Raw genomic sequence first — 70123 nt, forward strand, 5'->3', positions numbered from 1 at the left:
GTAAGCACATGGCGCTTACAATGAACAGGGCGTGTTGCTTTTAATCTTCTGAGAGTTTGTTATACAGTGGGGCCTCTTCAGCACGTGGCACCCCCTCCTCTGGGGATATTCCAAAGTCTTTGCCTTCTGGCCAGCCCATGGTCACTTCCAAGACTCCTGGGCCGCTGGGGTTTCCTATTCAAGCCCGCTGGGTGATCAGTGCGACCCATTTACTCCATGTAGCATCACTTTGTGCTAATCCCACCTGGCACTGCTTGTGGTTCTCCCGAGTGCGGGGGGCTTTGAAGAGCTCTTGGCGCACAACGGGCACCCAGCCTCTGTTTGCACCATACCCGATCGTCGCTCATGGGCTCTTCCCTGAGCCCCTCTGACCGTACGCCGGCAGCGTGGCGTTATAACCTTGCCAGGCGCTCTCCAGCACTCCCTGACCATGATCACCAGAGACCTCTCTCTAACAAACCATCAAGTGCCTCCTCTTCATAAGCGAGCCACCAAATGCACACACAAGCACTGCTCTCTGCCAGGAGAGCCCTCACTAGCAGTTTAAATTAGCAATCAAGACTGGCAAGCACACTTGACAGCAACACTCAGTTCCAGGATGACAAGACAAGTAGATAAAATCTAGCCACTGCTTCACACCAGGAAAGTGATAAATGCCGGTCTTTTGCGTTACGCTGACATGGATGTTAATAACGGGAGATAAAGGAACTGACCGGCCTCCAGCTGCGTATTAGTGACAGCTGCTTCCAGCTGGTTCTTTGACTCAAGGCTTACCTGGCCCACGGAACTGCTGGATCCTGCGGAGATGAGCACGCCGTTCTCGTCCTTTCGGAAGCTCCTCTGAGACCAATAGGCTGGATCAGAAGCAAAGGCTTTCCTGTGCCCTGGATTCCTAGGGTCACACACGCCTGTGCTGCCGCTGTTCACAGAAGTCACACACCTGCTTCCCGCATCCTTCTCTCCCTGCCTATTAACATTACAATTGTAGTATCAAACTACCAGCAATCAGGCTTTCACTACTAACTCATGGTTTCGCCTGGGTTTAAACCAAGTTCAAGAGCAAGGCACACCACACCGATGGCTGCTGTGGGATAAGCCTGCTCTTGAACCACGCCGGGTGATGCACAGCCCAGGAGTGAGTGACCTGAACCAACAGGCACATCAGGAACCGCCACTTGCATTTTTCCCTCTGCCTCACGTATGGGTCACCCACAAAGCACAGTGCATAGGAAAACGCTTTTTATTTGAGGAACAGCTGTAATTCAGAAGGAACCACAGAACATTTCTCTCCGAGCATCTCAAAGGCACTCATTATCGTGACTGCTTTGGTGAGAACAGCATTCCTGCGATGGAAACCTGCAAGTTTTGCACAGAAGACAAAAGTACCAACAACATAAGAAACAAATGCTATCTTACTACGAGAAATTCTATTCTTTCATTGCATTTTCCGACTGGCCTAGGCTAAGAGGTTACAAGCATTGCCTAACAACTCACAAGAGACTATGGGTTGGCTCCTGCCTGGAGCTTGCTTCTTCCCCACCAGAAGCTATTTATGGTTGGTTACATGGGAGGGGATGAATTGCAGCAAATAAATGGAGTGCGCTGACAACCCTGAGAGTCATCTTCCATGAGAAGAAGTTCTGATGGGGGATTAAACTACTTTTAGTTATCTGCGGCCTTATTTGCACGCCGGGCATGTCCTTATAGTACGATCTGCCCAAGGTCTTGGTCTTTTCTCATGGCAAAAGGACAGTAGAGAAGGACAGTAACTGACCTTCATTGCCCTCAAGTCCAAATATACCAGAACTGAGGTTGATTTGGCCACACCACCTGTAGGAAAATCATCTGACAGCTACTGGCCTCTTTCCTGCTCTTTACCGTTCTGCCTATTTTTAAGTAAAAGAGGCAGAAACAAAGCAGAAAGGTGTCAGCAAGTGGGAAGAGATCACTATTTGATCACACAATCAAGTCTAGCAAGATGTGTACACCAATAGCTTGATGGTAATCATTGTTTTAGTTTCAGCTCTCTTAAATTCTCTAAACATATTTACCATAATATAAATATATGTATTTTGCATAACAAACATCATCATAACAGAAAAACTCTCTCTCAGCTGGGTTTCTGCTCATTTCCTACCCATAACTCTCTAACTTTGGCCAACACACGACTGCTGAAAGGTGCCCGTGGATGCACATTTCCTGTATTAGCTGGTTTTGTTACTGTTGAGAATGGCTTTGGTCTTGCAGCTGTAAAGCACGAGGGAAAAACGATCAGCCTTGTGCAATCAATGCGATGGTTAGTTGTGCGTTATATTCCCCCCCTAAAAATTACCTTCTCTTGGTCCGGACGAAGGCAGATGGTAAGGCTTGGCTCTCTCTACAGCCAGCTGCCTCTGACCTCTAGGAAGGGTCTTGCCGTGCTGGGCTGAGAGAGAATTTCTGGCAACTGCTCTCTGTCTCCAGCGAGGAGCACGATCATTCTGGTGAACAAAAAGCGTAAAGCAAGAAGTTTCACCCTGTATATTTAGCCAAGTGGAAGGAAGACTAGAATAATAGCAGAACCTACAACTTTAAGGTAAAACCATGCCGGCACCCTGCAGAACCTCATTCTGACACACTTGTCAGCACCCACAAGTTTCACGTGGCTGACAAAACAGCAGCCTTTCCCTTGTTTTTCCGGAAACGCCACTGCCCCAGGTGACTGAATCTCCAGGGCAGCGGCGGGTTACGTTCGACAAGAGGAAGTGAGGATTAAAATGAGGAAGAGAAAGCTACCTACACACCCCTTCCCCCTGGATGGAAGCTTTCAAATGCAGGACCTCAACCTTCCAGAACCACCCCATAAGTTTGCTTCCCTGGAGAACTATGGTTCCGGAAAGCAGCACATGGATCACAGAACCACAACAGAAGTTCACATAACACAGAATTTGATATGGCTACTTTGAGATACAGAAGTTAGGTAAGAATTTCTGTCCAAAGAGTGGTAAAATGAAAGCTGTGGAATTGCAGACCTCACGCTATAACTTGAGGAAATAATAAAAACATCAACCCATGATGCAAATGTTGCCTGTGGGTTGGCACCCAGAGCTGCGTGTGAGATACAGGAGATGACATAAACCACACTCTTCATTCCACAGTGACCCAAACAACTTCCAATCATCCGAACCCTACATAACGTACGTCCCTGAATAACTGAATGGTAAGAGTGGCTGACAGGAGATACTTATTTAATCCTTAGACACAAACAAACTGTTCGAAGTGGAGTCAACAACAGCCTGGAACACAGAATTTCCAACTGCACGGGGTAGCTCTGGAGTAGTGACACATTCTGTTCAACTTTTAGGTTCAGCTGTAACGTAAGGTGCAGAGGCTTATTGCAAGTATTTCAAAGAAGGGTGTGATAAAGAAAGCAGGATTCTTACTGAGCGCTGTTAAACCGGTCAGTAACCCCTGAGAGAAACTGGCACACTTGGCAGGACTTTTACGCTTACCATGAGAGGAACGTTCATCGCCTGGTTCAGCCGTGCTGCTGCCATACAGTTGGCACGCTGCAGATGCCGGGCTAAAAGAATTTCATGAATCCGTAAAAATTTCTCCAAACACTTCTATGAGAAATAACACATTTTAAAACATATATGATGACCCTGCCTCTTCTCTTGGCAAAGAAGGGATTCAGATTTTCCTCTTGCCCACACTTACTTGTTCAGAGTCTGTGAAAGGCAGCCTCAGGAAGTCTCCCACTAGTCCCATCTCCCGACAGATGTCATACATGTCTTTTAATAGCTCTTCCTCCTTTAACTGAGCGGTGTCTTCCTGCAGCAGAGCCCAAGCCTCCGCCATGCACCTGTAGTTAATTTTTTGAGATGTAAAGGCGTATTAATAGTATAACTAAAAAGATGCCCCACAGTTATTGTGCTCAAAGTTTAAAGGAAATTTAGGGGATTGTGATTTCTAGTGTTTGTTCTCCACCTTTCACAGTATTTCAATGCCAAAATGGTGGCAGATATTTCTTTACCTATTGGACAACAGCACAGTGAGGAAAAGTCGCTCTTCACAACTGCTTGCGAATGGTGGCTTCATCACCTGCATGTATCTGAGGGCTCGCCCATGCTCTCCTTGGCACATGAGGGACCGAAGAATTCTCACGTGTTGCCACGACACAGGTTTGGTTGTAGCTGGGTGAAAGAGCAGGGCCAGGGAATTCTGCAGAAGGTGGAGATCAGGTTTACTAAGATCACAGAATCCCAGGTTGGAAGGGACCTCAGCAATCATCTAGCCCAACCTTTCTGGGAAGAGCCCAGTCTAGACAAGATGGCCCTGTCCAGACAACTCTTGACGGTGTCCAACGTGGCCAAGTCAACCACGTCCCTGGGGAGATTATTCCAACGGTGACTGTCCTCAGTGTGAAAAATTTCCCTCTGGTGGCCAGTCGGAATCTCCCCAAGAGCAACCTGTGTCCATCCCCCTTGTCCTCTCTATGGGACTCCGTGTAAAAAGGGAGTCTCCACCTTCTTTGTAGCTACCCCCTAAGTCCTGGTACACGGGGATGAGATCCCCTCTGAGCCTCCTTTTCTCAAGGCTGAACAAACCCAGCTCTCCCAGCCCATCCTCGTATGGCAGCTTCCCAGTCCTCTGATCATCCTGGTGGCCCCTCTCTGGGCCCCTTCCAGCCTGGCCACAGCCTGTTTGTATAGAGGGGATCAGACTGGACACACAAGCACACAACAAAACTGTTCAAAAGTTTCTTCAGTAAGGGTGAATGTCCCTGATACCGGACAGGTAAATATACATTCTTTACTATTTGCAGGAAAAAAAAATCAGTTAGCCATACAGAAAAAAAACAGAGTCTTTTAAAAGGAGTGATTCACACTCGGCTAGGGTAACCAAATCCCCATAGGCAAACATCACTTCTTATAAATACAAGTTATTCTCCAAAAGAGGTTGTATTAAAATTGTGACAGGCAAAGAGCAACCCTCAGCATCAGAAGGAACATGAATTAGATTGAAGAGTCACTTTTGTGGTCTTCTGTCTCAAATCTTGCTGCCAGGATGGTCGTTTGACTATTCAAAGTACCCAAACCACTGCTTTTGAGAAAGCGCTCGACTGCTCTGCTGAGAACAACCTGAACAGACGGCTTTGGCAAGTCACATCTCAAGCATTATTAACGCTGACTTCTTCATTGTCTTAATCCATTTCCTCTCAACGTAATTAAAACCAAACTGCAGATCATCACGTATTGCTGAAGGTGCTGCTGAAGCAGGATTACAAAAGAAGCTTCCCATGTTTTATCACCTGTTATTAGCTAAGCACCAGGTTTTTAAAGTCATTTGCTAGATCATAGCCTTGCACTACAACGTATGCCTAACTAAACTGTCACATGCTTACTTCATAGTCCTTGTGGTCTAGAAGCCAAAATCCTTGGATAAGCTTAACAAGGCCTGAAGGGATGGCAAAGGCAGCTGCGAAGGAGTCGACGGAAGTTTCTGTTTTGTTCGGAAAGGAATGCATGATGTCTAGCAGCAAGTAAATTGTCTGATATCAAGTATCTAATTAAGGCTGATAAATTTGCAAGACCAACAATTTATCACATGAAATAATATTATTCCTATGATTAATATAATAGGAATAAATAATAAAAGGAAATAAGAATAACATAGTGGTAGGACGCAGAAAATACTCATGTATTAGTCTTGCCGTTTTATGCTGTTGCAACCTGAAGATAGTCAGGCCCTAACAACAAAATTGCATTCTGAATAAATAACCAGAAAGACAGACTCTCTGATTTCTCTAAGGCATTCAGAAAGGTTGCCTTTCGATATTTAAACAGTTCTGTTGGAAACTCAGGCTCCCTCTTTAGTCACTGGAGCCACCAGCTGGACATTCAAAACACGAGAACGGCCAATGCTTGATTATTAAAGCAAACAAATTCTACAGTTGGTTTCTTCCCTCCTTTCCAGCGTATATAAAACAAGTGAAATTCGGGTGTCCTTACAGCACAGCTTAGCTCTGAATGATTAAAACTGGATTTAAACCAGTATGTGGATCACTCATCGGCAGTGTCACTTTCTCTTTCTGACAGCTGGTTTGGGGGGTCTATTCTCATCAGAGAGCTCCGGGGTGCAACAGCTTTAAAGCCCCTGCTCTCTAGGCTCCCCTCTCGGCTCAGGCAACAAACAACCAAAGCAACACAGTGTATTTCGGCAGCTTAAAAATTCAGTTTCTGCCCAATGGCTTTTCCCTTCTCTCTCTCTATTATTCTGTGTGCCTGCACTTGTAACAGCACAAAAGCAAGCCCTCTTAGCTGTGCTGGAAAATGGATGATTTCAGCAACATCAGGTCCTGGTAAAGCGCTGTCAGAAATCCTTTTGCTCTGAAGCAGCACATTCTAGTGCATCGCTTGAGGAAGCAGCTGTTTGCTACAGCTATGGGTGCTTCAAAAATGAAAAACAGTTTACATTTGGAGAAAATCTAGGGGAGCTTTCTACCTTTAACATTGCTTAGTAGACCTGTTCTCTCACATCAGAAAAGACTTTGCAACAAAACATTTTAAAAATTCCTAAAAAATCCACAGTACAAAGAAATCAAACAATGCTTCTGTCTGCGACTTAATTCTTAACTACACGTGTTCATCCGCAGTGTGTTTGAAGCACAAATTAGAAAATGCATCGAACACGTAGGTGACAGACATTTCAGACCCCTGATGCGCGTATACTGGAGGTATAACAGAAATAACTCCAAGGGATACGATTGCATGTTTGTGGCTTTCTTCAACACCTTCTAGCAAATAGAGCTCCAGCAGTGCCTGGAATGAAAAGGTAGAAGCTTTTTAAAACTCCTCTCTTTGAGAAATCATTGGCTTTGGGGGAGGGCTGGGCTGGGGCTGGGGTTTGTTGTGGCTGTTGTTGTTGCCTTCAGTGAACACAACACTCACCCGTAAACTAGGAGGTGGGTATTTCCCCGTTCCTCCTTCATCTCTCTGCCACAACTTCTCAACTCGGTCTCCTAACTGGGAAACCATGCCATCGACCATCAGGCAGTCAGAGTCCCATTTTCTTCTGGAACAAAACCTAGCGAGGATTTGCACAGAGGAAAACACTAATTCTGGCCTCTCAGTGTCACAGATTTCCTCCAGCCAAAACAAACCCAGCTAAAGCTCCCACGACTCCAAGAAAGGAACAAACAGACAAAGGCATGATCGTGACTTGAAATAGACTGGAAAGAAATTTTGGAGTCAGGTGAAAGGTGCTCATTAGATCCTAGTGAATTATTAAAGGAGCTCCAAATAGGAATCCAAAAAGCTCCCTTATTAAGGGGAAAGTTGCAGCGACCTTTTAGTTTTCAGGTTTTCTTTTGTGCCGCATTACTTGTAATACAAGGGCAGTGTGAGCAAAGCTAACCCAAACCCCACGCCTCCAGTGGGAGCGTTCCCACACACAGCGGTGAGACCACAGCACGGAAATGTCAGGCTTTGGTCTCAGCACCTCGCTTTTGTTACTGAAAAACAGTCACGGTCAGAAAGCTGAGCCCACAGCTGAATTCTGGTATCACCTGAAGCAGCACGTTTGTGCCTCTGCACATGCCATCACAGTGACGGAGGGCTGGCCTGTTAAACACGGCATTGCTCAGAAGCCCATCGCAGGCTCCTGCGGGCTGCGACGCCAGCCTTTCATTTCCCGAGGAGGACGAGCAGAAGCAGCACGCTGGAGGTGGTGCTTCTAAGGAGCCCGTGAGCCTGTACGAGAGTTACCTGAGAAGGACGCGCAGGAAGAGGAGTTTGAAAGCCAACGCCTGACATAGAGCAGCTTCCACCTGGGCTCCTCCTGCTGCACCTTGTTCACAGTGCCACAGCCACGGCTACTTGAGGACTTTCTTTAGGTTACAGAACAGTTGCCAAAGAAAAATCTGTTCTCACCTAACCCAAGGCACATCACCATTATGCTCGTGAGCCAGCCCAGGAAAGGCAGTTCCCGTGAGGAAGGCACTTTTATCCAGTAGCCAGGAGCGCGCTGGCTGTGCCAGCTGCATGTGACTCTGCCCATCTCCTTCAATGACACCGCGGTGCTTGGGAGTAGGAGATTTGGGCCAATCCCCTTATCGCCATCTATCACTGGTCATTGAGAGAGATTATTTTTCCTTTGTTTTTTGGTTTTTTTTTTCTAAAACATGCTTTCTTCTGTGTCCAGAACAATTGCTCTGCAAAGGCCGTGCCTTGCTGACCTGGCCGTGACTGATCCTGTCCTCACCACACGACCTTTTCCAGTGGTAACAAATGACACAGAATTGCCAATGAATTACGTGCACGTCAAAACAATGATGACACCAACAAAGGGCACTAAGCAGAGGTATATATCAACGTTTCAACACAGGAAAGGAACCTCTCTGTTCAGCAGGACACATGCATCACTCCAGTCAAGAGTGTTGCCAGCAAACGCATGAAGCATAGCAAATACAGCTGCTGATGGAAAAGCCACTTGCTGCCGCTTCTGAATTTGCAGCGGAACTGCTCTAGAGCTTTCCTGCACGTCCTACCTTGATAAACGCTCCAGTTTCTGTCGATGACCAGCGTAGTAGCTCCGAATCAGAGGATAATTGTAGAAAGGTCTAGAGAAACGCGTCTCATCACCTACAGGCAATAAATAAGAAGTAAGTTAAAGAAGTCATATCACATTTTCAACCTACAGTTTTTGACTAAAAAGACAGAAGAACACACAAGCTGAGCATCAAAAGCACAGGCCAGCCTCCGACTTTGAAAGAAGCCCATCCTCCTTCTGCCTTTGCTAAAAGAGACCTACGACACAGGAGTCAATTCCTCCTTGTCCTAAGTGCCATTTCAAGCTTACAGGTGATGTAGCATCCAGAACATGTAGTGTCAGCTGAAGTTCACTCTAAAAAAAACCCCCCAATTCTCAAAGGGAATGGGTTTTTAAACATGTCATGTGAACATGCGTAAGACAGTTAAGGCTGACAATAGGATTTATAACCCATCCAAATGATGAACTATTTCCAAGGTGTATTTTTTCCTCAAACAATCCGTAAAAAGTTCAAAACACGCACGTCAGGCTTTTACTGTAAAATCAAGCATTCCCGTGTTGGTGCTTTAGGAGTTACTTGTTTACAATCCCAAGGATTTCAAGCTGTGGCCACGAGCAACTCCTTCACTCAGAGGCTTAGTGCTGTTTCTGAGAAACACCCCGGAAAGAAACTGCTTCCATCATTCTACACGACGGAGTTGAAAAAACAGTGAAATCTCAATTTCAGCAGCAGAACTTCAGCATCTGCTGTCACTGAACCAGCACGACTTGGTATTGATGAAGCCTTGACAAAACCATGGGGAAGCACGTGTTCATAGGAAGCACTGACTGCTACAGATGCGTGACAGTTTAGGCTTACCTGAGCCCTCTGGCAGGAGACGGGACCCACAGAACCAGAGGACCACTCGTGCATACAAAGCTGTGAGGCTGGTCACCGCCAGCTTGTTTGTCAAGTCTGCAAAACATGAAAAGAAGCTTAAGAGGACTGTTGGTGTGCAATTTCTTTTGTTTTTTATAAAACTCCCCTCATTGCACTAAAGAGAAAGTAGAAAAATAACACGGTAGGAATCTTTGCCTGTGCATTTTTCACTCCATATCACTTCCTTAACTGAAGAAAAAGCCCACAATCACAAGCAACCCCTACAAAGAAGAAGATTCACTAAAGGTTTAATAAAAAAAAGTGAAGTCGGAACTACTAAATCCACTCATGGATAAGGCACCTGTTCTTCACGTAGCAGAGAGGTTTACTCTAGCAAAGGGATTTTCTCTTTTCTCCTCAATATGCCAGGAACAAGTTCTAATAGAAACAGCTACAGAAACTCATGCAACTCACTTCACATGTTACTCATTTAGGCTTCCTCTCTGATTTTAGTAATTTCCAGCCCAATATTTGCATGCAATTACGCACTGCTAGCTGACAATCAAAGGGAGTATTTGTCACAGTGCCACATCCCGTTGCTGTAATTTCAAGCCGGGTGCTTGCACAGCTCCTTGCTGAACGCAGCCTCCCCACCCACTCGCACGAGCTCCCCAACAAACTCGTGCCCTGAACTCAACGCGCGTTAAGTGGCAGCCCCAACCCCTCCCATTTAAGCCCCTTCTCCCCGCTACATTTGACTTTCTGCCAATCAGCAAAACCAACAACAGCTCCTCTTTCCACAATTACAGCCCCAGCATCGTTCCAAATCTTCATAAGACACACCAGAGAGTTAGAAATACTGTGACAAACCTTTTCCAGCGAGCTCTTGTGCCTCTGTTAGAAAACAGTTTAAGACTGTGCTAAGGTTGCTCAAAAGCAACTGGCGGTGCTGCAGAGCCTGTAACCTCTCCGGGTCAACGGAGTTGCAGGAGCCGTCAAACAGCGCAACACCTTTTCAAGAACAAGTATGAAATCGTTAGCCTACAGAGCCATTTCAGAGTTTCAAAGTGCACTTCCAGATCTGCGGGCAAGACCATCTACCAGCAGATCACTGAATAAGCTCAACTGGAAAGACTGATTCTAGGTTTGCAGCATGGCTGCACTAGTACTCACAGATTTGCTCAAATGCGCCTTTTGTATAGATCACTCTGCTCCACGTCCAGTCAAGGGCCAACTCTAAATTAGCAGCAGAACTTGGCTGCTCTTTAAAAAGAGAGAACAAAAAAGAAATTAATCAAGAATTCCAAACGAAGAAACCATGCAACATAAAAACCACATAACAAGTCTTACCTTTAGATGTCCAAAGCTTAATGCAGCCAGTCAGAAGCCCTACAGAACCTGTCTGGGCAGCAGCTGACAAGACCGCCTCTAACTGCTCCTCCTAAAAGTAACAGGCAAAATCAAAGGAGAATCCTACCTGCTTTCAACATCCAAACCACCAACAGTAAGTGCTTGTTTCTAACTCTACACTCACTCAGGCATCACAGGCTGGGCTGCTTGTTGCTTTGAGGAGCACATGGAATTTTCCCCGTGACATGACAACTTCCCAAAGGCTAATTCTAATCTTTATTTGCATGCCTCTGCATTATCCTCTCAATTTACTGCGTTCCAATTAACTATTCCCAGCAACGTGCCCTGCTTATACCCATGGCACATGGGGTGCAGAGAAGTTTGCCGTCAGGAATGCGCGAAGGGGACAGAACAAACAGAACTCTGCAACGTTTGCATGGAAGCAGTGAAGCCAAGATCAAGCAGCTTTCCAGGCTATGAAGACATGAAGGAGTTACGACACCCCAAACATTAAGTTGTCATTTCCCAAAACGACAGAAAAGAAGTGAAACATTGATGTTCTAATAGGTTTCAGTTTTAGGTGCTTCAAACACTGTGTTCTAATGCCGTGGCAATCCTTCAGAAGGGCAAAGCACAGGCAGGCACAGACGTGCACTGTTAAGGAGTAGCTGAGTGCAGCTGGTGTTCTGATACTTCTTCCAGGTGAAATGATCATCGAAACATAGAATCATAGAATCCTTAAGGTTGGGAAAGCCCTCTAGGATCATTGAGTGCAACGGTCAACCCAACACTACCATGTCTCCTAAATCGTGCCCTCAAGTGCCACGTCTACATGTCTTTTCAATACCTCCAGGGACGGTGAGTCCTCCACCTCTCTGGGCAGCCTCTTCCAACGCCTGACCACCCTTGCAGTGAAGGCATTTTCCCTAATATCCAACCTAAACCTCCCCTGATGCAGCTTAAAGCCGTTTCCTCTCGTTCTATCGCTAGTGACCTGGGAGAAGAGACCAAGCCCCACCTCACAACAGCCTCCTGTCAGGCAGTTGCAGGGAGCGATAAGGTCTCCCCTCAGCCTCCTCTCCTCCAGGCCAAACAACCCCAGGTCCCTCAACCTCTCCTCATGAGACCTGTTCTCCAGACCCTTCCCCAGCTTTGGTGCCCTTCTTTGGACACGCGCCGGCAACGCTATGTCCTTCTTGTCCCGAGGGGCCCAAGACTGAGCCCTCAGCAAATTTTCCTTTTTAGGGCTTTTGCTTTTTGTTTGCTTGTTTCTTTGGCTTTTTAAGCACATTCAGAAGTATCTTTCCCTTCTAAATAAAATCATCACATTCAAAGCCATTTCTACACATTCGAATACACACATCAGATTTCCATCTTTTTCTGAAAACCAGTCTCAGACAAGGAAACACACCGAGTACAACTTACGGTGGCAAACAAACCCCCAAACCAAGCTTCTTGCCCCTAATTCTGAGATTTGTCTTACTCACATTCACAAGCAATTCCTGCTCAAATGCCTAACAAGCCTCTGAATGATCTAGTCTCAATTCAGCAAAGGGCATGACAAATTTCTGCATTTCCCAATTATTTCCAACGTGGAGCTGACATCAGATCACCCAATCTGAATGGAAGAGCCTACATCAGGCTTGCAAAAGAAACAGCCTATGGGCCAGGCCAACCTGCCAAGACGTTCATGTTAGCTACCACACTGTGCACAAGTGCTCTTTGCCCCAACGCACCCCCACAGATCTGGTGAGGAATCCAGTAGAGAGGAAGATGAGGGCAGGGAAAGCCTGCTCTCCCCTTCCTACTAAGTGCTCCTCTGCCTGATGACTCGCTCGCTCAGCATTTCGCTTGGAGCCTGCCTGGGTGAAGATGGGTTCTTCATCACAAAGGCTGCATCTCTCAGGGAAATCCTTCAGAGGAGAGAGAAAGGTTGGTGCCCTGCAAATGGGAAACCTCTGAAGGAGGGGGGTGAAGTCACTGCGGTGGGATAAAGCAGAGAGAAGGTGGTGGGTGTCACGAGCTAAAGGTGACTGAGGTGTTGCAGCAACAAGAGGGCAGTCCCAGAGGAGTCAATTGGGCACCTGTAGCACAAGGCAAAGGCTACAGGGGTGAAGATCTGCTTTGAGAGGCTGCAGCAAAGCCGACCGATGAAGGGAAAATACAGGGAAGTCATCGGGTAGAGCTGCCAACAGCAATTGTTTGCTGCAGCTCACTGCCTTGGAAGCAAATGATCAGGTATAGTCCCGCAAGTGGATGTTCGCAGACACTCGCATCCGAGTGAGACACCCCCATCGTCAGGTCCTGCACGGAACCTAATGCTTTGAGAGACTGACGGGGAAGAAGGTTGTTCTGAGGGAACGATGCTTCCTTTTCTCCGTTCTGTCCTCTTTTCCAAGGTAATCAGGGATCAAAACCCGAACTCAGGACCACGCAGGCAGTTGCACTCATTGATGAGAGAGAAGGAACAGCTTTCCCCGACTTTCTCTTCCTGCTCCTAGAGCAGCGCTCTCTTCCTTTCTAGACATTCAGGCCCTGATCGTGCTTCAACAGGAGACAACGGTGGGTTTACACTCCCAAGAGGGGACCTCAAACATTACATTTAATAAAACTGGTAGGGTACAATTGCAGTTACGCGTGTGGATGGGCAGGAGGAGCATTAAATGGTCCCTGACACCGAAAGCAGCGCCATGGAAAGCTTAGGAAAGGTCCATCTCTTGACATTCTCCATAAAGATACAGTAAAAGCTCACCTCCTTCTGGAAGCTGCTGCACGTCACATGAACAACTCCAGAGCTCAGCAGGCACGTGCCATCTGCAGAGACAACGAACGTTGGACAACATTCCATACTCTCACCATGATGGTGGCACCAGTTTGCATTTTTGTCACAGCAACCTCTGGAAAGGTACAACTGAGTACCCGTTCTCCTCATGACATCACTTACAGCCTTTTTTAGAAAAATAATGGCTGAGTGTAGAGATTTTCCCTCCGGGGCTATCGAGGTGCTGCGCTTTGAGCTTCAGCCCAGAGTCATTTCATTTGGTCACCAGCACCACCTCACGGGCTGCGTTACAGAAGCACCCAACTGCCAGACCCAGCCGCCTGTCAGGCAGGTGTCACAACAGCACACACTTGGTCAGTACAACGTCATCAGAGTTGGGTGGGTGGGGGGTTGGGGTGTTTCGGTTTGGTTGGGTTTTTGCGTGACAAACAGTGAACAGGAGAACCAATAAATGGCATTTGAGCTCGTTTAAGCTTATCACTATTCAAAGCCGTGTAATACCTACCAAAATTATAGGTGCTTGGGTGAAAACACAGCTCAGGTTGTGGATAAGAAGGAGGAACTCTCCAGCTTAGGCTGCGCTCCTGCACCACAACATCCAGAAGGAGGTTTGGAGCAGTCGTGCTTGTTACAGCGTCCAGTGACCACAGTGCAAAATAGGGGCAGTCCTGAAGGGATTCTTCTGGCCTGAAAGAAAACAAGCGCAGAAGCTAAACGCCGACTTTCCAATGAATTATGGGGAGGGATACTGAAACCAGCTTCATAAAAACCTACCTTAGCGAGCCTGGCTTTTGAGCCTGATACCAGCAGTCAAAGTCAAATACACCCAAATAAGTAGATGGTTTTCCCTGGCCGCGTGTATTCACTTGCCAGCTGAAGACTGAGACACTGGTGCCAGGAGATATGACTGGAAAAGGCAAGACATTGTTTCTTAGTGGGAGAAAATACAATCTATCTGACATTTTCAAAACATCACTTTCTATTTTGGATTCATTCTGTTACGTCACTCATGAAACGCAACACTTGACTAAGAAGAATTTTAACAATGTACACCATAGCATCACCTCTGTGATAGGTTTCAGTCATGCTGCCCCCCTTTGCGAGTTCAACCTGTATCCGTCCTAAGACAAATCCAATTCACAATTGTCAGGTAATCAAGTTTCCCATACAGTAAGAGTGCATCAAGATGGTTAGAAAAAAACAAAAACCAAAAAACAACCCACCACCCTAGGAAAACATACATTGCTGCTTTTAGAAAGCATACAAATTCTTGTCATATACACTTGATCACTCAGCTGGCATGATTAATTTCCAGATTCGACTCGATTACCAGTGTTACGAATAGCTCCTTTCCAGCACAGTCAGAATGAAAGAACACAATTATCACACAAAACAAACACCAAAATCCAACCCCAACAAACAGGAGATTGGAACAAAGAGTTTAACATCAAACATTGACCATGTTACACTCGGGTTCTCTCAAGAAGTGGCATGGTCTGTCGCCTCTGGGGAGAAAGCATTCTCCAGATGTGAGCAAAGTGGGGGGTGCATCCTTTACCCTGACAGAGCAGGGAACCAGGAGACAGGTCATTTGGCAAAATGGGTCTCTGTTCTCTGCTGAGTTCATCAGGGCTGCTCAGGGAGCCTCCCACGCTTTACTGTGTGTCATCGTGAGCTTCTGTGCCCTTTCACTTGTGTGAGCCGCTGAAACTGCCTTTGAAGATGTCAATTAGTTTCATAAATCAGAAGCCAGCTGCATTTCTAACCTCAACCCACATCCAACAGAAGCTCATGTGGGCCTACAACTTGAATAGTTTCTGGATAAAAGCTAATGAGGAGCCATCAGAAAAATGACAAGCATTTTTCCATGCCTCAGACTTCATGAAAAGGGGACCGAAAGGGCCTTTTTTGTTGGTTTTGGTTTGGGTTTTTTGGTGGGTGTGTGTGTTAGTTGTTTTTGACAAGGTTTTAGAAGGCCCTCTCCTCAGAATCGTGACACAAGTGGAGAAAATCCAAAGGGGTTTTCATTAGATTTTGACACGCTGTTGTTAGAGGATGGCACCCCAAAAGAGGTGGAAGCTGCCTCTTCAGGACTAAGTCAAAGCTAATAAACACAAATAGCCTAGAAAGTCATGCCAGTGTCGTCTTTGTAACAAGCAGACATAAGTTAAGGCCAGTAAGAAGAGAGGGAAGGGCATTCACACACCCAAACAAAAGGCTGTGGAAGTTATCACTGCAGCCGGCTCAGAGATGTGCTCAGAGCATCACTGGATGTGCAAACCCAGAGATGCACATCTCATTATTGCAAGGTAATGAAAGACACCAGAGGAGTTTTAACTGTCGGTCCGGACGAGGGAAGCCAGAAGCTATTGCTTTAAGAGCCTGTAGGTGTAGGAACCTATTAGACACAGAGAGGGCAAAGTGCACAGGCAGATCATGGACTCGTAGAATCATTTAGGTAGGAAAAGGCCCTTAAGATCATCGAGCCCAACTGTAAACCTCATACTGCCAAGTCCACCACTAAACCCTGTCCCAAAGCGCCACGTCTGCACGTCTTTTAACTCCCTCCAGGGATGGTGACGCCACCACTTCCCTGGGCAGCCTGTTCCACTGCTTCGCAACCCTTTCTGTGAAGAAATTTTTCCTAAGATCCCAACTAAACCTTGTGCTCTAGACCCTTCACCAGCTTCGCTGCCCTTCTTTGGACACACTCAGCACCTCAGTATCTTTCTCGTAGTGAGGGGCCCAAAACTGAACACAGGATTCGAGGTGCAGCCTCACCACTGCCGAGTAGAGGGGGACGATCACTGCCCTACTCCTGCTGGCCACACTATCTCTCATACAAGCCAGGATGCTGGTGGCCTTCCTGGCCATGTGGGCACACTGCCGGCTCATCCAGGTGGTTGGGGAAGGTATCAAACAGATCTGGCCCCAACACTGAGCCCTGGGGAACAGAACTCCTGACCGGCCGCCAGCTGGATGCAGGTGCAGGCATAGGTTGGAAGAGGGGAAAAAAGAAAGTTGAGGGAACGCTCCTAAGCAATGGAGGGGATGATCTTACTGTTCAAAGACGAGAGCTGGAGGAATAAAATGACTGACAGGCGTTATAGAGGTGACCCCACCATACATCGCTACAGCATGTCAGCAAGCATTGAAGGGAAAAATAGGGTTTATTTTAACAAGTCCCACAGAATTTCAGCACCCAGTTTTTCCTTTGAAATAAGCCCAAGAAGTTAGTTTATACAGAGACTTAAGACTTTCAGGCTGTGGGTATGGAACAGCATTCATTGCTTGGATGCCAAAACCATTTAGTTTAGAAAAACCAAACAGGGACATCAGGAACAAACCTTCATCAACGCTGCCTTCTCTGGCTGCGCGGTTGGGAAAGGTTTCTATAGCCTGACAGCTGAGTAGTTTGGCCTTGCTGCTCTGCCCTCGCAAGGGAAAGGCTCCGCCCATCAGATCTAAACTGTACTTTTCAACACAGGATGCCAAACGCTGTGGAAAAAATCACAGGAGAGAGAAGGGTCATTCTGAGAGAAAAGCAGACATTACACCTCAGTAGGAAAGAATGTCTATGTCTATTAGAACCTGCATATTGTACTGTATCTCTCCCAGGCGCTTAATCTGATGGCAAAGAGAAACTACAGCTGACAAGCAAGAGAACTGAGTGTCAAACCGTAACGGGTAAGTTTGGCTGTAAAAGCTTTGCACATTTTCAAAACTGAGCATTTCCCTCACAATATTGGTTCTAAAAGTGTTTTGCAGAATTCCCTGCACCATCCCGGTTTCTTCACAAACCTACATATTTAGCTAGAAAGGGAGATCTGAAATAATGCCATACATAGGCATGCAAAGCGCTTTGTTCCATGACTTGATCACAGAACTGATGAAGTTAGAGGAGTCACGGCCTTCCAGCAGCCAAAGCTCTCTTGCGAGGCATTATCTATAGGCACACACCGCTAGAGTGAATGCCCATCCCTCGGGAGTAGCCATGAGAACTTCTTACTGAGTCACACTCTTCTCTCAAACCACGCCAGCTCCTGCCAGCTCCTCCTCTCACCTCCTCAGGGACTGATGGGTGAAATATGCCTCCCTGCCTTCACCAAGTGCAGCCAACAGCAAAACAACCCTGCGGACATGGCATGCACGTGGGCAAGGCGTTTAGGATCACAAATCCCTACAGAGTCAGCAAACTACTTTGAGACCTACAGAAACTCCAGCAGGATTGTGTGGAACCTCTGAGACCACCATTTGCTAAGCAAGCATTGACTGAAATACTGTCTTTCCAAATACAGCACTTGGTCAAATGATCTACCCTACAACACATGGGTGTGTGGATTGTGGACAAAGAGCAGCTCTACAATTAAAAACCAACCAAACAAAACCAAAAACCAAGCAGCTAAAAGTCTCCAAAAACCTACCAGAAAATAAAAAAATTGATTGTACCTCATTCTACCCAAGTTTCCTAAAGTTTCAGAGCTCTAGAAGGAACTGGCATGAGCTGGCACGAGACAATCCATTCTCGTATGACCTGATATGTTACATTTAACTCACCTACTCTGAGAACAGGCAAGCTTTCTCTTAACCATTCTAGGAAATACTACTAATAAATATCAAGGATGTAGAGCACAGATCCTCTCCTACTGCACCTCAACAGGAAAGACATGCTCTGAATTAAGATTACTTTCCCATCAAAAAGATTTTGCAAGGGTTTCAGGCATAACACTGAATAAAATTATACGTTCTAAAAACGCATCTTCTATCTGTTAGATAACAGAGAGGTAAGGCTACTTCATCTCTAGTTTAAACACAACCTCTTTGGAGCCACTTCTAAAAATTTACATATACTTTTTTGATCAAATCAGACCACTCTTTACTGTATTTGCGTATTTTGCTGGCTTCAAGAGCAGAGTTCATAGGTAACGCAGCCAAAAAGTAGAAAGAGTTCTCTTTAGAGCTACGAAGTTTCAGGACCAGCACCGAAGAGACCCTGCAGGTGAGCATCATGTGAAGTCCTGCTGACAGAGCTCAAAGGGAAAACAAGAATTTAAACCTGAAGACCGGAACAGAATAAAGCTGTATGCCCGTGTTTTAAGGAAGGGAGACAGACAGAACCTTATTCAACTCTGCAGTTTGGTTAAACAGAGCTACTCAAAGCCCTGTCTTCTCTTCCTACATGCCATTCACTTGGTGTTTAAATGAAGAATCATTTTATTTGTAAAAGCTGCTGCCTCTTCAGGAACTGAATTTATACGGGCTCTTTGCAGACGGCCCTGGCTGGAACACACGACACGGCGGTATGAAATTGTACGACTTCTTTTCAAAAAGTATGGACAAAGGCCGTGCCCAGGAAGACTCAGCAAAAGATTCTTTCTTTTTAAGTCATCTCTGAATTGTCATGGTCAATATTCTCCCTGCCAACTTCACTGATACTCCCTTAGGGAAAAGGACTCTTTCCAGCCTTTCACGGACGTGCACGTCTTACCTCGTACATGACTTGTCCTGAAGCCAAGCGCCTCCTGTCTGCGAACGCTAACTGCAACAGATGTAAACTCACGGCATCGCCTTCACTGGAAAAGGTATAAATGATGACATTTGGTTACAAAGCTGCTTTATAGTCCTCGTTACCCTTTCCTTAGATCTAGGCTGAGGTTTCCTTAATAGCATTGTCTGGCTCAAAAGAAAAACAGCCCTTCCCAAAACCTGAGAATTGGTCACATTTAGCCACCAAACCACAAAGGAGGAAATTTGGACACTAACAGCTTCTGGGGCAAAGGCTACCCATACAATCTGGAAGCTTCAAGGTGTTCTATGGAATAAAAATGGTTGGGAACAGTTCTTTGCATTGAAGAGCTCGCAATCAAAACTGCTTTACAGTCAAACTGAAAAAGATTGCCACTCCATGAGCAGCCGAGCTGAGTAAATAGCTTGCTGATGCTGAAGGGGGCAGATCTTTCTCCCCTTCCCTTCCCACCAAAGCTCCAGTCCCTCCCCTGCACACACGGCACCTTCCACACCCTCGTTTCAGTCATTAGCCCAGCAGGAAACCACCGACTTGGCTGCTGAACACCTTCCCTGCCAGCCGAGCTGAGCTGGCTCACCAAGGCTCAGGCTGGCACCAGGGAACCGGCCATGCTGTCACCTCCTCCTTTAGGGGCAGCAGTCTGGTGGATCCGCACCTTTAGTGCTCTGGAGCTGCAGCCTCCACTGCGCTCCATGGTATCTTAACACCACGGTGTGAATATCAAGCAAACCATGAAGCAGTCATCAGGAAACAAAGGAAGCCATTTAAGAATGCCAGCACAGAAATAGAGCCACTGTCGCTTTGCTGCCTTTCAGCAGGGAGGAACTAGTAGGTCCCTCTTCATCCCTGTTACATCCTGTACAAATCGCACCGTCAGCTCCTTCCATACCGGAGAGAATCTCCTGCACGGCTAATTCAACAAAACAAATGCACGTGGGTCAACTCTAGGTGAACAAATACTCAAAAAAAAAAGAAAAATCAGTGGCCGATAGTAAGCTTTTATTCACCTTTCTTGCGTCGACTGAACAGCCCACAAGTAGCAACAGTTGCGAGGATCATGCTCAGGCTCTTGAAAAGTAACGGCGCAGACAGGAATCCTTCCTCCTTCAAGCTGACAGTGGTGCCTGCAGGGTTAAAAAAACCAAAGAAAGCAGGTGAGCCTGGTGGCCCTGCCTGTTTGTAGAAGGGGAGAAGCATCTTCTGAGCAAAGAGCCCCTGACGTGCTTCTCCTCAAGGCACAGAAGGTCACACTCCCGTCTCAAACAAGGGAGTCACGGGAGCGACTGCTTTTGATGCAACAGCCACGAGGTGAGGAAATTACTGTCCATCACGGGCAATAACCTGGCTTTATCTCCTCCTCTGCCTGCGGAGCAGGAACATGAAAGATTCCTTCAGCTGCCAGGCAAAAGATTCTTCCTACTCTTGTCGCCTGCTTCAATATTGAACTGAAAATGCAGCCTCTCTTCTGCACAAGCTGAAAACAGCACCAAACACCAGTAGTGTCTTGTTTCTTTACTTGGACTATCTAAAGCGTTTCTCCTCCAGACTTCTGAACCTTCTTTGCACCTTCACAATCTATTCTTGCCACCTCACTATCCCTCCACTCTCTATTCATGCCGCCAATAGTTCCCGGTGAGTCACTGCAGATTTGCTTAAGTGAATCCCGATCTGAATTGGGTCAGATATTCCAGGGGGGATTGCTCTTTGGCAGAGCTGAAATCATCTCCCTAATTTCTCTGTTGCTTATCCCTTGACACGACCCTTATTCCACCTCCAAGTGTTCCTCCAAGCAGACTTTCATTCCCATGCATCGCTGCCTTGGAATGGGTCAGTCCCCTCTTTTGGTCGAGGCTGAAATGTGGGAGAGAATGTCTTTTCAGCCACAGATCAGCTCTTGATCCTTCATGTCTCACTCCTTTCAACCTGGACGCTTTAAAGAATATTATCACCACAATCCCATCATTAACATACTTCAGCCTTTCAATGGGTGCCCTCATTGCAGGAGCTGGTTCTGAGAAATAATGTCTACAATCTCTTTCATTGAAACACACACAACTCCTGCTGTCACTGAATACTGCTGGTGGAACAAACTGCCTTATGGAAAGCAGCTCTCTCACGCCCTAACTGCTTGACAGAACCCAGAGAAGGGAGCTTTCCGCAGTTCCTCAGCCCACAGGCACAATAAGGAGAACAATCCCAGCCCGCTGGGGAGAAGGCGGCCCACTGAATCCAGGTATGGCTCAATGGTTACTTCAGAAGGGGATTCCTAAACACTCCAAGATTACACTCCACATTTCCCTCCCTGAAAAAGGGCTCTTTAAATTAACAGACTTCCTCCTCAAGCAGAGCCTTGAGAGCCCTGCACCTCCAGGCGTGACCAAGTGCAAAGGCCGACTTACTCCCGCTGCAGAGTTTTCATATTCCACAGTGACAGGGAGCCGTCGGAAAAACCCACGGCGAGCTGGTTGCTTCTGCTGATGTAGCACAGGGTCGATATTGCTGTTCCTGAAGAACACTGTAACTGAAGGCAGAGATGTCTCCCTGCTCTGGTCACGGTTGCTCTTCCTTGTGAAACGCCAGCAGCAGCTCTAGTGACAACTGTTAGACCTGCACGCACAAAACCACACAATAAAGGAATGCGTTATGCCATTCAGGTTGCATTTGAAACACTGACGTGACAACATGTATGATCTAATTCTACCATCCCCGGCAAAATACCCATTGATGCAATACTTTGTCTGCTCTTCCCATTTTGTACGCATTCAGAGCACATAGGAACTCTCTGACTGGACAGGTATCCTCGCTCCTATTTCAAAACCAGGTGAAAGCGAAACCTCCATAGACAAATTCTTCCTGGGCTCTGCACATCAGGAGTTTGGGCCTCATGGTGAAGCTACTTGAAGTGACACCAGCTCCCGAGGCCACTCTTGTAAGAGCAAAAACAGCGTATGCAATCCGAGTACACCAAGTACAGGTTCCGTTTGGTCAAATGCAGGGATTTTGGTAAGGCATATTTACTTTAAAAAACAAGCCTAAACTTTGCCCCACGTCAATGAACAGAAGCAGAAGAACATTCCCAGGAAATAGGGCACGTCCGACACACCTTCCTGTCAGGCAGCTGCACCGACTCGGATGGTCAAATTCCTACCCCTCACTGGCGAGAGTCACCGTGACAGAGGGACCCTGGTGGGAGGGGGTATCTGTAACCTTAGGAGGAGTATGAAGCCACTCCCATTTTTAATCCATTCAGGACTAGACGATGTCAAACCGCCACCTGTAATCAGCAGCCATACACGTCTGCACAGTAGTAGCTTCAAAGTGGGATGCGTGTTGGTGATTTAAAAGACACAAGTTTTCTTACTTTTCCGTTCAAGTTTAGAAACCGCAAGCTCACCCGATGGTTCATTCTCCCTCTGACTGCAAGAGAGATCATCCAAACCAAGGTCCACCACAAGCAGATGACCAACATCTGTCGCCACCGCTGCCACGCCACAAAACCCTTGCAGAGCCTGGTGCAGGTGCCAAGGCCTCACGCTGGCTCCTCCGGGGTTAGTTATGGGCTCTACAGCAGTTACCTACAGGAAAACTACAAGTTAGTATTTAAGCTCTTTGACAAGCTAAATAGAAATCACTCAAAAGTGAAGCCAGAACCAGCCCATCAGAAGCAAGAAAGTAAATACAGGGTTGTAAGACTTAAAAACACAGCATTGATCCCAATTATATCCAGACAAAACAAACAAACCAACCCCCAAAAATGTCCGGTACAAAAATCCGTTACTGCCTTCCGTTTACTGGGTTTCCTGCAGGGATTTCGCTGAGCTCACTCCAACTGCAATGGTGCAGTCTATTATCACAGCTTACCAAGTTCCATTTTCTACTTAGAAACCATTAACTCGAAGACAACACAGAAAATCCGTTAAATGCAAGAAACTTGACCGTATTTAAGGGACTGGAGTAAGAAAGACCAAACTCACTCTCGCTCTCCCACAGCCCCCAGCCCATCAGCACTGGGATACAGCCCACGCCTTCTTTGCCAAACAGGTATTAGGGCAAATCTCGGCTCTCAGTCAGACGCGGCAGCGGCCAAGTTGCAGGGGAGACACACCGCTGCCACGGCAATGGAGTATTGTTACAGATAGTGGAAGGGAGATACCAGCTTAGGGAAAGTTACACCAGTCCTCATTTAGAATCAAAAGAGCAACCAGGGAAAGCAGAAAAGTTTTCAGTGCCGAAACAGCGGCAAAAAGCCCAGCAGCTGGTTCGCCAAAAGCCAGCTCCCGCTGAGGAGAAGCGCACGCTGCTCTGTAACACGCGGAGCCGCCTGCCAGCAGCTTTAGTACAAGGCCCTGATGAAGACAGACCTTTCAGCACCTGCAGCCCCTCCCGGGACAGCCCTGACTGCTCCAGCAGAGACACCAGCACGTGAGGGCTCCTGCACTAAGGCTCCACAACAAAAGAACACGGGCTGCCCTTCAGCCTCCTTGCATAATGTCACACAGTGACACCAGGGAGCTTTACATCAACACCAACCTGTTACACGACAATGGAACAGAGCAGTGAGCACCACAAGGATTCCTTTTTTTATATATATTGGTTTTTCTCCCCAGAGGTGGGGAAAAATTGACCAAACCTCCAAGCCCCAAAGTTCTCTCCTCTCCAGTATCAAGCACTTGCTGTGACTGCGCTGCCTGGCAATCTGCTACAGAATTTACCTTTCCTTTGGGCCACAAGAATTCTACTCCTAGAAGTGCCCGCAGTAATTGAGACAACTTTATATTGTTTCACACTTCCTGGAAATCAGATGAAATCTCCAATCTTCTCAGCTACTCAAAGCACCACCAAAAGTGCGTTGATTATTCGAATTCTTGCTGCTCCAAGCCTTGATGACTCTCAGGAGGAAAGCAGAAACACTGCACATATCGTGCTGCAGAATCAGCCAAAGTTCCCGTGTTGCTGTTAACTTTTTTTCTTTTAAGGTCTCGTTTTGTTGTTGTACAACTGGCCCCAAATCCACCTTTTCCACCTTTGCATACAGGTTCCCAGTTTTAACGCTTCAGTTTTCCCTGTAGAAGCTCCTGGAACTGCCTATTTTCCCACGGCACCAGGCACTGGCTTTGCACACTCTCCTACACTGCTGCCAGCTCATTCTGGGAACGAACGCAGAAATCCTGTCTCAGCTCCCTCACTCTGAAAGCTGCCCTTCTGCCTCACACAAACCAGGAAGAGTGGGGAAAATACCATTCCAGAGCTCTGAAACATGCAATCGTTATAAACCAATTTAATACCATTAATATTTTCAATTCGGGTTTGCTTTTACAAGTCTGAATGGCTGCACGTCTATGTCAGCACACAGCTTGCCTTTCCATCTCAAACGCTGAGATTTACCAGGACGATCGGCAAACCCACACAGCGGAGCACCAACCCAGCTCAGCTCGTTAGAAATCACCACCACACAAACGCGCACTGCCAGCAATCACACTGTAGCGCTACAGACAAACAAACCCCGCCTGGATTCTAGCAAGTCAAACCCAATCACGCTCTGGAAAGCTGAGTAATACGGAAGTATTTATCTGTCGCAGATTCTAAGGTGGTAAAGATAGAGTGAATCTTGATGTTCCATTACCTTAAGGTGACTCTTGTCTACATTCAGATAAGGAGCCGAGGGGAAAGGACGTCATTTGAGTTTATGGGTTAGAGAAGGCAGGGAAAATTAGCAACATTACACCAGAGTATCCCACCCGCACAAGCACCATATGCAATAAGCAGAGGTTCAAGGGCTTCAGGCTGAAAGTCGGTCTGTAACCACCTGCCAGGTAACGCAGTGAAGCCTGTTTTTTCCCATCCTAAGTCAACAGAAAAATGTGCTTTGCTCTAAAGTCACCTGCTTGCTAGTCCCAGACTCCTGGGAATGTGCCGAAGTCAGCTACAGCACAGCCATGGAAGTCTGAGATATTTTAAAGACAGTATTTCTGACATAATGAACCATTCAGGACATGTATGTTACCAACACTTGAAAGGCAGGGTGAGGACGAGGTCTTTGTCACTCTGGCTAAAAAAAAAGGTAGTTTTCAAGGCCTTTTTGTCAAAGTGGAGAATTAGGTAACTACGTGCTCTACTGTAAAACCAGAAAACTTGTTTGACTCTCTCAGCAAACTCAAAGGATAACGGTACCGTTAACCCCACGATTTCACATCAAGGTGCTCTCGACTGGACACTCTGCAGTGACAGTATGATGACACAATAGAGAAAATGGACGTCCTAGCAAAGAGACGCTCCAAAGCTGCTCCTGAAACAGCGTTATGCAGCACCTGACAACGTTTCCCCCATTAAAAAGGACCTACCCTTCCTGGCAGAACTACTGCTGTAACCACGCTTGATGTTCCAAGGTCGTACAGGCAGAGAACACTTCCCTCTGCTTCTCTCAAGCCAACCAGCAGCCCCGTTCCCGTCTGCCAGGAAACCTCCTTCACCACGCGGATGGTGGGAGGCTGCTCACGGGCTCCACTGAAACGGTGTGCAGAGAGCCGCTCTCCCGTCACAGTGCTCACGACCTCCAGCTGAGGGCCACACGCCAGCCAGGCCAGCCCATCTCTCCCTGGAAGAAGAGAAAAGGCTGGCTAAAGCAAACTCCCAAGAGAGGGTTGAAAACAACGGGAAAATCACAATCACTGCCCCTTTGCTTCAACAGAAGTACCTCACAGAGCAAGAGAGGCTTACCCAATTCCGGTCGATTATTGAAAATCACCCACTGAATCCTCAACCAATGCATCGTAAAATGAACCACCTTATTATTTTGCATTTGGACTTGTCATTCCTGCACTGAAGAATTCTGGTTGTTTGGGATAAAGATTACAATAGATTGGTCTCTCGTCTTTATACCATATTCAGCTTGGTTTTGCTAGAAATCATCTAAATACATAGGAGAATACAACTCCTAAAGCATATACTTCAAATATGGCAAAATCTCAGCCAATTCTTTTCTAGTTTACTAACTTTGCTCGACACACGCCTACTTTGGGCAGGGATTTGGACTTCAACAAGGAATTACCTTAAAATGGGCACTGCGGGAGCCAATTTCAACTTTTACACACGCTGATCACAGAGAGAAGTTAGCACATTTAGTTTCACTGAACTACTTCCAACACAAAGGGAGTATTAACTCAACTACTGCACTTACAGTCACACAGAGAGATCCTACATGGTCTTCACAGGCGCCCGGACACCCAGGCAGGCCCCCAGCGCTACCTTCAGATCACCGACAAAGTCAGCTACCTCATCTGCTCAGCCGCTCTCAGCAGCTCTCCCGGGACACTCCTCTGCGTCCCATTAAATACTCTGCAAACCTGGCTGCAGCGCCTAACAGGGCTTTCCTCTTCCTTCTGTTTTTAGTCAGGCTAGGAAAGAAAAAGCAGGGGGGGTTGCCTCTCTAACACTGTGGAAGAACTAGTTCTGCATGGGATGTTATGATGGTACAAATAAATACAGCCCAAAACCACACCAGGACTTTTTTGAAAACTGCCTTTCCTTCAATTAGAAGTTGAGGAGGGCTCACGGACTTGCCCGTGTTATTTTAATAGCTCAAGACTGGCGCAGGCTGTTGTCCTTTCAAAGTTTAACTCTACTAATGTTTCAATGTTAACATTTTTCATCATTTTGTCATAGTTCATCCTTTCTGTTCTCTCAAAACCTGACGCACCTGAGCAGCACCAACCTGACACAGCTGATACTGTGACCCCGTGCCTCAGGTCACCTCCAGGCAGTAACAACTTCACAGCAAGACCCAATTTCAAGGAAAAGGCTCACCTCTGGAAAACCGCCCACGCAGCACAGAACCTCGGGTGAGCTCATCTTCCCCAAGAGCCTGAATGGTCACCTCGGGAAACTGCAGCAGGCTGCTCGTTACCTGAGCCGCGAGGTCTCGCATTCTTCACTGTGAATAGAGAAAAAAATGCAAAAAGAGGCTCCTGACAGCCATCGACATTTTTGAGATTGACAGAACTTTCATCCCTTTGCCGTGAAAAATCTCCCGTCCACCTCCTGCGGCTCTTTTCCTTAACAAAAGGGCACTCAGGACAGGTTTGGATCTCACAGCAGAGCAAAAGGAGAATCCTTTGCTTTTCTGATGCCTACGAGATCACCAACAAAAAGGGACGCAGGGGTATTGACAGGATAAACAACACGGGGAAAAAGCCCAAGACACTGGAGTCAAGTCAAGCAAGGCGGCACGAGTCAGAGACCGAGTTTTGCATTAAAAAGCTCCAGAAAATAAATAAGAAAGAACAAGTTGAGAAATTACATGTTTGAGCAGAATCACATCCAGCCAAGTCAGTGTTCTGGGATGTCACCGTTGACTGACATGTAGTACATGAAAGTCAGATTCAAAGGCCAACAATGTTACGGGCTTACTGAAGGAAAAGCTAAAGATACGGTCAGTCGCAGCTGAAGACGTGATATCACAAACCAGGTTCACTTCAGTGCCACCAAAAGAGAGGCCTTGCTGCTGCCCCCCTCTCTCCATCTGCTCCTTCCTTCTGCTCCTGTATCCCTGTGCCTTCCCTTGCCCTGACCTGCACACGTTTTAGAGCTCCTTAGGAGCCACATTAACTCCCCAAGCAGACAGGGAACGCACCCACAAGAGCAGAGAGTTTCCCACCAGCTTAGAGAGTGAAACGGGGTTGCAGAGAGAGCCAGCAAGCATAAAAGCTGGCACAAGGAAGGAGGCAGGACACTGCACCGGGGAGAAGGAGAGGGGATTTGCCCATCTCCATTCTGTGGCCGTAAGCCGTCCTGCTAGCTCATGCACGTGTGAAACCACACACTCACTTTGCAAGGAGAGCTGCAAGAAACCCCTTTGCTTTTAGAAAGGGCAGCACCCAAGGCACTCTCAGTCAACTCTGGACTCCCTCGTGCACGTAGAGGCTCACTCTCGCACGGAGGGAGGCTGAGGCTGACGGGCGTCATTCTTTCACTCAGCCAGATGTGGAAGCTAAAGTGATCTCAGGGAAGCGTTAGTTACTTGGTGGTCAGAGAAGGGACACCATTGCCTGACACTGCTCGGGTCACATTGTCTAAGGAAAGAGGACAAAGAGTGGGAAGAAGCCAAAGAAGAAGAAATGGAAGAAAAACTATCCTCTGTTGAGAAAAAACAGCATCCGCTTTGTTGAACAGCAGGGAAAGATCACAATTATAGAGCTTTCTGAATCACTATTAATGACTGGTTCAGTGACATTTTCCCCAGAAATACAGCCCCCAACAGCCCCGATCCCGTATCTGATGCAGACCACAGATTTCATTTCCCTTTACATGAAAAAACCCAAACCCGAGACACATCAGCGTTTGACACTAGAGCCACTTTACCCAGCTGCCTCCTATGGTTATTCTCCAACACGACTATTCCTGCATGCAGGAGCTGCAGTCCCTCTCCAACGCGGCAAAGCTAGCAAAAGCTCCTCAGGTCACTCCTGAAAGTGTGCTCTGTTGCACACTGCTTGGCGTACCTGGACAGACGGGCGCAGGCGCCGAGTGTCTCAGGGCAGAGCACACACGCAGCCGTCCTGACAGAGGCAGAGCCCAGCGAAGACAACGTTCCCAGTGCTCCCACAGCGCTGGCCCCTCGCAGCACCGGTTCCAGAGTCACGGAGTCACAAGGGAGAGAAAGGCCTTCCGGAATCCCTGGGGGCAGCTGGTCCAGCCCCTGCGCAGGCAGGGTCACCCAGAGCAGGCTGCCCAGGGCCAGGGCCCGGCGGCTGCTGAACCCCCAGTGCTCAAACACACCCCTTGCAAACAGCCGCCCGACGAGGGGAACTGCGGAAACGTTGGCAGCCCACGCGACAGGCCCAGGGGTTTGGGGACTCGCTCCGACCAACTGAAGTATCCTCTCCTCCACACCAGTAAAACACCACCACACCAGCAGGGGCTTGTCACCATTCTTCCTCCAAAGCTCTGTCCGACGGCTCACTAGGCAGAAGACACAAAGTTAAGGGAAGCCTGATTAAGTTCGTTTCACTGCCTTAAACCAGCAAACCCCAGGCATGTGGATGCAGGAAAACGAGCTGAAGCAGGCAGGGAATGAGGAGCCGCCCTCAGCAGAGCAGGACACGGCACCGTGTGCCCAAACACAGGTGACAGCTGCCAGCCAAGGCTGACACAGCCACCCTGACTGACGGGCCTAAGGCGGCACTTGAACCACCGCGCTCAGCCCCACACCCCAGACGGGGGGTCAGCGGTGCCGACAGGATTAAGTCCTGACTGACTCCCGACAACAGACGCTGACGCTGACTGGCGCCAGCCAGCTGAGTCCGGGCAGGTGATGCTGGCCGACTGATGCTGGCCGACTCACTCTGGCCAACTGACGCACGGCTCGGGTCCTCCTTCTGCCCTCGCACCTGGGCATCACCCCTGATGGAGCTGGGCGGGCAGAGGGGTCCCTGGCGCTGCCACTCATACCTGTCGGGCAGAGCTCGGGAAGCTGGAGAGGCCCCTGACTAGTAGAGGCGCTACTTAGCGACACGGAGCCGCTACTTAACAGCAGCTGAAACATCAGTGTGCCCTCAGCACTATGCCAGCGACGCTGAAGGACATTAACTCTATCCCAGCTACAACCAGCACAGCTCTGAAGTTTTTAACCACCTCTCCCGTGGAGAAGAGTGTGGATGAAATGCCCAGCTCCCCGTTGGCTGCAGACCACAGGAAGGCACCAGAGATGGCTCTATAATTTTGTGTGAGGGAAAGGGCTGCGGACAAACCAAACGCGTTTGATATCTAATACTGTAATCACCTGCGCAGTTAGGCTCTCTTCTCAAACTCCTCCTTCCACCTGTCAAGAGGATTTAACTACATACGTAAAAAGGGAAAAAAGCTTCCTGCCTTTTTTCCCTTTAAGTGAGACAAGTCCTTTCCTATTCAGGCTCTGCTTAAGTCTTAAATAGAACTGGTGACAAAGTAATTCCCTGATCTCCTCTTTCTGCTTTCAGAAGATGAGATGTGATGTTTTGAAGTAACAACCATGGGAGCTGCACTTACATCCGTCACAGGAACTGCTTCCACAGCAGGCACTAACAGCGGCATCGGACATTGTATCTTCACAAATGAGACACAACAACTCATCTGGACTAGGATCACCAGAGCAGGATGAGGAGGACGAAGAGGGCGATGGCTCCTCTGGCAAAAAGGGAGGCTTTTCCTTCTTTCCTCGCACAGAAGCTTCCCTGGAGGGGGAGAGGGCCTGGTGGGAGAGAAAAGTTTAAAGATGGGTCAAAGAAAACTTTTCCAAGCTTTGGATTTTATCAAAGGAAGAGAACAGGTGGAATTCTTCTCACTCCACATTCGCCTCCTAAAACATAGGCCTTCAGATTAAACTACTCTTCTAGAGCCACACCACCAGAAGAGGGAGGGGGGAACAATTTTCCTGCTGCAGAACTCTCCCTTTCCTTTGATCAAGCAAGAAATTAGCTCAGACCAGAAAAATAACTTTTTGACAGCGAGAAATCAGGTGAAATGAATCCCACCTCTCCTTTGCCAGACGGCAAACGTACATTGCAGGCGCAGCACCAAGTTAGTCTCCGATCAAGTTAGTCTCTGAGTGATTACATTTTAGAAAGGAAAGGAGCCTGTGTTACAGCTTCTCCAGAAGGAGATCCATGGCAGCAAAACAGAAGTGCTACCAAGTGCAGTTTAAAACAGCCGCTCCTCTCAGCACACAGGAGTGTTTTCTTAATTTACAGCAACAGGAAAAGTTCCGTCTCTTCCACACACGGGAGTTCATAGAAGTCAGAGGGGGAGGACATCTCAGTCCAGCGGCAATTTCTTACGTTTTGCAAGGAGCCTTTGCAACATCAAACAGAACCAAAACGACCTCTCAAAGAGAACAACTCCGCTACAAACACCACCAAAATGCTTTGCAGAAATACACGTTCTTAGCACAGCACAGGTTTAACCAGCTTCCAGGGGCATGAACACGGGGACCACCCTACTGCGACGTTAGACAGTATCACAGATTTTAAGATTAAGACGCAGTGACAGTGCTTCCTCCCCCGTAACTGCAGGCGCTGGCCAGTTCGGTTGCATTGCCACTCACACTTGTGCGCGTGGTTTCTCTTGTTCACTGCTCGGTCAGTCCAATTCATTCCATACTTACGCAGGAAGAGCTGGCATCGCATATTTCCCACTGCTTGTCAGCACGGCACCCTTTGGGTTGGGATCTTTTACCTCCACCATGGAACTCCACGGAATTCCTGTGCTCTTTCGATCTCTGGGAACAGGCTCAGAAGTTTTGTCCTGCTAAGAAAAGAGGTGCAGACTTATCTCGTCTGAAGAACCACGTTTAAAATGACATTTCCATGAGTATTTGAAGCAGCAAAAGCCTCTCATCCTCTCATTTTACCCAGCATAAGTGTTGCTCAACTAAAATACTCCTTTGCCTCAGTGAATAGAGCCGGGATGTTCCAAAGGCTTAGGCAGGGTTTTGAACTCACTCGACATTCTTTGGCTTAGCTTCAGGTTCCCTAAGGGCGAAACACCCCTCAGCTCACCATCCACTCAGAGAAGGGGCACAAACCCGCTCCTCCTCCAAAGCGCAGTGCAGAGTGAGAGCTTAATTCCCTGCTCTGGATCCGTCCCTGGGGAAACTCCTATTCGCCACCTGGGTACGAAGGTTGGATTCATGCCTCACGCACACACCTTCAGTGAGTAACGTTCAATGGCATGAATACTCAGCCAGAGGCTTGGGCAATTAAAACACGCAACTATTCAATAGGTGGGGTCAGCAGCAACAGCTTGGTTTTATACGAAATACTAAAAACCGTGAACCATCATTAAAGGACTTGAAAACTGAAAAAATTTCCAGCAATATTCAAATACATAAAAATATGCAAGCAAGCTCTCAGAGAGCGATTGATGGACTTATTTAACGTCTATGACCTGGAAAAAAGAGCGTTTCACGTTTATAACTCCAGGTGTCCCTTGAATCCTGAAGGGCTTTGCAACACTGCCTTAGAACCTCTCGGTTTCAGTTTTACTGAAATAAACTCAGCAGTGTTTCTTGAGAGCTCAGGCTCAAGTGCAGCTTTACCACAAGGAAAAAGGGTAACTGTCCTCTTTCTCCTTTTCCAGCCTATTGAATTATATCATGCCCCCAGCCCCAGGTAAGCTTACGCTAGGAAAACATTATCAGAGAGACACGTGACTCACTGCTTATCGTCTCCTCAGTTGTTCAAAAGCGCAGAATCAAATCTCACAGTCGGCACGGAGGGACGGACCGCGCGGAGGGACGGACCGCAGAGAAGGACGGACCGCACGGAGGGACGGACCCCGTGGAAGGAGGGACCGCACGGAGGGACGGACCGCGGGGAGGGACGGACCCCGTGGAAGGACGGACCGCGCGGAGGGACGGACCGTGTGGAAGGACGGACCGCGCGGAGGGACGGACCCCGCGGAAGGACGGACCGCCCCAGACCCGCGGCGGTAGGTATTACAACACTCTGGTGTCGCTCTCGTTTTGTCTCTCCCCCCTTTCTCCCTTTTTTCTCTCTTTCTCTGCTTTTCTCTCGCGTCTCCATCGCTGGCCAAATGAAGGGACTTGGCACTTTGATTCCGTTTTGAGTCTTAGTTCTGTTCCCGAGAATGTAGAAGGAACGTGGCCACGGCAACACGTTGGAGTCAGTCAGAAGTTAAGCCCAGCCGCCCCCAACCTCCCAGAATTCCCTGAGGTCGGTTGGAAAGCAAGGGGGTTTAACCTCTGCCAAATTGTTCAGCCCGACAGTGGATCGTGACAGACTGGTAGGAGTGTTACGGAAAAACGCGGTAAAATCAGAAACAACTCTTTAACAGCAATTTAGTATTAAAGAGCAGGCATTCTTTATTCACAGCGCCGGATGCACGCGGGATCGCTCCTCCTAATGTGCGTACCTTACGCACCTTTCCCGTACAATTTATAGATCAAAAATTTACATATTCATAGATATTCATTATTGTCCTTTCTACCGATTGGTACAAACTTGCTCGTTCCGTATGTAAATTACTGCGCAGACTCAGTTATCCTCTTTGTTGTTCTCTTTTGAGTAGGTGGTATTACTTGGGTCGGTGGTGGTCCGTGAGTCGGTGGTCGCGATCTCCCCCTGTCGGAATTACCTTTTACCTACTTGGCTCTTAATCTTGGCAGTCCTGGCCAGTTTTCTCAGTCCGCTACACGAAACCACATTTTGTCATCCTTTTCTGACAGAAGCACATTGTCTATTGTTTCGTTCACATTAATGATTACCGAGGGACTAAAATGCAGATCAAAGAATGCACTGATTGGTATACTCCATGTCCCCAGACTTAACGTCCAGTTGGATAAGGCTGTACAAGGAGTATAGCAACATCTATGGTTGGTTAATTCGATCGCTCTGGTTACAGGAGCAGCAACAAAGAGGCGGCTTTAGCAGTTTTTCTCCAGCAGGTATGCCCTGCTGCAAGGTCTGGCCTATCTGCCCAAGGACTGGACTAGAAGCAAATAAAGAGGAAGCCGTCAGCTGCTTCCGTTTGCAAGAAATACCAAGTCAACAATTGCTAAGTTCTTCCTGTTCATATCTCAGGGTCCTTTAGAGAGCTTGACATCTCCGCGTGATTCCCGCGAGGCTTCGGCTACCACGCGGGCTGTGCCCCACAGCCTCGCAGTTAAATTCCCCTTCCTGCGCTGCAGCTGCTTTGTGCAGTGGCCATAAGCTGCTCTGTTCCTCCTGCGTTTTGCTGGCGAGACGGCTGTACGAGGGCGATGCTGGCGGCACACACCGGCTACGGGGCTGCTCCAGTCCTCCTCTACACCCTTCCCTGTTCCCTCTTGCTCCTTCTAGCAAGAGGTTGTAAAAGTAGCAAGTCACTTGAGCAACTCTTCTCTAGCATGCAAGTCCTGTCAAACCAGTAACATGATACACCTTAAAGTCTCTGTTCCTTTATGGATTATAGAGCTGAGACAGAACACCAGCAACACCACCATCACCACCCCCAGCCACGGCAAAAAAGATGACATTTCTTTACAGCCAGCCACCAGATGAGCCGGTAACAGGAGTGTGTGCCACTGGGTCGCTGAGGCCAGCAGGGACTGGGGTCCATTTCTGAGCAACGCTGTCCTGTATAGAAACAAACCCGTTCCTGCTTTTCAAAAGCTTTCAATATTAGACATGAATGAACTGGTCAGTAAGATACCTAAAACAGAGGTTTTCAAAAAAGAGGATTTCAAAAACATTATTTTAGCAAATGGATTCATGAGCAGAGGGACCACAGAGACCTTTCACGCTTCTACAAAAGCAGGTCTTATATAAAAATCACAAGCAAAACAAGCTGAAATTAAAATGGAAAAAAAAAAGAAATAAGAGAAAGAAAATGGATTGGGGGGCAGTGAAGACAAAGTATTGTCTAATCCTTTTGTTATTTAGCTGTATAAATATTGATTGTGCTGACAGGTTGCTGACAGTTTTTGGGGGGTGTGCCTGGGTCTGATGGTTGCTGCCAATTTTGGGGGAAACTTGAGGATTTGGGGGTGTTGCTGTGTCAGGTGCATGCTGCTAGGTCTGGTGGGAGCAGCCAGGTGTGGGGTGCGTCTGGATTTAGGGTTTGTTCCTGGACTGGGGCAATGCTACCAGGTCTAAGGGTTATTTTGGGTTTGGCGGCTGCCGCTGGGTTGACGGCAGCCTCTGTTCCAGTGGACACAAACCCTGTCCCTGCAGCAGCGCCAGCAGTGCGTCTCGTAAGGCGCTGGGCACTGCTGTGGTCACGCTGCGCTCTCTGGCTGGTTGTTTCAGCAGGTCGGCTGCACGGCTGGCCTCCCTTGAGAGGCGCTGGGGTGCCACCCTCAGGTGGATTTCACTTGCTGTGTTTGAGGTGAAACTGTGTCCCTCATGTTCAGAGTGCTTTAGGATAGCACACACCATGCCGGCTGCTCCGCCTTGGTAGTAAACAGTGTGTTTCTGTTTGTGGATTTGCTGCGCCGTTCCTTCTTTTCAATCTCTGATGCGGATCACTCGGGGCCATTGGTGGAGGCTGATTTTTGCACCATGCCTGCTGTGTTGCTTGTCAGTGGTGCAGGAGGGGAGCCAGGCAGCGCTGCTCCACTGCTGCCCCACTGCTGCCCCACTGCTGCTTGCTGGGGTAGCCGTGGAGGAAAGAGGCTTTAGGAAGTCCCTTCCTAAGTCCAGCGGAAGCTGAAGAGGTTTTCTGCCAGTGGAGTTCCTGCTCTGTATGAGGTTGCTGCCAGGCACTGACTTTGTGCAGCCTGTGCTCCTGTTGACGTGCTGCTCTGTGTCACAAAGGGGTTTGTCAGGCAACTGTCTGGTGAACAAGGCTTCCGGTGGTGCTTCGCTGTCTGGATATTCCAAAACAGGAGAGGGGCGCAAGTTAACATTTTTGAGGTGAGTTGAGCTTTTTAAGTTTTGGAGCTGACCGATCCAACAGAGTTGTGCTTAGGAAACCACAAATCTGGTATTTGAGGGCTTGTTGCACCCAGAAATCAAGCAGGCTGCATCAGTGTGACTCTAGGGATTGTTCTGCACAACGAAAGCTAAAGCGAGGCATACGTCACTAAAGGCGGCTGTGGGTTAGGCTAGATGGGCCACATCTACAAGCCTTCCCACCTCAGCATCTTCTGTGGTGTGCTTAGGAGATGAAGCTGTGCCTTGCTGTTGAACTTGGTCTAAACCCAGACGAAACCATGAGTTATTAGTGAAAGCCTGATTGCTGGTAGTTTGACGCTGCAATTGTAATGTTAATAGGCAGGGAGAGAAGGATGCCTGAAGCAGGTGTGTGACTTCTGTGAACAGCGGCAGCACAGGCGTGTGTGACCCTAGGAATCCAGGGCACAGCAAAGCCTTTGCTTCTGATCCAGCCTATTGGTCTCAGAGGAGCTTCCGAAAGGACGAGAACGGCATGCTCATCTCCGCAGGATCCAGCAGTTCCGTGGGCCAGGTAAGCCTTGAGTCAAAGAACCAGCTGGAAGCAGCTGTCACTAATACGCAGCTGGAGGCCGGTCAGTTCCTTTATCTCCCGTTATTAACATCCATGTCAGCGTAACGCAAAAGACCGGCATTTATCACTTTCCTGGTGTGAAGCAGTGGCTAGATTTTATCTACATGTCTTGTCATCCTGGAACTGAGTGTTGCTGTCAAGTGTGCTTGCCAGTCTTGATTGCTAATTTAAACTGCTAGTGAGGGCTCTCCTGGCAGAGAGCAGTGCTTGTGTGTGCATTTGGTGGCTCGCTTATGAAGAGGAGGCACTTGATGGTTTGTTAGAGAGAGGTCTCTGGTGATCATGGTCAGGGAGTGCTGGAGAGCGCCTGGCAAGGTTATAACGCCACGCTGCTGGCGTACGGTCAGAGGGGCTCAGGGAAGAGCCCATGAGCGACAATCGGATACGGTGCAAGCAGTTCCTGGGCAGTGATCAGGAAATGGGGCAGTTGCCCAGAACTGCTACTTTTACTCTCTTCCCATCTCCCATCACTGGTTTTTTCTTTCTTTCTCTGTCTGACTCCCTGCCTGTATTTTCTAACTCCTCCCTGTCTGTCCTACAGCCTGTTGCTATGGTCTCCTTTCTGTGAGGGACCCGTGTGAGCTGTGAGGCACCCGTGGGTTCCCTGAGGTGGAAGGCAGTCGAGTGAGCGGGGCTGCAGCACAGGGAGGGAGGGAGGGAGGGACAGACAGACACAGAGAGAGAGACAGAAGTGCCTGAGCTGTGCCATGTGCCTGGCAGTGCAGAGAGCAGGAACTGCGGTGAGTCCTGGGCCCCAGGGTCATGTCACCCCTCTCCTGCATCCCAGTCCCTCCTGACACCCCCTTCCCTTTCCCTCTGAGGATTTGTGGTGGGATACGTAGGTACATATCTATGTATGTGTGTATATGTTTATGATATTATACCTAGACATATACATAATACAAATATTATAATTTCAAAATATTTATTTATAAAAAAATAAATCTATTCTTTATAAAAATAGAATCATATTATCTTAAACATAAAAAATACCTGTTTGTGGACGTAAGCCATCCCCAGCCCAGCTCAGCCACCCGCGGGGTGGGCAGGGGATGGGTTAACCCCCCACCCTCCCTCCCACTGAGCAAATGCCCGCAGGCAGAGAGAGGTGCTGCAAAGCCAACACCCAACTCTCTTAAGGAATTCAAGAAGAAACAGGGATGTGGGAGAGGGCTGGGGCTGGAGCAGCTGGGTGCTGGTCTCTGCCTCTGCATCTCTTCTGCATGTGGAAAGGAAAAGTCTTTTTCTATTCCCTGCCGGTGCTGGATTATGTGAGGTCTCCTGAGCTTATTCTTGACGTGGGAGCACCAAGAAACAGAAAAACAAAAGTTGTGGGGGAAGGAACCAAAGATGCTGGTGAGCGTTGCCTTTCCCCTTTCCTTTGCTCCTCGAAGCTTTCTTCTCCTGCCTTCCTGCATGGAGCTGCTCGCCTCCTGTCTCTCCCTGCTGAGTATTTTCTCCCCCGGAGAAAATATATATATACTCCACCCGGAGTGCCCCAGGTCCTCTGGATGAGCTTCTAACGGGGTCGCTTGGTCCTGCAGTCTTTGTCTTCCCAGTCATCGTGAAAACTGTCAGCATGGCATGGAAGCAGAGTGGAAAAGGTGCCTGCAGAGGTCTCGGGCGTGAGCTCACGGGGGCTCTTAGTGAGCACAAGCGGGTGCTGAGAGCCTGCCCTGCTGGAGGGCCTCACGCTGCGTTTGCAAGCTGTCCTGGCACTGCCCCTGAGCTGCCTGCACAAGTTGAAGAGTTGGCTGGTGCCAGTGGGAGGAGGTGGGACTGGATGGCGGGAGCAATGGCTTCTCCTTACAGGAAAGGCTTGTCCAGGTGGGACCCTAGTTGCCACCTGCTCTGGGCCGGTGCCTTTCAGCCGCACCATCCCTTGCTTGTTCTTGGCGAGTTGCTGCACACCGAGAGAGGCCAGAGAGCTTCTTCAAGCAGCGCACCCAGCTCGCTGCCATGCAAGTGCTTCTCCACTGACGTGCTCTTGTGACCTGTGAATTCTCACGGCTGCTTCTCTGTTTGGTACCCGCAGGGTCCGACCGAAGGCACCGTCTGCGGTTCAGAGCCGAGCTGCTTGGCCAAATCAGTTCTTAACCCTGTGATGGTCATAGCAGGAATGAGAGCCAGGGCACCCTTCTCCATGTGAACGTAGTTTCTTCTTCTCCTTCCAGCCTGAAAACCATGCGGGAAAGTGCTGGCCCTTGCTGGGAAGTCGGGGACAAGCCTTCATCAAGCTGTCTGTGCCAATCCTTCCCAGAGCAGTCACCATGGACCACGTTTCAGGACAACGTTCCCTGGAGACAGTATCGGCAGAGCTCCAAAGGACATGGCTGTCTACGTGAGTGGTTTCTCCAGAGTGGGGGGCCGGGTGTTGCACAGCGTTTCTAAGCCGGGGGTGAGTATGGGTCAAAGAGTCCAGCGGCCTCTGGCCTCCTCCTGGCTCGCAGAAGCAGCAAGCTCCTTGGAGCTGTATTGCGCTTCTGTCCAATATACTGTTCGAAAGGAAGGTTCTGGGGCATGATGGAACTCAGGGAGCCACAGGGAAGAGGAGGTGGCACAGCGCACTGTCCTAGCCCTTCTGGCTTTCAATCCCCGTGGGCATTTGTGACCCTCAGGTTACCCCCCTCCCCCTGGGAACATCTGCTCCTTCTCTGAGTGGCAGCCTAGACTCGCTGAGTAGGCAAGCGTGGCGTGCTACCTAGGTGCAGCTTCTTGTCTGCTCCTTGTGCTCGTCTTGCTTTGACTGCGTAGCTGAAATAAACCCGTGCTTCACCGACTGAAGTTAAGTCTTCCCACAGTGTGTGAGGCGCTCTGGTTTCTCCACCCCCGTGTTTCTCTTGGGCCTGAAGTAGGAACCTGAGGAGCAGGGAAGGCTCCTGGGACAGTTCACTTTCCAGGCAGTGCTGAATCACAGTCAGGCCTTGCAGCTGAAGGTACGGGGACAGAGAGGGAGGAGAACTGTAGGAGAGGAGGAGAAATGCGCTTGGCTGGGGAGAAGCTTCCCTGCCAAAGGGCTATAGGCAGCCCTGTCCTTGAGCGTGTGCCACGCTGGCCTTTCTTCTGCTTTAACTTCCGAACAGCGTGTGCCTGGAGAGCTGTTCTTTTTCTCTTTCCTTTTGGGTTTAAGCTTCAGTGCCTACAACCACCGCAGCTGAAGCTAAAACCACCTTGAGTGTCTGGACTGCAAGTGGCTACAAGTGGCCACATCCCGTAGAACGCACTACTCCTGGCCTGCTGGTGAAAGACTCGAAATCCTGGCCTTTCTGAGGCCTCTGTTGCTGCTGGTAGCGAGTAGTGACAGGGAGGCCATTCTGCTTCAGTGCCTTTCTAGAGAAGGCAATGAGACATTATACTAACAGCACTGGGTCTTGTGACTGTGGAAGCAGGCTAGAAGACCTTGCCAATCTGTTTGGTGAAGCTTCTGGGAGCTGCTTCTTCCTTTACTCTTCTTGCAGCCAAATGAGGTAGAACAGGATCACACTGTCTTGACCACGAGAGGTGCAAGGACCTCGCAGGGCAGCCGGAAGGAAGGTGTTGACCGAGGCCGTCACCGCGGCACTGCTCTGTCGGTAGTCAAATGCTAGAGAGGAAAAGGCAGCTCCGAAGAGGGGGGGACGGTTCTGGGCCGGTGGGTTATGGGTAGCCGTAGTCGTTGGCTATGTCCATGCTGGCCTCCCTCTGCACACAAACGTGCAGCTGCCCGGTGACACCTGCAGGGCCGCCCGCTCCCGCTCCTCCTGGGCCAGCGCCTTCACACGCTCCCGCTGGGGCCGCTGCTCGGGTGTGATGGGCACCGACTGCTCCTGCTCCTCCAGCGGGGTGGGCGCAGCCGTGAGCCCCCCCAGGGCCCGAAGGACAGCGGGGAGTCGTTGGGAGGTTGTGGCGGCATGTGCAGCTGCTGCGGCAGCCCCTCCCGTGGGGTTTGGCCTCCGTGGGCGACAAGCACAGCCCGCTCGGCTGCTGGGGTTTGGCAGCAGACCTGGTGCGTGCCTTGCTGCTTGATGGTGCCGCCGGTGCCGTGTCCTTCTTGCCGTCAGCGGGGGCTTGAGGCATCCAGTGCTGCGCTGGGTCTCGGGGCTGCCATCAAGGAATTGGGTTCCGGGTTGGGTGGTTGGGGCATCAGCCCCACCACCTTCACTGTGTGCCCCAGCAGGTGGAAACTGTGGCTGGAGTTGAGCAAGGGCACCCTCAGGATGATGCGGAGCGTCCTCAGCGCCGGGTGGGGATGCTGCTCCTGGGGATGCCGGTTCCAGGCTGCGGTGGGGATGCCGGCAGCGGCACAGGGTCAAGGCGGTGGGATCAGAGGTGGCACCCAGTGGGCCTAGGACTGGCCCCATCAGGGCGGGCAGAGGGGACTCCCATGTCTCACTGGAGCGGTGAGCGCGTCTGCCCCGCCTTGCCCCTGCACCCACTGCTCCGCGGCTTCATCCCGGGCCGGGGCCTCCTGGGGCCTCCCTGGGGTGCTGCAGGGGCGTGCGGCCCAGTGCTGCCGGGAGCTGCGGGGCCCGGCTGGGCCCTGACACCGGCTGTGCTGGCACCTGGCAATGCTGTGTGTTCCCTGGAACGTATCGCAGCCCCCGGGCAGCGGGGGGCCGTAGCTTCCAGCATGGGTCTGTGGGACTGGAGCAGTTGAGGGTCACAAGGCTGGGGTGGGGCGTGGGGTGGGAGTCCCAGAGCAGCAGTTCAAGGCCTCCGTGCTGTGGTGTCTGGGTGGGCCGCTGCATTAAACCTTTCTTCTCCGCCCCATGAAGAGCCTTTGCCCCTTGGTGTTGCCCTGGTTTCTAGGTTGCTTGGCGGGCACGCTGCTGATGTTGGACGCTCTGCGCTTGCTGCTTCCCGCCTGCAGCCCGCTGCTGCCTGCCCCGTGCCATCCCCGTGCAGCTCTGCCTTTGTGGTTTGCCTGCTTGCTGCCCACCTCTCCCCACCTGGGCCCCACCCGGCAGGAGGTGACACCCGGCGGCAGCGGCAAGTGGGTCAAAACCACCTGGGGCTGCCTCCGCAGCGCCTCCTCCAGCAGCTGGGCCATGTGGGGCTGGTGACGCTGGGGGTGCACCTGGGCTCTGGCCAAGGGCGTCAGTAGTGGGGACTGCAGGACGCTGAGCAGGGGACTGTCCAGAGGAGCCTGCAGGGGATCGTTCTGGGGACTGTCCACAGGACTGTCCTCAGAAGTCTCCTCTGCCGTCTCCGGAGGAGCCTGCAGGGGATCGTTCTGGGGACTGTCCACCGGACTGACCTCAGAAGTCTCCTCTGCAGTCTCCGGAGAGCTCTCCTCGGAGATATCCAAGGGCAGCCAGGTGGGGAGGACTGCCGACACCCCGCCCTGGTTCCCCTTGGTGTCTTGCAAGGGGGAGGCCGGCACACCCCTAAAGGGGTCGGCATCCCCCAGCATCCCCGATTGCAGGCGGCGTTTGCACCAGCCGCCCTCCGCCTCGTACTCCAGGAGGTCAGGGTCTTCGCTGCAGGAGGCAGTGGTGTCCAGGCTGTCGGGGAGATCGGCGAGGATATTTTCACCATCCACCAGCATCACTGCTGCCAACTTCTCCACCTCGCAGCCGCCCTCTGCCCTGTACTCCAAGAGGTGGGGGAGCTTGTTAAGTGAAGTTGTTAAGTCGAGGACATTGGGGATGGTGTCCCCGCCATCCACCAGCCCCGCCGCCACCAGTGGCTCCTTGGGGCAGCCGCCGTCCGCCACGTACCCACAGAGGTCAGGGTGCTCATCAAGGGCCTCGGCAGTCACGTTGGGGACACTGGTGGTCAGGGTGGTGTCCTCACTGTCCCCTAGCCCTGCCACCACCACATGGTCCTGGGGGCAGGCGCTATCTGCCGTGTACATGGAGAAGTCGTGGAGGTCATCGAGGAAATCGGCGCTGATGAGGCTGTTGGGGAAATGAAGGCCATTAGGGATGGTGTCCTCGCTGTCCCCCAGCCCTGCTGCCACCACTTGCTGATGGGGGCAGCCGCCCTCTGCCACGTACTCGGAGAAGTCAGGGACCCGGCTGAGGAAGCTGGTGAAGTCGTCGACGTCGTCGACAGAGACCTCGCCGACCCCCAGCCCCGCCGCCGCTGCTGGCTCCTTGGGGCAGCCGCCCTCCGCCACGTACTCGGAGAGGTCGGGGAGCTCGTGGAGGAAGGCGGCGAGGCTGGGGCTGTCAGGCCCATCGGGGAGGCTGTCCTCGCTCTCCAAGGTGTTGAGCCAGGAGAGCACCAAGCTGGCGATGGTGTCCTCTGCCAGCTCAGGACAGGCCTCAGCGAAGGCCTGTGGCCCCTGCTCGGGCAGGTCGACGGGCTTCTCTGGGGCTGCCGGGGTGGTCTCCACTGCTGAAAAAGCAAAGAGATCCAACCCAAGCGCGGGGTGATGCAAGCTTTCCTTGGCACAGGGCAGCTGCCCGCGGGTTCTGCCACCCCCCAGAGCTCACCTTTAGGCTCCATCCTGGTTCTGCAGGTCGGCAGAGCCAGGGCGGTCTGGTGGGGGCTGGCAGCAGGGACACTGTCCTCGATGGCCACCACTTCCTTCTTGAAGCCCTCTGATAGCTTCTGGGCGCTGCCGGGCAGGGTGTGGAGCACAGGGTGCTCCTGGACCCAAGGCTGAGCCGTGGGGCGGCACGGTGGTGGGTCGCTGGTGTGGGCAGGGGCACGCAGCAGGCAGGAGCCCGTGGGGTCCATGGGCTCTTGCTGGTCCAGGGTCCGTGGCCCCATCCCCCTCAGCTGGTGGGGCACCAGCGCCTGTGGCACCACCTGCTGTCCCCAGCCGTAGGCAGGGGGACAGGGAGCAGCCATGGTGGGGAGCGACACCCCATGGTTTAGCTGCACCCGGTGGGGGAGCTGCTCCCCATGGGGAAGCTGCACCCTACTGGGGAGCTGCACCCCACTGGGGAGCTGCAACCCAGCATGGAGCTGCATCCCATGGGGGAGAGGCACCCCAGCTGGAGCTGCACCCCAGCAGGGAGCTGTACCCCCATGGGCATCCGCACCCCACTGAGGAGCTGCACCCCAGCGGGGAGCTGCATGCCTTTCGGGTGCTGTACCCCCGTGAGGGAGCTGCACCCCAGTGGGGAGCTGCACCCCGTGAGGGAGCTGTGCCACTGGGGGAGGTGGCACCCCGCTGGGGAGCTGCACCACCTGCCCCGGGGCCCCCAGGGGCCCTGGCACCGCCTGCCAGACGGTGGGCTGGGACAGCTGGTGGGTGACGGTGTGGAGCTGGGCAGGCTCACCAGACACTGCCAGCCCCGGGACAGAGGGCAGCACGTGGGCACTGACCGGTGCTGGCATGGCTGGGGTGGTGAAGCTCATGCTGGGCACCTGCGATGCCGTGGGCAGCCGGAGAGGGAACCTCTCTGTTGGGGGAAGCAAAGAGGGGTGGTGGGGTGAGATATTGGTGGGCAGAGCCCTTTTGGGGGGGTTACCTGGAGGGCAGGAGCACCACGAGGAGCAGGAGCCTGATGCCGTACCTGCCTGGCGGTGGGTCAGTGTGGGGTCTGTTTGGGGCAAACACTGTTCTGGGGTTCCGTCCCCAGGGCGATCATTCCGCCAGCACCTGCCTGAGCCAGCCTTGCCAGGGCTGGATTTGTCATGCCTCAGCAACTGCCCATCACCATGATTTCCCATCCTGCTGATGATTTTCTGTCCTCTGTGCTGATTTCTCATCCCGATGAGGGTTTCCCATCCCCGCCATGAATTCCCATCCCAACGATGATTTCTCATCCCAGTGATGGCTTCCCATGCCAGCAATGATTTCTCAGCCCTGGGATGGTTTCCTATCCCAATGGTTTCCCATGCCCACAATTTCCCTCCCAAGCATGATTTTTGTGGAGAGGTGAATTTCCTTCCAAAGGGGAAGGGATGCAGCCGGTACAGGCGGCCCTGCGGTGCTGCCATGGGTGAGCTGCCCCATCCCCACCACTGGGGTGGGACGGGGCCCTTTTGGGTGTTGTTTTTGTGCTGCCCCTCTCTGCCCCAGGGTGGGGACAATGCTGCTCCCAACCGTGGGGATACCTGGCGCTGGTGGTACCGGTACCTTGTGGCCATGCTGGGGAGCTCTCGGGCAAATCTGGCAACTGGCCTGTGCCAACCGAGGAGAGAGGCTGGGACGCAAAGTATAGCGGTACAGAGGCACCCTCACATTCGTGCCCTCGAGCTGTCCCGTTCAAACTGAGGCACCCCAGAAGCAGTCTTACACGTGTTTTTAGACCGTTCAAGCGTTCATCTCCAACGCTAGTTGACCGGTTGATACTTAACACACACGCGTGCGCTGGTGTTTTGCAGAGCAACTCTGTGGTTCTGTGGTATTGTCATCCGTCTGCTTGCTTTTTCTGAGAGCCGAGTTGCAGATCCTGCTTCCTGTACCTGGAGAGATTCCCTATTCGATGTGTTTGCTTTTCTTGCTTTTAGACTAAAGGCAGATACGCACTGTAGTGTAAACTTCTAATTTGTTCCCATCCCAGAAGAGTCTGATTGTCAGTGTTTGACTATTTCTTGCATTTGGGGAGAGGGGGCAGGAGATGGCAGGTATTCTTCTGCCCCAAATCTGGGCTTTTTGCATACTAGCCATAGAGGAAAGAGCAAGGGTGCCAGCTGGCGAGCCATGCAAAAAAGCAGTTTCCTTCATAAGTGATTGCGACTAGTTTCCTAAAGACAATGTCCGTTTCAGGCAAGAGCAAAAGAACAATATCCCAAACAGTATTGTGTTTGTGCAGGTATTATGAAGGAAGCGTTAATCCTTTCCAAACTTGAAACGCAGTAATCAGTTTCGCATGTTAGCAAATGTTAGTAGTTCTCTTTCTAAGATCTCTTTTCTGCCCTAAGCTGGTCTCTGTGCTCCAGGTTGTCATTCTGTATTCTGTGTTCCTCAGATTTACGGAGGAGAGAGAATCAGGTGCAGTGATTGAAATTACCGCTATTGAAATGCAATCCTGGCTACAGGATTGTTGCTGTCATTCATGTATTCATACAGCCCAGTAGTATGTCAGCTCCGCCGGCCTTATTTGAACGGTCGTGTTTTCCAGCCTTCTTAAAGATTTGCCTCTCCACCACAATGAGTAGCCATTGTTAGCTTGTAGTTTTGCCATGTCTTTCTGGTGTTGGCTCTGAATAAATGAAGTACACTGGTGAGTTACAGCGTCTCTTGCACAAACACTACAGCAGCCTCCTGGTGCCCATGAAGCATCTGCAAGCAAAAAACCCTGAATTTATGTGGCTCTGCGTGCAAGCTTTGGGTGTATTGCTGCAGTAGTTGTTGCAGTGCTTTCAGGCCCTCCCCAGTAATTCTGGACACCACAGTGTTGCGCTTCTAAACGTGGCCTTGTTCTGGGGGTTAATTGAAATGGGTGTGCCTAGCGCTGTCTTGTCGATGCACGCTCCGTTTCTGGTTGGGCAGCACCCTCTCCTGGTATTGTAATGCTGCCCTAAATGAGAGGAGAGGTGCTGCTGTCGTCAAGGATCAGGTAAATAGCTGTATGCGGTTCAAGGCAAGAGTGGCACTGCTGTTCTGACACGGAAAATGAACCAGGCAGATGAGCTTTCTGTTCCTTCAGCTGGAAACATTGCAGAAACCACTGTTAGAGTGGCTCCTGTTTGGGAGCGAGGAATGGAGGCTGTAGTGGTGGAGAGGCCTTCCAAAATGCGTTACTGGCCTTGGAGTGTGTTCCTCAAGGTAAGTGGATGAAGCAACCCTTGTGTGGTGATGTAAAGTACGTCCTTGTCCTTCCTCCCCTTCGGGAGGTGCGTGGCTGTAAGTGCGAGCCCGGTGGTGTTCTAGCAGTGGCAGGCAGCATGAGCCTTTCTCTTTGCCCCTAAATTCCACAGCAGCCTCCGAATTGCCCTCTGCTCATGGGGCACTTTGGATGGTGTATGAGTTGTTTGTCACAATATCCGTGGTTGTATGTCTGATTCATCATGAGTAGAGCGCAGCTACAGATCAATGAGTGTGTGAAATCTCAGCAAGTTTTCAAATGTAATAACTACTCCCTAAAATACTGCAGCATTTTCCAGATTATCTTAAAGCAAATTCTGGCAATTGAGACCTTTCTGGGTTTTTTCACAGGGCTCCTAAATTGTGCCTAATCCTAGGAACTGCTTTCAGGTGACGTTTCCACTCCTATTTTCAGTCGATACAGCACACGTAACAGTTTTAGTATTTTGGCACTGTGACGGCTAAGTATGGCAGATATCTGAGCACAGGGCTTGGGCTTCCACAAAGAAACACTGTTCTAAAGGTGCTGCTGCTGACATTTCTGTGACTTCTTTGTCAGGTCACTGATGTTTGTCACTCAAGTAAACTTGCACCTCAGAGTGTCTGGGCTATGGCTGTTCTTTCTTAGAACTTGAAGTACTGCGTCTGGTAGCTGTCTGTAATCCTGGGGATATACAGCCTGGCTAAAGGTACCTTCGAATTTTGATGGTTGGTTATTTAAGAACCCAAAACGGTAGCACAGACTTTGTATTTTTGATACTTCCGCAGCAGAGACAAAATACCTGAAGTCCCTGAAGGGGGGGATCACTGTCTGTGTATCCTCTTTCCTGGGCTTTTAGGACAGGAGCAGGGGTGAGGTTTTGGAGATAAGCACCTCTTCTCTGCCCTGGGTTCAGCACTGAGATTACAGACATTTTCTGTCCCTGTTTTACAAGTCATCAGGTCTGTTCTCTGGGTGATGTGAGGGAGGAGAGGGGCCCTGTATATGGGAGAGAAAAGGCCGTTGCCCTAACAAAGGCAATAGGTAAAAAGGGACCTGAGAGGGCTCTAAAAGGATATGCTCTGAGAACAGCTATCCTCAGCCTTGGGATATGGAACATAGACTGTGCAGCAGCAAATAGAAAACTCAGACCTGATAAAACACTAGCACGTACCTCCCGCAGCAGCCCAGTGATGTTGTCCCTCTCTGTGTCACAGCACCCTGTCGTCTCCTCTGTAACAGTGACAAAAGTGAGATGAGTTCGTATTTCTGTGGGTTTACCTGGCCAATACTGTCCCACCCTCATATTTTTTCCTGTGTTGTCCAAATAACCTTACTGCGTTGAGGAAAATAATGAGAAGTGTGGTTAGGGACTGGAAACGGATGGGATGGAGTAAGGGAGGAAAAGAAATACCCATTTTAAGTGTGTTGTGTTTATTTTTATAATCCTGATGTGAATGCAGTCCTCGTCCCAGGTAATGTGCGTCTCTGTGCGTGTGCTGGCCCTGGTGCTCGCTCTCCACTCCGGTGTGTGGGGAGGCTTTGCTGGGCCTCTTCTTGCTAAAGTAGAGGGTGTGCCTGGGGTACCTGGAGCGGGAGGGCTGCCTGGGGAAGGCTGTGACACCCACAGATCACGCCTCTGGTCTTTTAAAATCAATCTGTGCCATTGCTGCTGTGCCCTGGAGCCGTTCCTGAAAGCTGCTGTGCGAGTTGCAGTTGGTGAATGCAGTCAGTCTGCGAATTTCAGTGGGTTTTCCCCTGTCAGCAGAGAGCCACGTGGAAAGGGGATGTCTCAGCCCACACTTGGTTTTCCTCGGGACTTTGGCAAGTAGTTATTTGTGTAAGAATTTGCCCCCAGAGTTGGGAGACGCGTGGAGGACAATATCCTCCTGCTAAGCAGAACTAGCTGTGCTGCAGGTGGCAGAAGGGCAGTGTTTCAAATCGCTCCTAAGCACGATGGCAGTCATTTGTGTTCAGCTCCTGAACAGTGGCTCCTGCCCAGCAGCAGGATTACAACAGGTAAGAATTATTTTTGTGTGGTTCAGTAGCTCACTACTGGGAAGATGCCAGATGGGGATCTGTAGCTGAGCCGTGGGGAACTCAGGTGGAGGATGCTTCAGATTTGGTCCTCAGCTGTCACCCGACACTGAGAAGTTACCTGGGATTTGATTGCTGTGAAGTCAGCATGGTCAGCAAACGTACTTCAGTGAAATTAAAAAGGGAGAAGAAAGTAGTCTTTGAGCAGAGACTCACAGTTTCTTCGGCAGTTCCACCAGCTTTCAGGGATGGCTCTTGAGATGGAGGTCTGACCCCCTCTCTGCACTGGCATAGTGGCCCCCTTCATAGCAATAGTTGTCTGGTCGTGTTTGATTCCCCTGGTTTTAGCCTTTGTTCAATTACGGACAAAGCACTTTTTTTCTGTGCTATTGCTTCCGTAAGTCAAGTCAAGCTCTGCAAATTTGGGTTTCAGGGTTCCAACAATGAGTTGATTTCCTTATCCCTTGAGGACGAATATCCCCGTGCACACCCCAATGCACACTTTAACCTGTTGCGAGCGATAAATAACAGACGAAATCTGATGTGCTATAACTTGTTTACCCACAAAGCAAAGTGCAAGAGAGGCTCCAGCTAAAGGGAAGGTGAGGTATTAGGGACAGGGTAACAAGGCAGAGACCCCCCTCTCCCCCCGCTGCTGTGTTTGATTCTGGAGGACACGCTCCACATCCATGTGTTGTTTCAGAGGGTCTTCGTCTCTCTGTTGTTGTTTTATTTGTTGGTGTACCCTGCACTGTCTCCTGTTGTTGAAAATCCGACTGCTGGTGCTGCTTCTAAAGCAGAGTTGTGTCCCCTTCAATGAAACTTGCCAAGTCAGGTTGAACTGATGAAGCAATCGCTGGGTTGTTTGTTTTTTCCCAGTAGTTTGCTGTTGGAAATGTCAGCAGTCTGTCTCAGAGGGCAAGTGTATTCCGATTCCCAAATCATCCTGCTGCAAATGCATGCACATCAAATACCGCTTCTTTGTGATGCCCGTAGGCCCAGTGCTCTTTCGCTGGCTTGAGAGCAGCAGGTAGCTCGGAAGCTCTGCAGCGCCAGGGAGGGATGGGGCCAGGCGGTGCTGGTAGGGGCACCCAGCCTGGCTGCCCACAAGCAAAGGCTGTTGGGGTTGAGCCGGCAACTGAGCCCCACACAGCCGCTTGCTCAGCCCCCCCACTGGCAGGATGGGGAGAGCATCAGAAGGGCAAAAGTGAGAAAGCTCGTGGGTTGAGATAAGAACAGTTTAATAATTAAAATAAAACCATAATAACAACAGCAATAATGCAAAGAAAAGGAAAATAAGGAGAGAGAGGCGAAACCCGGGGCGGGGGGAAGGGGGAATGAACAACCCAGACACACGGCACGTGACGCGGCCGCTCAGCACCCGCCGACCCGCCGATGCCGGTCCCTGAGCAGCAGCCGCCCCTCTGTGCGCCCACTGCCCCGGGTAATAGGCTGGTCGTGGCGTCACATGGTACGGAATGAGCACCCCATTGGCCAGTCAGGGTCAGCTGTCTTGGCTGTGGCTCCGCCCCCCCGGCCCCTTGCCCACGGGGCAGAGCGTGGGAAGCTGGAAAGGTCCCTGGCTGCTTCGCCAGCTGCAGCGAAGAGGAGTGACCCTCTCCCAGCCAAAACCAGCGTGGTCGCCACCCCTTATTCCACACCGTTTTCGCCATGCCCAGGTCCCATACGATGCAACGCAACCTCACCAACCACCACCCCTCCCCTCCCCAGCCTTTGGCATCATACACAGACATCACTCCCTTCGTCTATGGCCCTTCCCTGTAAAATGTCCATAAAAACGTCCACTTGTGTTTCTCAGGGCAGCTGTGATGCCGGGTCCGGCCCTGGCACAAGCAGAGGGACAGTCCCACGCGCTCCCATCATGTCACCCCCAGGAGCTCCCCGCAGGGGCAGGGAAGGATGCTCCGGGGGTTGGGAGCAGCTCCCAGGACTTCGGACACCAGGCACGGCCACCCTGGTGCCACACGGGCGGTGTGTAAGCGTTGCCACGCAGGTGGGGGTTTGTGCCTCGGTTTCCCCGTGGAGAATTGCTGTGTCGCTGCAGAGGGGGGTGATGGCACCCCCGTACCGGGGCTGGGTGTACAGCCAGGGCTGGGCTGCTGAGGTGTCCCCTACCCACAGGAGAGAGGGTCAGACAGAGCCCGGCGGTGCTGGAGGGAAACAAGGAGGCAGAAGGGGTTTTTTTCTTCTCCATTTTTGTTTTTAATTTGTAAATAACTTTCCATGAAAAACGTTAAATTGCACACGTGTATCTGCAGTTCTTCAGTATCATATAGAGGCCCCAAAACAGGAAAATATCACAAAAACAACAAATAAAAAGAAGCATCAGCAATACAGATACCAACACCTACAGTGACCCCCCCCCAAAACCCGCAAGAGGCATGACCCTTGCTCCCCAGCCCCGGGACACTGTCCCCAGCCTACGTCAGCTAGTGAAAGGCAGAGAGGGTTTATGGTGGTCTAGACCCCTTGGCAACGGCAGCGAGGGGTTTGGGTAGAAAAAATACCAAAGCCAGTTGTGGGAGCGACCCCGTCCCCGCTGCTCCTCTCCTGTCGCGGACAATTCCGGGACCCTTGATGAAACCTGTTGCTGCTGCTGCAGGAATCCTCCCTTGCCTGGTCTTGGTTTACAGAACGATGAACACAAGCCTTTAAACAATGAAAATATAAACCAACTCCCAAACTGCATTTCCCCTAACCCCACTCTTAGGAAATTCTAGTGCTAAAAATACAGGTTCCTTTGAATATATAATCGATAATAGATTCTATAAAAACATCTAAAGAAGCAGACTTGCTGAATTTATAAACCTTTTGTTCTTCCCTAGGTAGAACCTCCCTAGGAGGGAGGTTGAACTCAGAGGATCTAGAAGGGACCTCTACGTACTTGCTAGCTAATTATCACACTATACCTATGACCTACCCTAGGCAGAAAATAGGAAAAAGAGAGAGAGAAACAGAGGGACGAAGGGGTGACAAAATTGCACTTAGTCTGTCGAGCCCTAAGCCACCAGGATCTCATGTCTTGGATGGGATTTAGCGGGTGCTCTGTTAGCCCTGAAGGAACGTAGGCCGTGTCCATTGCCACGGGGAAAAAGAAAAAGACAATTCACATGTATTCCTTTAAAAGCAAAAAAATAAGCAGTGTTGTATTTCTTCTCCTGAGGAAACTCACGGACTAGAGACTTCTGACGTGGCCTTTAAAGCTCTATCAAGCTGTTCCTGTGGTGTTGGTTTTTTCTCCCCGCGGTGTTTCTGTGAATAATCTTACAATGAAGCTGGTAAAAGTCCCTGTGAATGTCTCTGTCTCTAGAAACTCTTGTCCCTTGTAAGTCCCAGCAGCTCTGGGGGAGCATCCTACTAAAGCCTGTGCGGGCTTTGGAGAGTGACTGGCCCCTTATAAGAGGGACACCAGACTGCTCCAGTCGCTCACATCTGCTGGCAAAGAGCCATCGCTGAGTTCAAACACCTCCTCCACGTTGCCGGAGTTGGAGAGGTAATCGTTTGCCCCTTGGTGCCAGGGGTGCTGCAGGAAGGCCGTGGCCATGAAGGTTTCATCAAAGTCCAGGTTGTCGTGGTTGGATTCGGTGAGGACGTGCTCCTGCCCCTGGGGAGAGGCGATGTGGTGCCCGTGTAGCATCAAGTCCAGGTCGCGTGTTAGGGGGCTGATGGGAGGCGTGAGCTCCAGGTCCCCAAAAGTGGAGAAGTCTCCATTCAGGGTGGTGTTGAGGATGGCTTCCCAGTCAAGGCTGCCTTTCAGTGATGCCAGCTCAGTCTGCTCTTCCTGGGTCAGCAAGGCAGGGTTGGAAAGCCGAGGCGCCTTGGCCGTTTGCTCGGGCAAGGGCTGCTTGCGCTTGTGCCCTGCTTTGCCATCCGCTAGGTTCCAGTTCTGGTCACCGGTGACTTCTTCAAACTCTTTCAGCAGCTGCTGTAGCTCCACGCTGACGTTGAGGCTGTTACTGGAGGCGCAAGCTGAAGTGGTCGGGCTGGCGACGCTCTGTGCTTCTTGCTGGGCTCTGTCGGTGACAGCTGGGTGGATCTGCACCGGGGGCATCCTCCGCTTTTTGAAGGCACCACTCTTGAGCCGGTCGGCGTATTGGGGGTCAAGCTTCCAAAACCCACCTTTCCCTCGCTCGCCCTTCTCCCGGGGCACCTTGATGAAGCCCTTGTTCCAGGAGAGGTTGTGTCGGATGGAGTTCTAGACCCAAAACACGAAAAAACCAAGGCTGAACCTCCATTATCTTTGAAAGGTCGTGGAGGACAGGAGAGGTGCCCGAGGACTGGAGGAAAGCAAATGTCACTCTAATCCTCAAAAAGGGGAAGAAGGAGGACCCGGGAAACCATAGGCCAGGCAGCCTCAGTCGAGTGGTTCTGAAGCCCTGAATGTGCCTGGAGTGATGTGACTAATTCGAAAGGAAACTCAGCTATTGGGTAAATGCCCCAGCGTTGGACTCCACAAAGCTAAGACTGGATTAAGAGATTGGATATGGTAGAGGTGGGTGGTTTTTTTTGTAATGTTGCCTAGATACCTTTATGCTTATTTATCCATAACCCGTAGTGCTGAAGAGGAAAACCAAGGCTTGAACACTTAGAGCTGTTGAAAAACATGCGCACACCCACACCGCACCCCCACCCCCACCCCCAAAACCCCTCCTCCGGGCTGAAGCCCGGGTGTGTTGGCTCCTTTCCAAAGCACTCAGCTCCCACAGGGATATCTCCATCATCTCCCCCCAGAGTAGGTGGCATGACCTTTCCAGGCTGTCTTCATGTATGGGAATGAGGAGAGGGGATGAGAACACAGCCAAGAAGAGACCAAACCGAAGAGAGAAGAGACCTAAAAAAGTAGAGAAGAGACCAAAAAGAGAGAGGGAGGCAAGAGAAGCAATAAGAAAAAAAGAAAAAAAAAAGGAGAAAAAACAAAAATGAAAAAAAAATTAAAAAAGAATAAAGAATAAATAAAAAAGAAGAAAAAATAAATAGAAGAGAAAAAAGAAAAAAGAAAAAAGAAAAAGGAGAAATAAAAAGTAGAAAAAAAAAGAAAAGAGAAAAAAGAATAAAGAATAATAATAAGACAAAAGAATAAAGAAAAAAGGAAAAAAGAAGAACAGAAAGCACTGGGCTGCCAGAGGCGCTGGCGACCGCCCTGCGCAGGGAGAAGGTGGGCAGCACCCGGGCAGGGGGTTTGCAGCGCCGTCGCCCTGCCCTGCCCGGGCGAGCACCGCTGCCGGGATCGCTGGCGTGCTGCGGGCGCGGGCTGCGAATAACCCGAGCAGAGGGACGAGCCTCCCGGGTCCCTCCTGCCCTGCCACAGCCGAGAAAGCCCCCCGTGCCGGAGGTCCCGTCGTGTGCCGGGGGAGGGCAGCGAGCCAAGGTGGCTGGGAAAAGCCCCTGTGCTTCAGGCTGTCCCCAGAGCTGGTGAGCATGGAGGAGCTGGCCCCTGCCCGCCGAGGGCACACTTGTGCTGGCTGGGGACAGCAGCCCTATTTGACCTCTCTTGGGTTTCCCTCTGAGGCCTCACCGGCTCGTCACAGTGATGGAGCCTCCTTTGCCTGTCCCAGGGGTCAGGAGACCTGCCCTCTGCCCTGCTTGGAAAGCAGCAGCATTTCTGCTCTGGACCTCTGCAGCGAGGGATTTGCGCAACAATCTGCCTGGGGGTCGGCTCCGTCCCTCTCCTACACCTGCTCCTCAGCCCCCAGAGGCACTCGGCCTGGCGATTTCATGTGTGCTCACCCCCGAGGGACTGGGGACCCCACGAGAGCGCCAGGAAGGTGGAGCTGGGCACAGAGACGCCTTCGCCCCAGCACCAAGAGGAGCCGGAGGGACCAGCAGGCCAGTGGGTACCTCCCCGCTCCCAACACGGCCCCGGGCTCTCCCCTAGAATGGCTCCTTCCCTCCGCCGCCCTCATGGCCGTGGCATTTCTGCACACCCAAGCTCTTTCCCGTTACAGCCCTTCCCCGCCGGCTGCCGGCATCGCTCTCCTGCCAGCGGGATCCAGCGTCCCCGCGGGACCTTGCCTTGCACCGTGGGGGCTGTGGAAAGCCCTCCCCAGCCCCGTGGGGAGAGGGGAGAAGGCAAGAAGTCTCCAAATCTCGTACCTGCCAGTTGGGATCGGCGTGTCGGAAGTAGCAGAAGTTGTCAGTAATCCACTTGTAGATGGCGGAGAGGGTGATTTTGGGCTTCTGGCTGGCTTCCATCGCCATGCAGATGAGGGTGGCGTAGGAGTAGGGTGGCTTGATGTGTGGGTTGGTCTTGTAGTCGATGTCCTGCATGAGCTGAGGGTGCGCGGCCGTGGGGTGGTGCGCCGTGCTCAAGGTGGGGGAGGAGATGGGCTTGCAGGGAGTGTGGGGCATGCCCATGCGTGCCGGGTCGGCGGCCGGGGGCGAGCACGGCGCGGCAGAGCTGGGGATGCTGTGACAGTCCTGGGGGTCCGGGTCACTGGGGCAGCAGGAGGACTTGCCCATGCAGGCGCTGATCGAGAAGTCCTGCAGCCACATGAGGCTGGTCAGGCTGTCGTCCAGGTCGTCTGAGTCCCCCACGCTGCCCTCCGGCCCTCCGTCCTTTCCTGCCTGCAGGCAGCGCAGCCACCCCTCAGCCATGCCTCGGCACTTCGGCAGCTCCTGCTTTCACGGGGTGCACGTGAAGGGAAGGGAGGGGATGGGGCAGATCCTGCAACAGCAACAGGGAGAGGGTTGAAGCTCCCTGAAGCGCAGCTGCTCTCCGGCACCCGGGCAGGGCTGGCCCTGGGTGCTCCGGGTGCCGCTGGGCGAGACCCATCCCCAGGGTGCTGCGCACTGGAGCCACAACACCTCCCCGGGGTGCTTGAGCAGCCCCAAACTCAGGGAAATTCCCTCAAACCCCTGTGCCACGGTGTCACCCAGACCCCAGCAGGCCAGTGCTGCCCAACAAGCCTTCAGCCAAAGTAAGAAAGAATAAAAACAGCCAAACCCCCCTCAAACAGCCAAAATCCAGCCCTGCCATCCCGCAAAGCAAGAATGATTCTCCCACCTGCTGCTAGCAGGACAAAATCTCAGGCTACACCACCTCGCCAAAATATCTTAACGTTCCCCTCCTGCTACCAGCTTCCCTTGGTTTCCTGCTCTTTCTGCCTCTCCCTTCACCTAGCGCCCCTAAAACAACCCGGGGAGGGGGCACAGGCCCAGCCCAAGCACACCCTTACTCAGCGAGAGCCGGTGGATCCAGGCGTCCGTTATTCCCGGGCTGGGGCTGTGGTGTCCGGCTTCGCTGCCGGGCTGTGAGCCCAAACTCGCGTGTCTTTGGGCGAGGAGAGGCCCCCGAGGCCGAGGAGCCCAGCACCGGCTGCACTGGGGCAGCTGGGGCCGAGGGTTCCGTCATTCGAATGATGCTGCGACCAACAGTCAGGGGGTGTGGGCGGAGCGGAATCACCCGCTCTGCTCCCTCAAAACAGGCTTTTCCCCCCAGAATAAGGCTCAGCGGGGCGACAGCTTGTTTGGATGCCTGATCCCCAGTGTCACCACCCAGCCCTTGCACATTCCTGTGCCCCCGGTAAGGGAGAGCCCAGAAACCCTCACGGCAGTGGTTGGGGGGAGCGGCGGAGGGAATGCAAATAACAACAAAAATAACAATAACACAGCTCCTGGCCCTGCGGTTGGTCCTCGCATGGCCATGGGGAGGTGGAGGGGACCTGCCAGTTTGGGCTGAGACTCGGCTATTTGAGGGACGGAGCCCCGGGGTGGGGATGGGCAGGGTTGGGGTACGCGGGGAGGTGGCAGGGAGGATGCGGGATCCCACCGTACCCCGCACCCAGTGCCAAATCCATCCCCAGCAATCCCAAACCCCACATCCTGGTGCCCCCGTGGGGCTGGTGCAGGGGCAGCCCCAGCCCTTCCCTCCTGCCTGGGACCCCCCTCCACTTGTGACCGCTGAGGAGCCCACAGTGACCAGGGCAAAGCTGAAGGGGGGAGGGGGGCTGGTAGAGCCCCAGATTCAAGGATGGGGCCTGCCTTTACTTAATTAGAAGGATTGCAGACACATGTCTCTCTAAGAACTCCCCAAGCCCCACCACTGCCCGCCCAAGGGCTTTAACAGAGACCAGGGAGGGACCCCCAGCACCCCAACCGAGGGGGCCAAGAGCAGCCATGAAACCCAAGGGAAGCCGTTTGCTTTCCCCTTACACTGTAAGGCCTGCCCTTTGCGGGGTGGGGGGCTTCGGGGTGTCTCCGGGAAGGTTTAACCACCAGGCACTCCTCCTGCCCACTGCCCCACGGGGGAAGGACCCCTGAGACCAAGGGGCAGGGGGGCGGCCAGACCCGCTCTCGGGGGCTGCTGCTGCCACCAGTGGTGCGGACAACAAGGGCTTTTCCTGCCAGGACCCCCGGGGGTTTGGGCCAGACGAGCTGGGAGGGTCAAACCCTCTCCCCAGCACACGGGCAGAGTCCCCTCTGCTCGCGCCCTTCCCCAGCGGCTGCAGGCTGGGAGCTGGCGGGTGCTGGGACCAGCCGTGGAGGAGGGAGGAGGCGACTCCCAGGGGAGCGGGAATCTCTATCTCCCTTTTCAGCAGACCGACAGCCAGAAACCAACCCCAACCCTCAGTTTGCTGCCCTTCTAACAAGTCACCTCCCTCGGGAGCAGGGCCTGCCTCTGCAAAAACACACCTGAAGGCAGCAAGAGCTCGAGGGCTTTCCAGAGCAGCCTGCAGCAAAGCACTTCAGGCCTCAGCGCTCCCATCCCCACCCTCCCCCTGCGCAGGATGGGGCTGTCTGCGAGCAACCCACTTGCCGCAAGGTGCTTCCCCCCACCACGCATCAGCCCCTCCATTAAAACCAAATTATAACCCCCCCTTACAGCCCTTCTCACCTTCAAGGCATCAGCTCCCAGCACGAGGTTTCTTCCCCGGCGCTGGAGGGATTTCTCTTCAGCGCTCCTCTTCTCCCCTTCCCCTCCAGGAAAGGTCCCCTCTGGGTGTCCTCATCCGTCCCCGCAGTGCCGGGGCCCCGGCGCCTGTGCCCACTGCCCGGCCACCCGCACCCCGCACCAGGAAGCTGCCGCTACCCCCGGCCAGGCTCTCCCTGCAGAGGTTTCGTTTGCATTTGCACCTTCTCCATCCTGGCAGGGCTCGGAGGAGGCAGGATTTAGGATGGGTCGGTAATGCGGGTTGAAAGGGACGTTGGGAAGTGTTTAGGAGACTTGAAGCAGCTGGGCTGGTTTTGGGGAGGTGCAGGGGGACGGGTGGGTGGATGCTCCCAGCCAGAAAGGGTTTCCACCCACCGAGCCCCCAAGACCCCGACTGCCCTCGCCTTGTAACCACAGAACAACTCTGGACACTTTGTTGACATAAGATACCCTTTATTAAACGCGCTCTTCAAATCCAAAACACGCTCAAAGCAAAGCCGTAAGCAGCAATCTGGTTTCCTTCCTTCAATCCCTGGCGGGTGGATCCCTGGAACAAGGGGCTGCCCTGCGAGGCAAGGGGCCGTTGCTTTTCACGCCACGCTGCCGGCACTGGCAGCTCCTGCCCACCCCTCGTCCCTGCTGGGTGGCCGAGGGCAGCGCTGGCATCACCCACGCCAAAATCCCGTCTCTCCTGAGCCACGGCGGAGGATGCTCGTGGCTTTGCTCGCAGCACGCTGCATGGGCACAGCCTCCTCCCGGCTCCTCTCCATCGCCGTGCGCTCGCCGGCAGCCACTTGCTGCCGCTTCTGAATTTGCAGCGGAACTGCTCTAGAGCTTTCCTGCACGTCCTACCTTGATAAACGCTCCAGTTTCTGTCGATGACCAGCGTAGTAGCTCCGAATCAGAGGATAATTGTAGAAAGGTCTAGAGAAACGCATCTCATCACCTACAGGCAATAAATAAGAAGTAAGTTAAAGAAGTCATATCACATTTTCAACCTACAGTTTTTGACTAAAAAGACAGAAGAACACACAAGCTGAGCATCAAAAGCACAGGCCAGCCTCCGACTTTGAAAGAAGCCTATCCTCCTTCTGCCTTTGCTAAAAGAGACCTACGACACAGGAGTCAATTCCTCCTTGTCCTAAGTGCCATTTCAAGCTTACAGGTGATGTAGCATCCAGAACATGTAGTGTCAGCTAAAGTTCACTCTAAAAAAAAAACCCCAGTTCTCAAAGGGAATGGGTTTTTAAACATGTCATGTGAACATGCGTAAGACAGTTAAGGCTGACAATAGGATTTATAACCCATCCAAATGATGAACTATTTCCAAGGTGTATTTTTTTCCTCAAACAATCCGTAAAAAGTTCAAAACACGCACGTCAGGCTTTTACTGTAAAATCAAGCATTCCCGTGTTGGTGCTTTAGGAGTTACTTGTTTACAATCCCAAGGATTTCAAGCTGTGGGCACGAGCAACTCCTTCACTCAGAGGCTTAGTGCTGTTTCTGAGAAACACCCCGGAAAGAAACTGCTTCCATCATTCTACACGACGGAGTTGAAAAAACAGTGAAATCTCAATTTCAGCAGCAGAACTTCAGCATCTGCTGTCACTGAACCGGCACGACTTGGTATTGATGAAGCCTTGACAAAACCACGGGGAAGCACGTGTTCATAGGAAGCACTGACTGCTACAGATGCGTGACAGTTTAGGCTTACCTGAGCCCTCTGGCAGGAGACGGGACCCACAGAACCAGAGGACCACTCGTGCATACAAAGCTGCGAGGCTGGTCACCGCCAGCTTATTTGTCAAGTCTGCAAAACATGAAAAGAAGCTTAAGAGGACTGTTGGTGTGCAATTTCTTTTGTTTTTTATAAAACTCCCCTCATTGCACTAAAGAGAAAGTAGAAAAATAACACGGTAGGAATCTTTGCCTGTGCATTTTTCACTCCGTATCACTTCCTTAACTGAAGAAAAAGCCCACAATCACAAGCAACCCCTACAAAGAAGAAGATTCACTAAAGGTTTAATAAAAAAAAGTGAAGTCGGAACTACTAAATCCACTCATGGATAAGGCACCTGTTCTTCACGTAGCAGAGAGGTTTACTCTAGCAAAGGGATTTTCTCTTTTCTCCTCAATATGCCAGGAACAAGTTCTAATAGAAACAGCTACAGAAACTCATGCAACTCACTTCACATGTTACTCATTTAGGCTTCCTCTCTGATTTTAGTAATTTCCAACCCAATATTTGCATGCAATTACGCACTGCTAGCTGACAATCAAAGGGAGTATTTGTCACAGTGCCACATCCCGTTGCTGTAATTTCAAGCCGGGTGCTTGCACAGCTCCTTGCTGAACGCAGCCTCCCCACCCACTCGCACGAGCTCCCCAACAAACTCGTGCCCTGAACTCAACGCGCGTTAAGTGGCAGCCCCAACCCCTCCCATTTAAGCCCCTTCTCCCCGCTACATTTGACTTTCTGCCAATCAGCAAAACCAACAACAGCTCCTCTTTCCACAATTACAGCCCCAGCATCGTTCCAAATCTTCATAAGACACACCAGAGAGTTAGAAATACTGTGACAAACCTTTTCCAGCGAGCTCTTGTGCCTCTGTTAGAAAACAGTTTAAGACTGTGCTAAGGTTGCTCAAAAGCAACTGGCGGTGCTGCAGAGCCTGTAACCTCTGCGGGTCAGTGGAGCTGCAGGAGCCGTCAAACAGCGCAACACCTTTTCAAGAACAAGTATGAAATCGTTAGCCTACAGAGCCATTTCAGAGTTTCAAAGTGCACTTCCAGATCTGCGGGCAAGACCATCTACCAGCAGATCACTGAATAAGCTCAACTGGAAAGACTGATTCTAGGTTTGCAGCATGGCTGCGCTAGTACTCACAGATTTGCTCAAATGCGCCTTTTGTATAGATCACTCGGCTCCACGTCCAGTCAAGGGCCAACTGTAAATTAGCAGCAGAACTTGGCTGCTCTTTAAAAAGAGAGAACAAAAAAGAAATGAATCAAGAATTCCAAACGAAGAAACCATGCAACATAAAAACCACATAACAAGTCTTACCTTTAGATGTCCAAAGCTTAATGCAGCCAGTCAGAAGCCCTACAGAACCTGTCTGGGCAGCAGCTGACAAGACCGCCTCTAACTGCTCCTCCTAAAAGTAACAGGCAAAATCAAAGGAGAATCCTACCTGCTTTCAACATCCAAACCACCAACAGTAAGTGCTTGTTTCTAACTCTACACTCACTCAGGCATCACAGGCTGGGCTGCTTGTTGCTTTGAGGAGCACATGGAATTTTTCCCCTGACATGACAACTTCCCAAAGGCTAATTCTAATCTTTATTTGCATGCCTCTGCATTATCCTCTCAATTTACTGCGTTCCAATTAACTATTCCCAGCAACGTGCCCTGCTTATACCCATGGCACATGGGGTGCAGAGAAGTTTGCATGGAAGCAGTGAAGCCAAGATCAAGCAGCTTTCCAGGCTATGAAGACATGAAGGAGTTACGACACCCCAAACATTAAGTTGTCATTTCCCAAAACGACAGAAAAGAAGTGAAACATTGATGTTCTAATAGGTTTCAGTTTTAGGTGCTTCAAACACTGTGTTCTAATGCCGTGGCAATCCTTCAGAAGGGCAAAGCACAGGCAGGCACAGACGTGCACTGTTAAGGAGTAGCTGAGTGCAGCTGGTGTTCTGATACTTCTTCCAGGTGAAATGATCATAGAAACATAGAATCATAGAATCCTTAAGGTTGGAAAAGCCCTCTAGGATCATTGAGTGCAACGGTCAACCCAACACTACCATGTCTCCTAAATCGTGCCCTCAAGTGCCACGTCTACATGTCTTTTCAATACCTCCAGGGATGGTGAGTCCCCCACCTCTCTGGGCAGCCTCTTCCAACGCCTGACCACCCTTGCAGTGAAGGCATTTTCCCTAATATCCAACCTAAACCTCCCCTGATGCAGCTTGAAGCCGTTTCCTCTCGTTCTATCGCTAGTGACCTGGGAGAAGAGACCAAGCCCCACCTCACAACAGCCTCCTGTCAGGCAGTTGCAGGGAGCGATAAGGTCTCCCCTCAGCCTCCTCTCCTCCAGGACAAACAACCCCAGGTCCCTCAACCTCTCCTCATGAGACCTGTTCTCCAGACCCTTCCCCAGCTTTGGTGCCCTTCTTTGGACACGCGCCGGCAACTCTATGTCCTTCTTGTCCCCAGGGGCCCAAGACTGAGCCCTCAGCAAATTTTCCTTTTTAGGGCTTTTGCTTTTTGTTTGCTTGTTTCTTTGGCTTTTTAAGCACATTCAGAAGTATCTTTCCCTTCTAAATAAAATCATCACATTCAAAGCCATTTCTACACATTCGAATACACACATCAGATTTCCATCTTTTTCTGAAAACCAGTCTCAGACAAGGAAACACACCGAGTACAACTTACGGTGGCAAACAAAACCCCAAACCAAGCTTCTTGCCCCTAATTCTGAGATTTGTCTTACTCACATTCACAAGCAATTCCTGCTCAAATGCCTAACAAGCCTCTGAATGATCTAGTCTCAATTCAGCAAAGGGTGTGACAAATTTCTGCATTTCCCAATTATTTCCAACGTGGAGCTGACATCAGATCACCCAATCTGAATGGAAGAGCCTACATCAGGCTTGCAAAAGAGACAGCCTATGGGCCAGGCCAACCTGCCAAGACGTTCATGTTAGCTACCACACTGTGCACAAGTGCTCTTTGCCCCAACGCACCCCCACAGATCTGGTGAGGAATCCAGTAGAGAGGAAGATGAGGGCAGGGAAAGCCTGCTCTCCCCTTCCTACTAAGTGCTCCTCTGCCTGATGACTCGCTCGCTCAGCATTTCGCTTGGAGCCTGCCTGGGTGAAGATGGGTTCTTCATCACAAAGGCTGCATCTCTCAGGGAAATCCTTCAGAGGAGAGAGAAAGGTTGGTGCCCTGCAAATGGGAAACCTCTGAAGGAGGGGGGTGAAGTCACTGCGGTGGGATAAAGCAGAGAGAAGGTGGTGGGTGTCACGAGCTAAAGGTGACTGAGGTGTTGCAGCAACAAGAGGGCAGTCCCAGAGGAGTCAATTGGGCACCTGTAGCACAAGGCAAAGGCTACAGAGGTGAAGATCTGCTTTGAGAGGCTGCAGCAAAGCCGACTGATGAAGGGAAAATACAGGGAAGTCATTGGGTAGAGCTGCCAACAGCAATTGTTTGCTGCAGCTCACTGCCTTGGAAGCAAATGATCAGGTATAGTCCCGCAAGCGGATGTTCGCAGCCACTCGCATCCGAGTGAGACACCCCCATCGTCAGGTCCTGCACTGAACCTAATGCTTTGAGAGACTGACGGGGGGGGAAGGTTGTTCTGAGGGAACGATGCTTCCTTTTCTCCGTTCTGTCCTCTTTTCCAAGGTAATCAGGGATCAAAACCCGAACTCACGACCATGCAGGCAGTTGCACTCATTGATGAGAGAGAAGGAACAGCTTTCCCCGACTTTCTCTTCCTGCTCCTAGAGCAGCGCTCTCTTCCTTTCTAGACATTCAGGCCCTGATCGTGCTTCAACAGGAGACAACGGTGGGTTTACACTCCCAAGAGGGGACCTCAAACATTACATTTAATAAAACTGGTAGGGTACAATTGCAGTTACGCGTGTGGATGGGCAGGAGGAGCATTAAATGGTCCCTGACACCGAAAGCAGCGCCATGGAAAGCTTAGGAAAGGTCCATCTCTTGACATTCTCCATAAAGACACAGTAAAAGCTCACCTCCTTCTGGAAGCCGCTGCACGTCACATGAACAACTCCAGAGCTCAGCAGGCACGTGCCATCTGCAGAGACAGTGAACGTTGGACAACATTCCATACTCTCACCATGATGGTGGCACCAGTTTACATTTTTGTCACAGCAACCTCTGGAAAGGTACAACTGAGTACCCGTTCTCCTCATGACATCACTTACAGCCTTTTTTAGAAAAATAATGGCTGAGTGTAGAGATTTTACCTCCGGGGCTATCGAGGTGCTGCGCTTTGAGCTTCAGCCCAGAGTCATTTCATTTGATCACCAGCACCACCTCACAGGCTGCGTTACAGAAGCACCCAACCGCCAGACCCAGCCGCCTGTCAGGCAGGTGTCACAACAGCACACACTTGGTCAGTACAACGTCACCAGAGTTGGGTGGGTGGGGGGTTGGGGTGTTTTGGTTTGGTTGGGTTTTTGCATGACAAACAGTGAACAGGAGAACCAATAAATGGCATTTGAGCTCGGTTTAAGCTTATCACTACTCAAAGCCGTGTAATACCTACCAAAATTATAGGTGCTTGGGTGAAAACACAGCTCAGGTTGTGGATAAGAAGGACGAACTCTCCAGCTTAGGCTGCGCTCCTGCACCACAACATCCAGAAGGAGGTTTGGAGCAGTCGTGCTTGTTACAGCGTCCAGTGACCACAGTGCAAAATAGGGGCAGTCCTGAAGGGATTCTTCTGGCCTGAAAGAAAACAAGCGCAGAAGCTAAACGCCAACTTTCCAATGAATTATGGGGAGGGATACTGAAACCAGCTTCATAAAAACCTACCTTAGCGAGCCTGGCATTTGAGCCTGATACCAGCAGTCAAAGTCAAATACACCCAAATAAGTAGATGGTTTTCCCTGGCCGCGTGTATTCACTTGCCAGCTGAAGACTGAGACACTGGTGCCAGGAGATATGACTGGAAAAGACAAGACATTGTTTCTTAGTGGGAGAAAATACAATCTATCTGACATTTTCAAAACATCACTTTCTATTTTGGATTCATTCTGTTACGTCACTCATGAAACGCAACACTTGACTAAGAAGAATTTTAACAATGTACACCATAGCATCACCTCTGTGATAGGTTTCAGTCATGCTGCCCCCCTTTGCGAGTTCAACCTGTATCCGTCCTAAGACAAATCCAATACACAATTGTCAGGTAATCAAGTTTCCCATACAGTAAGAGTGCATCAAGATGGTTAGAAAAAAACAAAAACCAAAAACCAACCCACCACCCTAGGAAAACATACATTGCTGCTTTTAGAAAGCATACAAATTCTTGTCATATACACTTGATCACTCAGCTGGCATTATTAATTTCCAGATTCGACTCGATTACGAGTGTTACGAATAGCTCCTTTCCAGCACAGTCAGAATGAAAGAACACAATTATCACACAAAACAAACACCAAAACCCAACCCCAACAAACAGGAGATTGGAACAAAGAGTTTAACATCAAACATTGACCATGTTACACTCGGGTTCTCTCAAGAAGTGGCATGGTCTGTCGCCTCTGGGGAGAAGGCATTCTCCAGATGTGAGCAAAGTGGGGGGTGCATCCTTTACCCTGACAGAGCAGGGAACCAGGAGACAGGTCATTTGGCAAAATGGGTCTCTGTTCTCTGCTGAGTTCATCAGGGCTGCTCAGGGAGCCTCCCACGCTTTACTGTGTGTCATCGTGAACTTCTGTGCCCTTTCACTTGTGTGAGCCGCTGAAACTGCCTTTGAAGATGTCAATTAGTTTCATAAATCAGAAGCCAGCTGCATTTCTAACCTCAACCCACATCCAACAGAAGCTCATGTGGGACTACAACTTGAATAGTTTCTGGATAAAAGCTAATGAGGAGCCATCAGAAAAATGACAAGCATTTTTCCATGCCTCAGACTTCATGAAAAGGGGACCAAAAGGGCCTTTTTTGTTGGTTTTGGTTTGGGTTTTTTGGCGGGTGCGTGTGTTGTTTGTTTTTGACAAGGTTTTAGAAGGCCCTCTCCTCAGAATCGTGACACAAGTGGAGAAAATCCAAAGGGGTTTTCATTAGATTTTGACACGCTGTTGTTAGAGGGTGGCACCCCAAAAGAGGTGGAAGCTGCCTCTTCAGGACTAAGTCAAAGCTAATAAACACAAATAGCCTAGAAAGTCATGCCAGTGTCGTCTTTGTAACAAGCAGACATAAGTTAAGGCCAGTAAGAAGAGAGGGAAGGGCATTCACACACCCAAACAAAAGGCTGTGAAAGTTATCACTGCAGCCGGCTCAGAGATGTGCTCAGAGCATCACTGGATGTGCAAACCCAGAGATGCACATCTCATTATTGCAAGGTAATGAAAGACACCAGAGGAGTTTTAACTGTCGGTCCGGACGAGGGAAGCCAGAAGCTATTGCTTTAAGAGCTTGTAGGTGTAGGAACCTATTAGACACAGAGAGGGCAAAGTGCACAGGCAGATCATAGACTCGTAGAATCATTTAGGTTGGAAAAGGCCCTTAAGATCATCGAGCCCAACTGTAAACCTCATACTGCCAAGTCCACCACTAAACCCTGTCCCAAAGCGCCACGTCTGCACGTCTTTTAACTCCCTCCAGGGATGGTGACGCCACCACTTCCCTGGGCAGCCTGTTCCACTGCTTCGCAACCCTTTCTGTGAAGAAATTTTTCCTAAGATCCCAACTAAACCTTGTGCTCTAGACCCTTCACCAGCTTCGCTGCCCTTCTTTGGACACACTCAGCACCTCAGTGTCTTTCTCGTAGTGAGGGGCCCAAAACTGAACACAGGATTCGAGGTGCAGCCTCACCACTGCCGAGTAGAGGGGGACGATCACTGCCCTACTCCTGCTGGCCACACTATCTCTCATACAAGCCAGGATGCTGGTGGCCTTCCTGGCCACGCGGGCACACTGCCGGCTCATCCAGGTGGTTGGGGAAGGCATCAAACAGATCTGGCCCCAGGACCGAGCCCTGGGGAACAGCACTCCTGACCGGCCGCCAGCTGGATGCAGGTGCAGGCATAGGTTGGAAGAGGGGAAAAAAGAAAGTTGAGGGAACGCTCCTAAGCAATGGAGGGGATGATCTTACTGTTCAAAGACGAGAGCTGGAGGAATAAAATGACTGACAGGCGTTATAGAGGTGACCCCACCATACATCGCTACAGCATGTCAGCAAGCATTGAAGGGAAAAATAGGGTTTATTTTAACAAGTCCCACAGAATTTCAGCACCCAGTTTTTCCTTTGAAATAAGCCCAAGAAGTTAGTCTATACAGAGACTTAAGACTTTCAGGCTGTGGGTATGGAACAGCATTCATTGCTTGGATGCCAAAACCATTTAGTTTAGAAAAACCAAACAGGGACATCAGGAACAAACCTTCATCAACGCTGCCTTCTCTGGCTGCGCGGTTGGGAAAGGTTTCTATAGCCTGACAGCTGAGTAGTTTGGCCTTGCTGCCCTGCCCTCTCAAGGGAAAGGCTCCGCCCGTCAGATCCAAACTGTACTTTTCAACACAGGATGCCAAACGCTGCGGAAAAAATCACAGGAGAGAGAAGGGTCATTCTGAGAGAAAAGCAGACATTACACCTCAGTAGGAAAGAATGTCTATGTCTAATAGAACCTGCATATTGTACTGTATCTCTCCCAGGCGCTTAATCTGATGGCAAAGAGAAACTACAGCTGACAAGCAAGAGAACTGAGTGTCAAACCGTAACGGGTAAGTTTGGCCGTAAAAGCTTTGCACATTTTCAAAACTGAGCATTTCCCTCACAATATTGGTTCTAAATGTGTTTTGCAGAATTCCCTGCACCATCCCGGTTTCTTCACAAACCTACGTATTTAGCTAGAAAGGGAGATCTGAAATAATGCCATACATAGGCATGCAAAGCGCTTTGCTCCATGACTTGATCACAGAACTGATGAAGTTAGAGGAGTCACGGCCTTCCAGCAGCCAAAGATCTCTTGCGAGGCATTATCTATAGGCACACACCGCTAGAGTGAAAGCCCATCCCTCGGGAGTAGCCATGAGAACTTCTTACTGAGTCACACTCTTCTCTCAAACCACGTCAGCTCCTGCCAGCTCCTCCTCTCACCTCCTCAGGGACTGATGGGTGAAATATGCCTCCCTTCCTTCACCAAGTGCAGCCAACAGCAAAACAACCCGGCGGACATGGCATGCACGTGGGCAAGGCGTTTAGGATCACAAATCCCTACAGAGTCAGCAAACTACTTTGAGACCTACAGAAACTCCAGCAGGATTGTGTGGAACCTCTGAGACCACCATTTGCTAAGCAAGCATTGACTGAAATACTGTCTTTCCAAATACAGCACTTGGTCAAATGCTCTACCCTACGACACATGGGTATTACTCAGCCCTCAGCCCCACCACCCTCCTCCTTCTCCCACATCTGGCCATCTCTGAGGCCACCGCCCCCCCGCGCCCAAACCCCCCATATTTGGCCACACGCGTCGCCCACAGGCACAATCAACACCACAATGGGCTCCTGCTGCCAAGAGCCACCTCGCTGTTGCTCGGGACCTATAAAAGCAGGGCCCCTGCAGCTGGCCCACACCGTGCCGCGCTTTCAGGACGTCGCGTGCCCAGCGTGCTGGGGAGGAAGAGGAAGAGGGGTTTAGAAGCTGAACGTGAGGGTTTGGGTGTTAAAAATGATGCTTTCCTGTTAAAAAAGGTGTTTGGGTGCTTTAAAGTGAGTCTTTGGCACCTAAAAATGAGGTTTTATTCTTTAATAGAGGGGTTTGGACCCTGAAAGTGAGGGTTTGGCACCTAAAAGGAGAAGCTTTTAGCCTTAAAACGGGTTTGGAACACCAAAAATGAGGGTTTGGGACTTAAAATAAGGATTTCAGCATTAGAAGAGGGGTTCGGCACCTGAAAGTGAGGGTTTGGGACCTAAAACTGAGGCTTTGAACTTAAAAGACAGGTTTGGACTGTGAAAGTGAGGGTTTGGCTGTTAAAAATGAGGCTTTGAGCTTAAACAAGGGCTTTGGACTCTAAAACGCATGGTTTGTAATGAGAAAATGATGGTTTGAGCATTAAGAGACTGGATTTGATGCTAAAAGGGCACGGTTTGGGGCCTAAAAAGGAGGTACTGAGCATTAAAAGAGGGGTTTGGACCCTGAAGGTGAGGCTGTGAGACCTAAAGCTGAGGCTTTGAACCTAAAAGACAGGTTTGGACCCTAAAAGTGTGGGTTTGGGACCTAAAACTGAGGCTTTGCGGGTGAAAGGAGGGTTTTGATCATTAAAAATGAGGTTTTGGCACCTGAAAGTGAGGGTTTGGATGCTAAAAGTGAGGGTTTGGGGCTTTAAAAGTAGGCACTGAGCATTAAAAGAGGGGTTTCGACCCTAAAAATGAGGCCTTGGGTGGTAAAACTGAGGCTGTGAGCTTTAAAACAGGGGTTTGGACCCTGCAAGTGAGGCTTTGGGTGGTAAAACTGAGGCTTTGAGCTTTAAAACTGGGGTTTGAACCCTAAAAGTGAGGGCTTGGGACCTAAGAATGAGGGTTTGACCCTAAAAAAGACAGGTTTGGACCTGAAAAGTGAGGGTTTGGCACCTAAAAATGAGGCTTTATTCCTTACTAGAGGGGTTTGGACCCTGAAAATGAGGGTGTGGCACATAAAAATGAGGCTTTGAGCCTTAAACAAGGGCTTTGGACTCTAAAATGCACGGTTTGGAACTAAAAAATGAAGGTTTGAGCATTAATATGCTGGATTCGATGCTAAAAGGGAGGGTTTTATGTCCCAAGCCTGTCTTTCAACACTCAAAGCCTCAGCTTTCAGTCCCAAACCCTCACTTTCAAGGTCGCAACCCCTCTTTTAAGGCTCAAAGCCTCATTTTTAACACCCAAAACCTCACTTTCAGGGTCCAAACCCCTCCTTTTTAGGGACAAACCATCATTTTTAACAGCCAAACCCTCACTCTCAGGGCTCAAATCACTCTCTTGACTCTCAAAGCCTCAGTTTTCAGTTCCAAACCTTCACTTTCAGGGTCCAAACCCCACTTTTAAAACACAAGGCTCATTCAGGGGTCCCAAACCTTCACTGTTAGGGTCCAATCCTGTCTTTTAGGCTCAAAGCCTCAGTTTTAGATCCCAAACCCTCACTTTGGGGATCCAAACCCCTCCATTTCATGGAGTAACCCTCATTTTTAAATACCAAACTCTCCCTTTCATTGTCCAAACCCTTCTTTTAATGCTCAAAGCCTCATTTTCAGGTCCCAAACACTCACTTTATAGCACCCAGACCCCTCTTTTAACCTCAAAGCTTTATAGTTAGGACCGCAAACCTCACTTTTAGGGTTTAAACCCCTGTTTTAAAGCTCAAAGCCTCATTTGTAAGAGCCAAACCCTCACTTTCAGGGTCCAAAGCCCCATTTTTACACTCAAAGCCTCAGTTTTAACACCCAAAGCCACACTTTCATCATCGAAACCCCTCTTTTAATGCTCAGTGCCTCCTCTTTCGGTCCCAAACCCTCACTTTTAGCATCAGCTCTGGTCCTTTAAGGCACAAACCATCATTTTTTCTTTCCAATGCCTCACGTTTTAGAGTCCAAATCCCTCGTTTAAGGCTAAAAGCCTCATCTTCAGGTACGAAACCCCCACTTTCAGGGTCCAAACCCCTCTGTTAAGGAACAAAGCCTCAGTTTTAAATTCCAGATCTTCAGTTTTAGGGTCCAAACACCTACTTTTAAGGGACAAACCCTCATTTTTAGGTCCCAAACCCTCACTTCTAGCATCAAATCTGGTCTTCTAATGCTCAAACAGTCATTTTTTCGTTCCAAACCGTGAGTTTCAGAGTCCAAACCCCTGTTTTAAGGCTCAAAGCCTCATTCTTAACACTCAAATCCTCACTTTCAGGGTTCAAATCCCTCTTTTAACTCTCAAAGCCTCAGTTTTCAGCTCCAAACCCTCACTGTCAGGGTCCAAACCTGTCTTTTTTACTGTCAAAGCCTCATTTGTATGTTGCAAAGCCTCACGTTTAGGGTCTAAATCTGTCGTTTAAGGCTCAAAGCATCATTTTTACGTCCCAAACCCTCCCTTTCAGGGTCCAAACCCCTTTATTATGGCTCAAAGCCTCATTGTTAACACCCAAACCCTCACTTCTAGGAACCAAAGCCCTCATTTAACAGTCAAAGCCTCATTTGTAACACCCAAAGACTCACGTTCAGTGTCCAAACCCCTATTTTAATACTCATTGCCTCCTTTTTACGTCCCAAACACTCACATTTTTTGCTCCAAACTGTGAGTTTCAGGGTTCAAACCCCTCTTTTAAGGCTAAAAGCCTCAGTTTTAGGTTCCAAACCTTCACTTTCAGGGTACAAACCCCTCCCTTAAGGTTCAAAGCCTCATTTTTAAATTCCAAACCTTCACTTTTAGGGTCAAAACCCCTACTTTTAAGGGACAAACCCTCATTTTAGGTCCCAAACCCCCCCTTTAAAGCACCAAAAACTTCACCTGTAACAGCAAAGCCTTATAGTTAGGACCGCAAACCTCACTTTCAGGGTCCAAATCCCGCTTTTTAAGCTCAAAGCCTTATTTTTAGCAGCCAAAGCTGCACTTTCAGGGTTCAAATCCCTCTTTTAGCTCTCAGTTTTATGTTCCAAACCTTCACTTTCAAGGTGCAAACCCCACTTTTAAGGCACAAAGCCTCATTCAGAGGTCCCGAAGTCTCACTGTTAGGGTCCAAACTCCTCATT

General features: G+C 50.4%; 2 protein-coding genes across 2 annotated transcripts; both read right to left on the minus strand.

Moving 5' to 3' along the window:
• Positions 1 to 1933: 1933 nt before the first annotated feature.
• LOC142051420 (protein ELYS-like) lies at positions 1934 to 27060 on the minus strand. The gene is made up of 24 exons (XM_075080554.1): positions 26854 to 27060; positions 25392 to 25645; positions 22445 to 22625; positions 21450 to 21657; positions 20058 to 20174; positions 19012 to 19096; positions 16871 to 17021; positions 14298 to 14430; positions 14029 to 14210; positions 13494 to 13555; positions 10742 to 10832; positions 10565 to 10654; positions 10258 to 10402; positions 9753 to 9757; positions 9392 to 9487; positions 8531 to 8624; positions 6933 to 7056; positions 6747 to 6803; positions 5387 to 5533; positions 4016 to 4203; positions 3700 to 3844; positions 3492 to 3605; positions 2333 to 2480; positions 1934 to 2247 (listed from the first exon to the last, which is right to left on the minus strand). Exons 1-24 carry the CDS (start codon positions 26972 to 26974, stop codon positions 2111 to 2113), a joined length of 3075 nt encoding a protein of 1024 aa, XP_074936655.1. The 5' UTR covers positions 26975 to 27060; the 3' UTR covers positions 1934 to 2110.
• Positions 27061 to 51171: 24111 nt separating this feature from the next.
• LOC142051436 (forkhead box protein J1-like) lies at positions 51172 to 54387 on the minus strand. Its single transcript, XM_075080568.1, has 2 exons — positions 53871 to 54387; positions 51172 to 51972 (listed from the first exon to the last, which is right to left on the minus strand). The coding sequence occupies exons 1-2, from the start codon at positions 54369 to 54371 to the stop codon at positions 51172 to 51174; spliced, it is 1302 nt and encodes a 433-aa protein (XP_074936669.1). The 5' UTR covers positions 54372 to 54387.
• Between the last annotated feature and the right edge of the window lie 15736 nt (positions 54388 to 70123).

The sequence above is a fragment of the Phalacrocorax aristotelis genome, unplaced genomic scaffold (assembly GCF_949628215.1).
Source record: "Phalacrocorax aristotelis unplaced genomic scaffold, bGulAri2.1 scaffold_34, whole genome shotgun sequence".
NCBI lineage: Eukaryota > Metazoa > Chordata > Aves > Suliformes > Phalacrocoracidae > Phalacrocorax > Phalacrocorax aristotelis.

What these genes read in the sequence shown, in the direction of transcription:
- LOC142051420 (XM_075080554.1), bottom strand. Translation starts at nt 26,974, where the DNA reads ATGCGAGACCTCGCGGCTCAGGTAACGAGCAGCCTGCTGCAGTTTCCC. An exon ending in AAACTGGAGCGTTTATCAAG is followed by an intron (nt 7,057 to 8,530) that starts GTAGGACGTGCA and finishes GTTTTGTTCCAG; the next exon opens with AAGAAAATGGGACTCTGACT. An exon ending in CTTTCACAGACTCTGAACAA is followed by an intron (nt 3,606 to 3,699) that starts GTAAGTGTGGGC and finishes TATTTCTCATAG; the next exon opens with AAGTGTTTGGAGAAATTTTT.
- LOC142051436 (XM_075080568.1), bottom strand. Translation starts at nt 54,371, where the DNA reads ATGGCTGAGGGGTGGCTGCGCTGCCTGCAGGCAGGAAAGGACGGAGGG. An exon ending in ACGCCGATCCCAACTGGCAG is followed by an intron (nt 51,973 to 53,870) that starts GTACGAGATTTG and finishes TTTTGGGTCTAG; the next exon opens with AACTCCATCCGACACAACCT.